Below are 72,089 nucleotides of genomic sequence, written 5' to 3' on the forward strand. Positions count from 1 at the left end.
CGCCGCCACTGCTTATGGTTTGTACCGTCACCACAATGGAACTAATATGTTATTGTTATAAGTGTATTATGCGTATATAGTGCAGTGAACCTGCAATTTATCCTTGCCTTTACTGATTATATATAGTGCATTAGGCCTGCTACTTATACTACCAGTAATAATAATATTTTACTGTATACTAAAAAAAATCTTCTTGTTAAAATAGTCTTTCATTTAATACATTCCTGATGTATTGTTTGTCTGTTGAGTGTTCTATCTGTACCCTCTCTTCTCTCTCTCTCTTTCTCTATCGTAAAGAATTGTTACCCCCCCCCCCCCCACCATCATATATTACATACAGGGGCTTTTTACTATATTTGAGGGCAAATACATATATGTCTCTCACCCACCCACACACACCCGCATACATACCGTTGATCTAGAAACTTAGCTGCTTTAACAGGAATTTTGTATCAAGCAAACATCATTAAAATCTCGATCTACAATCTCACATGCATAACAAATATTGATCCAACACTTGACACGTACCAATGCAGGCTAACTTGTTGTTGTTATATATATATATATATATATATATATATATATATATATATATATATATATTAGCGGTTAGTGGTTAGTGGTTAACGCCGGCGTCTCCCAGTCATGAGATCCCCGGTTCGATTCCCCGCCGACAGCAATGTGTGTCGTCTGGCAAGGGTGTTGTTCGATAACAACTTCCTGACATGGACGTTAAATGGATGTGTGCCGAGAGATTGGCTTCGGTCAGCTTGCGAGTCTACAAGCCTCCATGGCTTCTTTCGCGAGTTCCTGTTTGCGGGAAGATCACATATACATACATACATACATACATATATATATGCCATTTTTACTTAAATTCACACTTTTAAGAGACAGTTTAGAGTTTGAATAAAAGTTTATAAAAGTGTAAATTTAAGAACTAACTTTTCAATTTCAGTTTTTGTGTGAATTAATGTATACGATGTGCCAGTTTAAGAACAAGTTGAGACGTGCGCATGTTAGAAAAATTCTAAAACCTAAATATGAGGTCTGCCCATGCTTCCCTTCTTGAGATACCAGTTTTACAAGATTTTCACAATTTGACCCCTCATGGTGACCCCAAATGACCTTTGACCTCCATCATGAACAATAGGCTTCTTGTACTCAATGTGGTACTTCTACACACTAAATGTGAGGTCTGCCCAAGCTTCCTTTCTTGAGATATTGTGTTTACTAGGTTTCTACAGTTTGACCCCTGGTGATCTCAAATGACCCTTGACCTCCACAGAAAACAATAGGCGTCTTGAACTTAACACATACACACCAAACATGAACTTGGTCCAACATTCCCTTCTTGAGATATCGTGTTTACAAGCTGGGCGTCACAAACGCACACAGACCACATACGCCATCATGAATGCAAAGGTTACGATATTCATCGAAACCAAAAATTAAACAAACCTTAAATAAGCCACAAGCGACCTGGTTCCCAAACGTTTGAACTATAAAACTGAGTTATGAAAGAGAAGTGGGTCTATAAACACATGGGTGGGTTCAAGGCTTCGTGTGAGACGTACACAATACCTTTTGTTCAACTATATAGCTGTGGGGGAGACCTAGCAAGTAAACATACGACCCTGGCTAGCATATATAACCTCCACTCCTCATCGCGTTCTAACAATTACGGTTCAATCAACTATGCAATGCAATATCTAAAACATATAAATGTGACCAGTCATCTATTTCACCCATTGTGTATACAATCGCTCAGTATACGCTGCACTTTCCTTTGAAACCTGCAAGAAGCCAACCGTTGACCTTAAATACAGCCGTTATATAATCTCGCTTTTGTCGAAGTTGTAAAGGTAAGAAATAAATTTATCGATATTAACTCTGAAGCAAACTTTCACATAATTTTAACTTTTTTATTTGAAAACTGTATAAGAATCATGCAAATATATTTAGCCTGTATCTATGTTCGATGTGTGAGAAAAGTGTTGCCAAAAGTACAAATTGTTTGTACCACTCACACGATACAGGCCATTTGGAAGAGAGTCTGGAAATGTTGTTGAACGTGTGCAGGGGAGGGGGGTTGTTCCCCTCTCCGCGGCTACCGCCCTACTCAAGTCCCTACTCCATGACGATATACGTTATAAATATATAAATACATATGAAGTAAAAAACCTGTTTATTTGATTGCAATATTTCATATATAGAGGCTCACTATGAAGAGATAAACACAATATAGTTTCTTCAATTCAAATTGCAAAAAAGAGTTCTTTCCTTCAAAAGTGTCTTTCCATTTTAATCGCAGATATTCAGACTGGTAAAATTATACAATTAAAATGTTTAAGTATAAGGAAAATAAAAATATATGAAAATATAATGATAATAATAATAATAACAACTATGTAGTAGACTTCATTTTGATGAGGGGGGGGGGGTGGAGCAGATATGTTCTTATCCACAGTTTATTTCGTAATGACACCATATTGAACATCATGTTAACACACATACACACACTATATAATCATTTTCTTCACTGTCGTTTTCAAATCTTCCCATTGCTCCTTGCATAGTAAACTGAATGACACAGCTCATTTCGATGGCTCTATGCTTTGCTGTTGATAAGTGACATTAAAAAACAATGTAGTTCTTTGTCGTGACTTCTAACACTTCTAACACTCATCGATAGCGTCACAAAACATATATAAAAACATATATATATATATATATATATATATATATATTAGATTCCAGATTATTATATATAGATATTCTAGATTTTCCAACTCATAAACGTTTTCGGTTATATATATATATTCATTCGCCTTTTGTCGTTTACCTCCATTTCGTTAACAAAAAGTCTGTTTAAAGTATCTCTTACGAGATCCGGCTTTGGGAATCACAAATGACTTTGAGTTGGTTAGAATCATGTTTGATATCTAGAGTACGGCAAAATATGTCACCAAAAACAGAACTAGTATTGTTCGATACAGGTGACAAACGACTACAGTGGAATTACGGCCTTCCTTACCGGTTCTAACCTCTGGACATTGAATCGGCGTCCATATATATCCTAGCGGTTGGGGTGTCCGCAAGTGGGGCGTAGATATATATATATATATGTATTTATACATATATATATATATATACACACACACACATTTGGTTTTATATATATATATATATATATATATATATATATATATATATAAATATATATATATATACACACACACACACACACACATTTGGTTTTTAAATAAGTTTTTTTTGTTGTTTTGTGTGATTTATCACATCACTGTTTGTATAGCAATCCTGTTCATTCTGTTGACCCGGGTGCTTTCACATCTTGTTAATTACTTATTTATCTTATTCTGTTTTTTTTCGGTGTTTTTAAATAATTTTATTATTGTTCCTGCAGGTGATGGCAAGTAAACTAGAAGCTGCATCCACATCTGACATTGCGAAGATAATTCCGGACGAGAAAGATAACACAATGGACGCCAAAACGGTCAAATTTATTGTCTTCTTCGTTGCCGTGGCAAACGTCATAGCTTTGGTTGCGCTGATCGTAGCTTTTGTGGGCGCCAGTAAGAGCAACGAATTTTACATTGACACCGCAGGGTCGGTAGATTCCGATGTACTGGGTGAGACTGGTGAGTTGATAAAATCAAGCAGAACAAATAAGGTCTTCTCGGTTGATAATTAAAGGCCTTAAGGCCTATTCAATGGTGTGTTATCAAAGTGTTAGCTTTATAATACGCTCTACACCGTCCCGGCTTCCCATTCCTCATCACTACATCTGGTTTTTTCCCTTCTTCCTGACTCCCCCCTCCATCGCACCCCACCCAACCCAAAACAACGCCACCCCAACCCTCTAGACCAGTTTATGACTATGTTTATATGAAGGTTAACTTATAGCAATTAAAGGAGAGTTTCACTATATGGTGATATTTTCATGTTGCAGCTTAGGGTTGATGGTGGGGGGGGGGGGGGCGTGGCGGGGAGGAGAAGTGGGATAGGAAGAGGGACGTACAGTCAAGGATTTTTTTGTGTTAAGGTCGCAAACGAAAACTCCATAACTTTCCTATCTGGGGCTGTTCTCCGACTCAACCTCATCCCTCACATCGACTATTTTTTTCCTTTTTTTCAAGAAGTGAGATTTTCTTCCAGACTGTTCAGTAGATGATTAATACATTACGTCACTTCTCATTTCTCGAGTTGACGTCACTCTTACATCTTCGTGAAAGTGACTTCCATCTACCTATCTCCTTTGGTCATATATTTAGAAGTGTTGATCTTTGTTAATGAAGAGTTATTGTCTTAAGTGTGCTCGACGGAGACGGCAGAACGACCCGCGAAAACATGCATAGAGTTGTGACCATTTTCAACTTTAATGTATCGGGTACTGGCTATGGTATGCCCGACGGAGACGGCAGAACGACACACGAACACATGCATAGAGTTGTGACCATTGTCAACTTTAATGTATCGGGTACTGGCTATGGTATGCCCGACGGAGACGGCAGAACGACACACGAACACATGCATAGAGTTGTGACCATTGTCAACTTTAATGTATCGGGTACTGGCTATGGTATGCCCGACGGAGACGGCAGAACGACACACGAACACATGCATAGAGTTGTGACCATTGTCAACATTACGTTTATCCATTTTGGTTTATATGAGGAATAAGCAATGCTATAATCAATTGAATGTGATAAATTCATTTTCGTATTGCGTGCAAATTATGAAACATATATATCTTCCGCCTTCAGGAGTGGATAGGGTATGGGTGTTTCAGATTGGCCATTACGTCGGAAATACACAATATCTGTGAGTATGAATATTATTTTACATTATCATTTCATAATTTCATGTTGTTAACATCTTCATAAAGCAAATGATCATTTGGAAAATATTCTATTGGCGTTCACTAAACTCTTGCTTTTCAATGATCGATTACTTGAATAACCTTAATTTATTAATTGATCAGTATATCGATATGTTGATTAGAATGGATTGAAGAATTGATAAATGGCAGAATAGGTGGATGGACGGATGGGTGATTTGACTGATGTATTGATGGGTTGCTCTATTGATTGATATGTTGAGGATTATTGATTGGCAAATTATTAGCATATTGAATGATCGATTGTTGGACGGATTGACTGATTCATTCGTTGCATGGTGGATCGATCGATTGATCGATTCTTTCAACATGTCAATCACATGGCTGATGTATTGAAATATTGGTTGACATATTGATTGATACAGTGGCGTAGGAAGGTACTTTTCAGTGGGGGGGGGGGGGGCTGAAGACTGATGGCCGGCCCGGGGGAGGGGTCTAAGGGGAGGGGGTGATTTTTTTTGCATTTCCAGGTAGCCTCAGATGCAATTTGGTGCAATATAGCACACTCCAACATCCACTCCATTTTGTAAACTTAATTTTGTATTTTCACCAGGCCTTAGATGCAATTTGGTGCTCCAAATGAGATTTTTTTCTCATTTGCCCCCCCCCCCCCTCCCGGTTCCTACGCCCTTGGATTGATAGACTGAATAATTATTGCTTGGTTCTTCAATTAATTGATTGAACTATTAATTATAAGAGATGGATTGATTTTCATTGATCGATCGATTGCATTTCTTTACAGGGATGAAGATACTGAAACGATAAAAGGATACAATGTTGACGTCGTCAATGCTGGTAACACACTCATCACTTTAGCTATACGTAACACTACAAAAATATAGCCTACAGCTTATAATTTCTACTTAGTTAATGCGGTAGGTATACATTGATGACATAACATAAATAACATCGAATGGGTTTTGTGGTAGCTTAGAAAGAAATAAAGAAAGGACTTCTCATGACAAAACCACCGATCCCATCGGAAACTTGTGGTAAAAACCAGTGAACCATGAAAATTATAAGGTAGCATATACTCCATATAAATACCGCATTGACTTACACACTAAATCGTCAAAGTAATATGGTCTCTAAGTCCTTTTTAGAAGTTCTAACTATAGTAAACAAAACCTATACACATCTCTGGATAGCTGATACGTTGGCCATTCAAGTTCTCGTATAATGGGCTACCATATAGATTTTCTTGGAAGGCTTGACGTGGTTAAAACTTGCATAAATTTCCCTCAAGTCTTGCACTACATGTGCTTCCACTCATGCTCTATATTACATCCGAGCCACACACACCTAAATAGATCATGTTATCGAACGAGATTATCTCCGTTTTTATTTTATTTTATTTTTTTTGTGGCACTTTTCCATCATGGTAGATTCAAATAGACTCTATGGAGTTTATGTAACCTTAAAAATTATAGTCCATCCCCATCATGTTCATTTTGCAGCCTAACCCCATCCCCCTTCTCGTACGTCCGACCATCTGAATTTCTTCATATCCTTTAACTACAGTTTGCCAGATAGCCAATAAGAACTGCCGCTTGACGTGGGACTTGTACGAGCGTTGCTGGGATTCCCAGGCAGGCGAGAGACCTCGAGGTGGCATTGGTTTGATGGGAGGATGGTACGACGCATGCGTAGGTAAGAAAAACGGGTTGTACTCTTTGAGGTCAAGCCTTCTGACGTATTTCAAGATTTTTTGTTTTGTTTGCATTTAATGTGAACAAATGTCACGTGAATAAGAACAACATAGCCTGGAGGCTACCGACCCGGGACCCAGGATCACTTAGGACGGGGCGAGGAGCAGGCGCGTAGCCAGGAATTTGCCAAGGGAGGGGGGGGGGGGATGTAGATTCGGCATTGCAAAATATCTAAGCGTAGCGCCACCATGATTGGCGCGGAGTGTACAAGAAAATTTTGGCTGTAATTTTGGCCTTGTAAATTGCATCTTAGCATTTTCTCGTTTGAAAATACTAGCGATATCATAAAAACATATAAAAAAATTAAAAAACATGCTCAAGGGGGGGGGGGGCGGCTGCCCCATTCGCCCCTTCCCCCTGGTTACGCGACTGGCGAGGAGTAACAAATAATGCATTATAATGATCGAAATCATGTAAAATGAAGACTTCAAACAGAAATAGAAGGCAAAGGTATCCGACCTTTCCTCTCGAAGCCAACTCACTTGAATGAGTAAATTACAATTTGTTACACCTTAAAACCCAAATCCCGATATAATATATGTTCTCTGTCGTACCCACTGGCGGATCCAAGGGGGGCCAAGGGGGGCCATGCCCCCCCCCCCAAAGGTGAGCCAAAAAGTGTTTCCGAACATCCGCTAAATCATATGATTGGAAATTAAAAAAATCGAGAGGAATAGCAGTGGTAGTCTAAACCTTTTCGTTTTCTGGTTTAAAATTAAATGCAGAGCTCCCAACTGACCCGCAATTCGCGGGAATTAGACCCGCATTCTAACACCCAAACCCGCTGACCAGCACAAGCGTCCGAAAAAACCGCATTGTAATTGTCAAGTATACATAAAAAAATTTGCATCAAATTTTGACTTAGCAACCATCATTTCTTTAGCATTTAGCATAATAGAGTATAAAACCTCCTTTACAGCATCATTTGAACCTCAAATTAGCCTATATTTCTTTTCATTGGGGCGAGCAGCGAACATTTTCATGCCACGGGAAAGAATGAATTATCACCTACTATTCAATTTATTGATGTTACACACAAAAAAATGCATATTTTTCAGAAAACTTTGGGTGACAAAAGCCTTTCTAAGTGCCACCATTTTACATGTAGGCATCACCAGGATTCAAAAAAAAATCAAAAGGGGAGGGGGACACCCCCTCCCCTTATACCCCTCCCCCAGGACGGCGCTTCGTGGCATGGACCAACATTTGCCTTCTCAAGAGTTGGGAGCTATGTAAATGTATGAGCATGAGGATTTACAGTTTAACACCATTTTGCAGTTATAGGCTGGTTGTAAGAAATTTATAACCTATGAGAAATAAAATTTCTTGAGAAAGATGATCCCAACTTTGTTTTATAAATATTTTAGAAAATTACACCTGGGAAACATTTTTTTTAGAAGTAAATTAACATCACCATTGTACACTTTTGTCGCACCAAATTGCATCTGAGGGCATTCAGCAATAGAAAATTTTCCAAGGCACCCCATCCCCTTAGACCCCTCCCCCATATCACTCTAATGCCACTTTGGCCCCTCCCAAACAAAGGCCCTGGATCCGCCAGTGGTCGTACCTAATGTTTAAACCGAAAACGGTAGTTTGTGTCGACTTACAGCTATATACAAAAACTCAAGCCCATCAAAAGGATTTTCTTTTTTTGCAAATTTGGGCATAGTAAGTTTGAATACATTCTTTTCTGTATTGCTTGAAGCAATTAAAACTCGCTACCAAGGTGTATCTATAAACGGTTGTAGATACTTGGGGAAATTCTGATTGCTGACACCAACATGTTACAACGAAAAGAAAAAAAGAGAAAGAAATACAACCCATTGAAGTTTACATAAAACGGTGTTCCAGTCAATGTAGTAAAAGCTTGAAGAGTGGAATATATATAGCTCTATATACTAAACGTTTAATATAAAGACAAACCCTAACCCTTTGGTTTCAAAATTTATAGGATGGGCTATCACTCGAGACCGGGCTAGGACTTACTCCTTTTCTACCCCATTCGAGAAAACATTTGAACCAACCTACTGGGTCAAACCTGGTGGATCGTTCACGAGCCCGAATTTCAACAATTTAAAGGTCGCCATTTTGGATGGTTGGTCGGTAGATGAACATTGCCTAGCTCGCTATGATGATGTAACCGTAAGTATTCTCACAATCGTGAAATTATTCATTCTCATCTTTAATAAGAAAATCAACAGATATATTGAGCTGTTGATGAGTTCGACAATCAGAGAGAAAGGAGGAGGAGAGAGAGAGAGAGAGAGGGGGGGGGGGGGGAGAGAAGGAGAGAGAGAAACATGTACAAACGCTTCAGTCGCACTTTGTTTTTCCATTTAAAGTCGCTTACTTATTATTCTAAGAAAAAATAAATGATTCTAAGTCAACATCGTCACTAAATTAAACTTCTCCGACAATAAGAAGAGATAATTCGGACTTTTGTAAAAAAAATTGTTTTAGAGAAACGCACGCCAGCGGATTTCAATGAGAAAGAAAGACAACCGACATCTGTATCTTACGATGATCTTATGATGTTATGAACTACCTTCAAAACATGTCGCTCCGTCTGGGAGATAGTTTGGGTTTCAAAACTCTTGTCTGTTGATGATGATAATGATGATGATGATGATGATGATGATGATGATGATGATGATGATGATGATGATGATGATGATGATGATGATGATGATGATGATGATGATGATGATGATGATGATGATGATGATGATGATGATAAATTGATAATCATAATATAAAGCGTAGACTTATCCACCGGTAAAGGCGTATCACAATATCATCCTAGTAAACGATAGCCTGTCAAACACAGAGACAATCCTTTTACATGGCAGCAGCTAAACAGCCCCCAAACTTACAATTTATTTGACCCGATTTATACACCTGAAGAGAGGCAATGGAGATAAAGTGCCTTGCCCAAGTACACAACGTTATGATCTGATATATAAACATATCCATCCATCCATCCATCCATCCATCCATCCATCCATCCATCCATCCATCCATCCATCCATCCATCCATCCATCCATCCATCCATCCATCCATCCATCCATCCATCCATCCATCCATCCATCCATCCATCCATCCATCCATCCATCCATCCATCCATCCATCCATCCATCCATCCATCCATCCATCCATCCATCCATCCATCCATCCATCCATCCATCCATCCATCCATCCATCCATCCATCCATCCATCCATCCATCCATCCATCCATCCATCCATCCATCCATCCATCCATCCATCCATCCATCCATCCATCCATCCATCCATCCATCCATCCATCCATCCATCCATCCATCCATCCATCCATCCATCCATCCATCCATCCATCCATCCATCCATCCATCCATCCATCCATCCATCCATCCATCCATCCATCCATCCATCCATCCATCCATCCATCCATCCATCCATCCATCCATCCATCCATCCATCCATCCATCCATCCATCCATCCATCCATCCATCCATCCATCCATCCATCCATCCATCCATCCATCCATCCATCCATCTATCTATCTATCTATCTATCTATCTATCTATCTATCTATCTATCTATCTATCTATCTATCTATCTATCTATCTATCTATCTATCTATCTATCTATCTATCTATCTTAATGCAATGGAGGTTCGAATCCCGGTGGAGGCTGAAAGTTTTTTCACTGTTCTTGATTTTCCAACTCATTACGATTTTCATTTATATATATTCATTTGCCTTTGTCGTTTACCTCCATTGCATTAACATAAAGTCTGTTCAAAGTATCTCTTTCGAGATCCGGCTTTAGGAATCACAAATGATTTTCGAGTTGGATAGCATCATGTTTGATATCTAGAGTAGGGCAAAATATGTCACCAAAAACAGAACTAGTATTGTTCGATATAGGTGACAAACGCCTACAGTGGAATTACGATCTTCCTTACCGGTTTCGAACCTCTGGACATACAATCAGCGTCCATAGCCTAGTGGTTAGGGTGTCCGCGTACAGAGCGGGAGGCCCGTGGTTCGAATCCCGGTGGAGGCTGAAAGTTTTTTCACTGTTCTTGATTTTCCAACTCATTACGATTTTCATTTATATATATTCATTTGCCTTTGTCGTTTACCTCCATTGCATTAACATAAAGTCTGTTCAAAGTATCTCTTTCGAGATCCGGCTTTAGGAATCACAAATGATTTTCGAGTTGGATAGCATCATGTTTGATCTCTAGAGTAGGGCAAAATATGTCACCAAAAACAGAACTAGTATTGTTCGATATAGGTGACAAACGCCTACAGTGGAATTACGATCTTCCTTACCGGTTTCGAACCTCTGGACATACAATCAGCGTCCATAGCCTAGTGGTTAGGGTGTCCGCGTACAGAGCGGGAGGCCCGTGGTTCGAATCCCGGTGGAGGCTGAAAGTTTTTTCACTGTTCTTGATTTTCCAACTCATTACGATTTTCATTTATATATATTCATTTGCCTTTGTCGTTTACCTCCATTGCATTAACATAAAGTCTGTTCAAAGTATCTCTTTCGAGATCCGGCTTTAGGAATCACAAATGATTTTCGAGTTGGATAGCATCATGTTTGATCTCTAGAGTAGGGCAAAATATGTCACCAAAAACAGAACTAGTATTGTTCGATATAGGTGACAAACGCCTACAGTGGAATTACGATCTTCCTTACCGGTTTCGAACCTCTGGACATACAATCAGCGTCCATAGCCTAGTGGTTAGGGTGTCCGCGTACAGAGCGGGAGGCCCGTGGTTCGAATCCCGGTGGAGGCTGAAAGTTTTTTCACTGTTCTTGATTTTCCAACTCATTTTCATTTATATATATTCATTTGCCTTTGTCGTTTACCTCCATTGCATTAACATAATATATATATATATATATATATATATATATATATATATATATAAACATACATATATATATATATATATATATATGTGTGTGTGTGTTTGTATATCAATATATGTATCAATATATATATCAATATATATAATATTATATATTTTTTTTGTCTATAGGATTTTGATGAAAGTGATGCAAGTCAAGTGATCCACTTCCGGTCAGAAGATGATGTCATTGCGGCACTGAAAGCAGACATGGTAATAAAACATTTACTGAATATAGCAGTATAGACCAATATTTACATATAAGACTATCGGTCTTTCCGATGGTAAATTTAAATCGGCCCGACGAGAGATTGGTGTTCAAGTGGGGCTACAAAACCCGAGGCCCGTGATCAACAATGGACCCGGGGCCCATGTAAGGATGAGTCAGGTTAGGGCTACACTGCTCATCAAAAATGAATCTCTACACGCTCAGCTTGAATTTATACCCATTGATTTATGAAGGATTTAAAAAAAGGTGCACTGTGATATAATTCGGTTCCCGAGGCCCGACGTGGCTCTCTGGTTTTAATGTTATAGTTGTAAAAGCGATTCAGGAGGCTGGTCGATTGTTGTGTGATTATGTCATTAACACAGTAATTTAATGGCAGCGGTTTGGAAACTTTAAGGCATCGACCTTCCAATATTCCTCCCACCCCAAACCTCCAATATGTTGAATTTGTATTGATTTGTTATTTTGAGTAGATCGTTTATTCGAGATTTCCAAAACTTGAATGAGTGATACCAGTAAATTATAATAATAATATTAATATGTCAGCAATTTCTTCGACTCTAATTAATGCAATTTTTGATTTATTTAAGAGATCACGAAATAGATCAATAGGCCTATATATGATATCATCACTTAATTTAATAATATGATTAAAATTAAAAAGATTGAAATCATTATTTATGGATTTTTTTTGTACGTGATGTGCTCTGCTTTGTTGTGGGGTGGAGTATTGTGCTGTGTTTTCATGTGATGTGATGTATTGTGTTGTGTGATGTATTCAGCTGTGGCTTGATTTGTTATAACGCATGGATATTTACTTTTCATTTTTTCCTCGATTTTAGGTTGATGTGGCCTTCCTACCGAAAATTCCCTACTTAGACAGCCACTTAGAGATCGAGTTAGCAGCCTATCAACCGGATACAGATCGATGTGTTTTGGGTGGACCAGCCATGATGATGCCCAAAGATCAGGATGAGTTGACCACGTGGTTCAATGCTGCATTCAACACGTTGAAATCCTCTTACCAATATCAGGATATCTGTGATAATCTGAAGGACGAGCACGGTATGTGTATAGTAATTTTTACGTTCACAGAGAAATCATTTTCAAGACATTTTGTTCGTCTAGGTTCAAAGTGATTCATTTTGATCAATCAACAATTTGCATCGGCCAGAAGAGTACGGTAACGTCTTCGAAATACATACAGTACCTACATCAGTAGGATATTTGCCCAGTTCACTATTTGGTGTATGATGACAAACCTCGCCCCCCGCCACCCCACCCCTATACCCCCCCTCTTACCCTATCCACACCTCCACTTAAGGTGGTCTGTAACATTTCGGCTAGGTCATATATTTGGAAGCTGGTCATATATAAATATATATATATAAATATAAATATATATATATATATAAATATATATATATATATATATATATATATATATATATATATATATATATATCCACACCTCCACTTAAGGTGGTCTGTAACATTTCGGCTAGGTCATATATTTGGAAGCTGGTCATATATAAATATATATACATAAAGTTATATATATATATATATAAAGTTATATATATATATATATATATATACCATTTCGCCCAACTGCCATTTCGCCTAACCTTACCATTTCGCCCAACCAGCCTGGTCATTTCGCCCAACCAGCCTGGTCATTTCGCCCAACCATATAATATATAATCAAGGTTGGGCGAAATGACCATGCTGGTTGGGCGAAATGACCAGCCTGGTTGGGCAAAATGGCAGTTGGGCGAAATGGTTGTTGGGCGAAGTGACCAGAAAGCATATATTTTTATATACATTTTCATCCTCTTCTGGCAGGTGACCAACCCGGCAATGATCCTGAATATATTTGTGTCGACTAAACTGTACAACAATAAGAAACTGGTTTTGGGCCTTCTACGACAATTACGAATTTTAATGGTTTCTACGATAAAAGTTCAACGAACGCAGGGTGGAGAATTTATCACTAACATAATTAATTCATAAAATTAAATATACCTGCATTATCTTATTAACTTTTCAAATAAGGTGCACGGAGAAATATTGAATAATGTATTTGTATTGTAAACGTTTTAACTGTATCTTTTCTTTGATGAATACGTTTTCCTCAATAATTTTCAATCAAATCGGTATATATATATATATATATATATATATATATATATATATATAAATGAAAATCGTAATATATATATATATATATATATATATATATATAGTCGTCCACAATTTTATTACAGCTTCATTTTATGTTGAATTTCATGGGGAAAAACTGCAGATTAATTGTAAAAGAATTGTATGAAGTGTCTCGTCAACGTGATAGTTTTTCAAGTGTATGGTCTTAGCACATTCATGGCGTCAATAAACTGGTTTGGGAGAAAATTGTCTTCGATTTTGATTATTTGTTTCATGTTGTACTAAGGATTCCCACAGGAAGTTAATTTATCGATACATTGACATGTTTAGTCGGTTTGGAGTACTGAATCGGCGCGGTACTCTTAACTTTTAGTAGTAGAAAGCTCCCATATCAGCAGCAGATACCCTCGCTCTCACCCCCAAACCCCACCCCACCCCTCCCCCACCCACCGCCACCTCTCCTCCCATCTCTATCGACTTCAAAGTCGTATAGTAGTGTGTAAGGTAAAAATTGTCATCCGCAATCGTTTAGCGACCCCTTTCCACTCCTCGATTGTTCATATATGTTAGTTATGAGTTAAGTTATAAATTGTCTTGGCTGAAGTTTACTAGGCCAAATGTGTTTTTACGGCAGGCGGGCGGTTATTCTGATAGGTGCATCCTTTTGTTTCATCGGTTGATCAAAGCCTTTAAATCTCACAATTAAAGATTATAAACATGCAGATTTAACTAGTAAAGAGTAGATAGGATATCCCTCCATTCCACTTATGAGTCTTGTAAAAAATCATCGAGAAAAACAAAATGGCAAAGAGATTTGCTGAGAGAATTTCAAGTTGTCTTGAGTTTTCTTTCCAAAGTTTATAATGCAGGATGTGTATTATTTTTTTATAGAGTGGTTAGTTACATTATGAACGTTCCCATTTATACTCATAATCAACTTATTTAACAAAATACACAGCAGGAGGATTTCCTGGTAATTATGGTCGAACGATTTCTTGTTATTAAATCCTTGTATATCCTTGGATTTGTATCCCAGGAAGAAACCCGTAATAACCAATTAAACAGAAAAGAGTAGGAAAACAATGAGGCCAGATATCGGGGGAAAAAAAAGAAGATAGTTGAAAAGCATACCCCATAGCAAACGTTCATTTTTGGGGATTATGTGTTTGGAACATCTTCTATAAGCATCCTGATAAAGTTATACATTAAATTCATTCTAGAGAAAAACAATACTTGAGGTTGCTACGATTTGTCCCAAAAGTGATTTTGAAGCAAACAGGCATCTGATGTCACAGATGCAAACTGACATATTTGTTTAATTTCTCTTTCTCAAATTTAAATCTAATGTTCTTCATCACAATTAGGATGCATTAATATATGAATACACTGTATAGTCATTTGAGGTATTGATAACTTCAAATTCCCCTACAAACAAATAGGGCACCTGACAACTCCAAGGTTAACTAACAATAAAGTGTGCAACTATGACGTCACTTAAAGGCATTGAAGACTCGCCCCAAACCGCGTGCCGCCCTCCGAAAAATGTTAACTTTCCGTTGCTGGCAAGTGAAGTTTTCTTCTTGTCGCTACAAAATGCAGACAGTAATGAAACGTGATACCTTGTTATCTTTATCTGGACCTGAGATCAGGGAGTTCCATAACAACTCCCTGATGAGATGTCCATCGATGCTATGTTCACTGCGTTGTGGGTATTAACCGTAGCTGCATGTATTGACTGTACACCAGTGTCTAATTAACGACGTTAGCAAGTTGTGTGTGTATTTTCTGTGATCGATGGTGGTGTCTAACTCTTCTGTTACACCTCATCCGAAACTAGGTCAGATTACCGGCATCGGACTTTTCTTTATGCGCGAGTCTTCACTCCCTTTAAATTATAGACTCTGACAATATCCACTATCAATATCTTGAACATAAAATACTCTTAGTACATTGGTTAAAAATTAGTTATTTTTGGATTATGAACTAATAAATAGACAAATGAGTTCTAAACTATAAGGCATTTGTTAAACAGCGCTCTCTATTTAAGAAGCAAGGCGTCCATCATTACAAAACTATTGATTACACTACTGTGAATGACCCTTTACGTGGTTGATATAGCCTATGAAAGAATATGGTGCCTTCGTATAATAACAGGAATATCTCAGCAATGGCGAAAGGATATACCACCGTTTTAAGCCTACTAATAGCGGCACGTTAGTTCAAATGACATACGAATCATAATTATGCAGTCTTGCTTTTTTTCTTAGTTCTTTCTTTGGTCCACGTTAGTTAAGTTTTTACTTATTTGAACTTCCCTTGTCATATTCATTATACAAAGATATTGTACAATATATATACTTGTAGGCCATGTTTTACATATTTACACATAGTTAACTTTAATACATGTATAAATATATACATGTATATACATGTAGCACGACTTTACAATTTAACCCTGGTCATTGGTAACTTGTCACACCTACACACCAAAGTGTGCACAATTCAATCAATCTCTCCTGGGGCACCACGGTGCACCACAACCACGTGTCCCCCGGGGGACTTCCACCGGTGCAGCCACAAACCGGCGCACACAACTATATTTACCAGTTACCTCGCAAGTCCCCATTTATACACCTGGGTGAAGAGAGGCAATGGAGAAAAAGCGCCTTGCCCAAGGACAAACGTAATGATCTGGCCAGGGCTCGAACCTGTAATCCTTAGATCACAAGTCCACTGCCTTAGCCACTTGACCACAACGCCCTCCTGTATTACATATTTACACATAACTTATATTAACTTATGTAACTTAACCATATGTAACTGACCATATATATATGTATATATATATATATATATATATATATATATAGATCTATAAAGATAGACATATAGCTATAGCTCCACCTATTTCTATCTCTCTGTCTGTCTCTCTGTCTCCACGTCTCTCCACCTCTGTCTCTCTATCTATCTATCTGTCTATCTGTCTGTCTATCTGTCTATCTCTCTGTCTGTCTGTCTGTCTGTCTGTCTATCTATCATATATAAGTTAACTATGTGTAAATATAGATAGATAGAGCTATAGCTCCACCTATATCTTTCTCTCTCTGTCTGTCTCTCTGTCTCCACGTCTCTCCACCTCTGTCTCTCTGTCTCTGTCTATCTATATATATATATATATATATATATATAAATGAAAATCTTTATGAGTTGGAAAATCAAGAACAGTGAAAAAACTTTCAGCCTCCACCGGGATTCGAACCACGGGCCTCCCGCTCTGTACGCGGACACCCTAACCACTAGGCTATGGACGCTGATTGTATGTCCAGAGGTTCGAAACCGGTAAGGAAGATCGTAATTCCACTGTAGGCGTTTGTCACCTATATCGAACAATACTAGTTCTGTTTTTGGTGACATATTTTGCCCTACTCTAGAGATCAAACATGATGCTATCCAACTCGAAAATCATTTGTGATTCCTAAAGCCGGATCTCGAAAGAGATACTTTGAACAGACTTTATGTTAATGCAATGGATATATATATATATATATATATATATATATATATATATATATATATATATATATATATATATATATATATATATATAAATATTTATATATATATATTATATATATATATATACATATATAAGTTAACTATGTGTAAATATGTAATTCATGGACATCTGGCAGTGGTGGCCCACCAATACAAAGTACTGGAAAAAATGCCCATCCCTTACATATTAAGTGATACCTATCTTTTCCCAGTAGGTTCCAACTGGTTACCTCATGAGCTGACCTAGGTCAATGAGGGGGTGGGCATTTGGGGGTCTTCTGGCAGGGGTACCCCCATCCCTACTAATAGAAATTACTGGAAATGCCCATCCCTTACATATAGAGTCCTGCCAATCCTTTTCCAGTAATTTTCAACTGGTTACCTCATTGGCTGACCTAGGTCAATGAGGGGATGGGCATGGGCATTTTGGGGGTCCACTGGCAGGGGTACCCCACTTATAGAAATTAATGGAAATGCCTATCTTTACATATAGAGTCCTGTCAATCAGTTTCCAGTAGTTTTCAACTGGTTACCTCATGAGCTGACCTAGGTCAATGAGGGGATGGGCATTTTGGGGGTCCACTGGCAGGGGTACCTCACCAAAAAAAAATACTGGAAATGCCCATCCCTTGTATCTGTAGTCCTAACCATCATTTTCCAGTAGGTTTCAAGTGGTTACCTCATGAGCTGACCTAGGCCATTCGTGAGGGGTTAATGATTGATGACTGGCGAAGCTACCCCACCACCAATAATTAATGGCGATGGCCATTTGTTGCTCTTGGGGCCATACCTGACACATTGTACTTACTTTGATGGGGTTACCAATGAAAGTTGATCTAGTTTAGCTTTTTAGGTGACTTTAAAATTGCCCTCCCAGCCACATCCACCACAGCAGGTTTGCCAGTCGTCTGGTTTCATATACAGGAATGCACTGTGAACATTGTGATGTACAAGGCAATTGGTTACCTTCCCAGCTAACCAAACCCTCTGGGCTACCGGTCTAAGACCAGCATCGCTAAATTATAGGCAAAACCAATCCTCAGGTTGGAGAAGACAGACGCCACTCAATCTTGCAGTAGTTCCAGATAGGCTACGAGACGGGGTAGGACTTGACTCGACACACCCGGAGCTTAGCCACACCCGGAGCTTAGCCTTTAAGATCCTCCTTCGATGCCCGGCCCTAGGTGTGCCCACCCTGGCATGGTTTAGGGTAGGGGTATTTTGTTACAATACGCCCATCGATGGGAAGTCTTGGTTCCGGACGTTTGGATTTTGGGCGTGGTATCCGTGGGGCACCAGATAGAATTTATCACTCCGCCAGACGGCGGAGGGAGGAGAACAACACCAACACCCAAGCAAGGATCCGAACCAACGCCGGGCACTGGATATAGAATTTAAAATGTTTAAACACGAGGCCACTAAACAGAGCGTTTATCACACCAAAGCTCTTCAAGATGGAGACGCTCTCCGTCATAGAACCATCCCTCAGCAGGGAAATGTGGGCATCGACGGTGGATCTGAAGGACGCCTCACTTTACGTACCAATCCACCCAACGCATCAACACTTCCTCGAGTTCAACTACAGAGGGGTAGACTCCAAGTTCGTTGCACTGCCGTTCGGACTTTCCTCCTCACCAGGAGTGTTTACCCGCGTGGCCGGCGCAGCATTAAAAGACCTTCGTCGGAGAGGTATTCCCCTCTCCGTATACTTAGACGACTGTTTTGTACCGGGCGAATCTTACCAAGATACGGCGGACAACACCGCCCTTTCAGTAAATCTCCTGATACACCTGGGATGCATTATCAACATGGAGATATCGAACTTGATACCGAGTCAAGAAGTCAAGTACCTCGGGCCCATCTCGATTTCACCGAAGGGACGATCTGTATGGCACAGGTTTGGTTACGACTCTTAGGGTTGATGACCAGCCTAGTAGACATCATCCCATTCTACAGGCTGCGGATGAGACCAATCCAGGTAGACCTGTTGAGATTCTACAGACTAGACCTGGAAAAACAGGTTCCGATGTCACAACTAGAGCCACAACACCAACTTTGATGGCAACCTCCGAGAATAGTGCCAAGGGAAAGCCATTTCACCAAGAAAGATCCTTAACACCAATCACTTCGGACGCCTCATTGACGGTCTGGAGGCGTTCTGCTAGGCACTCACAGTACCGGGGCTTAAAAAAATTACCATATTAGCGAACAGTATCGAACAGTAACATTATCGAAGCAGTAGCATGAGCACTCCACCACTATCAGGAGCAAATCAGGGGCTACACTGTTACAGCGTTCACCGACAGCACAACGGTGGTCGCCTACATCAACAAACGGGGGGAGGGGGCAGGTCAACGCGACTATATCAAGCAATAGGATCCTTCTCCACTGGTGCATACAAAACGATATTACTGCTCAGGGCCTCCCACGTCGCTTGGAAAGATAATCAGTTGGCAGACGCTCTCTCCAGAGGGAGAGTGGTCCCAAGAACATCGTTACATGCAAACAACTCTTCAGCATTTCCGGCCTCTTTGCGCAAGTCAAGAATAACAAATTTCCAACCTTTTGTTCCAGGATGTTTTACCCACTAGCCTGGGCAAGCGACGCGATGGATGTCAATATCATCAAACGGAATGGAAGCATATGCCTTTCCGCTACTGTACCTCATTATCGAAAGTATTGCTGTAGCTGAAGAGGTCCGTAACAAGATTACTCCTCATAGCTCCCAGATGGCCCAGAAGACGATGTTTCCCTCTCCACCTCGACTTTCTCTGTGGAGTTCCACGCATCCTACCGGATTCCCCGCACCTGCTTACCCAAGCCAAGGGTAGAATCTTCCACCCAAATATCCGATCTGTCAACTTGACTGCGTGGCCCTTGTCACTTATTCTACGAGACTTGGTAGGTTCTACCGATGGTGTGCGGACTCACAGGTTGATCCATCTTCACATTCAGGGTATGACAAGTCGAAGAACTGTTGTCCGGAAGCTCCCACACTCCAGGAGCATAACCGGAATCCTCAGAGATATAGCAAGTTACCCTTTCGAACCAATGGCATTGTCATCTGTACGGCACCAAATGTACAAGACCGTGTTCTTAGTAGCATCAGTAGAAGAAGCTGCCTCTATGCGCTCTCCGTGGCGGAGGGTCAGATGCGCTTTGTTACTCACTAGGTTCGTCTGATTCCCGACTTCGAGCCGGGGGACATTTTTCTTCCCAAAAGCTCACATTTCTCGTCAATGAGGGTGGACAGACTATGGTGCCTAGTTAGGGCACTACTATGGTACATCGAAAGAACTAAAACAATACGTACATCATCGAAGCTATTCATCCTTTCAGCCGCACCTCACTCTCCAGCCTCTAAGGATACTATTTCAAGATGGTTGGTATGGCTGATTCAACCCGAGTCTGAGAAAGTTGTACTTGGAAGTAGTGTGAATGGGTTTAAGAATGCTTTGGACAAGCACTTTAAAAATTGTAATCGGGTCTGAGTGTTTGTGTCTTCAGTTTTCTTCCCTCGGTCCTCGATGGGGACCTGAGTGTCCCTCCCGATCCCTTGTCTACTAAACTAAACTTAACTAAACCCCAGTCTGCAAGGGGAGAAATAATACGAGCACACGATCTTAGGAGGCCAGGCGTCCTCCAAGGCTCTGCTTGCATGTGTTCCTTTAGAGGATATCGTAAGAGCAGCAGCATCGAAGACTCAGTCAACTTTTGTGGCCGCATATTTGACCGACACTCTTGCATCGGCTTTTGGGCGTGCAGTGTTGGGAATTTCTTCGGGTAGGTCCCGCACGTTTGGTCTCCCGCCATTGCAACAGTGCCACTCCGTGCAGACGTGGAGTGGGATACAGGTAAGAGGGGAGCAAAGTAAACTCCCCAAACCTTATTGGTTTGGGGATTTACGAGCGACGATACTTACCTGTCTCTCCCTCCTCCACCACCACCAGCAGGACCTACACCTAAGCAACATCCCTTGACTTGACGGCGGAAGACCCGTATCTGTTACACAATGTTTACAAGAACGTTGACGTTTTCTGTGTGTGTTTAGGTCGACCTTTGTCTAGTTCCAATTAACGGCTTACATCATAACATTAGAACCCCCCCCCCCCAAAAAAAAAAAGGTTTTGGCAAATATTATTGACCAATAAAAATATGGCAAATATTATTATTGATATCCGGTAAACTTTTGAGCATTTATAAGTGCGATCATTTACTTCGCCCCTCTTTTACATGTCTCCTAATCCACATCTGCACTTTCCTATCTACCTATCTACACATTGGAAAGTTTCAGCACTGCGCCCTCATTCCCTGAGCACCGTCTACTTAACCCTCCTTCCGAAAGTATACGATTCAGGAAGAACGCTGCGCATTTTCGTCTGCAAAATTTGCTTCAACACTTTGGATCGTTACCGTGTTCGGATTGGATCCCTCCCTTTATACTGGAATATTATTTCTCGTCACTACTAAGAAGCACTGTGTAGGTATCATTTGTTTATAATGTATTTTCACATGATTTTGCCCTCCCTCTCTGTCCGTTTTGTTCGTCATATCTTTTGTACATTGTTTAGTACAGGTACCAGTTGTGTGTCGTCTACGTGTTAGGCGTTGCCTAATCATGGCTAGTTACGCGTGATGACGTGGTCTTTAACTAAGAAACTTTAACTAAGAAAAGCCATGCCTGTATATTAAAAAAAAAAGATATAAGTCTACAATGTAAATCCCGCATTTATCCCCAATCTACTCTCCCAACTATAGTCTAATGTAGTATACTTCGAACAAACAAGAAATATTTGTGGCTGAACATGTCTTTCTCTATCTCAAAAGACAAAAGGCGTTTAAAGGCTTGTTGCCATGTTTATGAAGTAAAACTGGCTTATAGTCATAATCTATATATACTTGTTTTGAATTTTGTCCAATATTTACAAAATCCACAGCCACTAGAAGCTTGAATTCATAGGCTCAGAATTAATTGCAATGTAGTGAAAAACGGTCCAAGTGGTATTTTGTTAATACTTGAGCTTTCATTTGATTATTATTATTATTTTTTTTGTTTTGAGAAATGATCCTTTAAGTTTAATATCAATTCCAGAGTTGAGACCACCTCAATAAATGGTATCGATTTGCCAACTCTTCAAATGAAATAAAAAAAAAACATGAGAAAAACTCAATATGAAAAAACCCCTTGAATTTTTTACTTTCATCACCTATTCAATTATACGCATACCCAAATGACAAAATGGCGGAGTGTGCTGTATTGAATATCAACAGATTGGTTTGCGTTATTGTACTATATTTGTGAGTGGTTTCGACAAATCGATGCTCTATTATTGTACACAGTTATCGAAGCATGTAATGTGTGGGCGATGGACAATAAATCCGTTATGTTTGCAATATTTGTTCTGACTGTTCATGCATCACATTAGCTATTTTACAGTGTAAATATATAACCGTTATATGGTCTACACAGTAAAATGTGTATATACACACTACTATTGACAAACGGCCAAACTATCGGTTTAATAACCATATTCTATGTTGTCGATATCTAGGGGAAGGGCGGGCGTGGGGGGAGGGGGGTGGGGTGTATGCTATGACACAGAGGTATCGATAAAGAAAGGGTTCCTTTTTCCCTTTTCAAAGTAGTCCTTTTTAATAATGTGAATTTAGACCCCAAAAAAAGATGAGAAACATTGCAATCTTTTTTTTAAGGAGATTTAGAAACCTGGCCATTCAGCGTTTATTAAACTAAATGTCATTCCCTTCAAGGTACCCCACCCCCCTTCCATCCCCTCTATACTCTCTGAACAGCGAAGTATTTATTCTGTGGCTCGAAATAACCCTATCATCATTACCGAGTCTACAATCAGACTGTAGGGTCAGCGCGTCAGAAGCATAAGGTCGGCGCGTCAGAAGCAATATACATAATTTCATTAGGAAAGAGAAACATTCATGGGCCGAAATAACATGTTAACGGATACCATTAGGCAGTACAGTTTTACAGTATATATCCTATTACCAAGAAAAAAATGAGAGCGAAAACCGAAAGAAAAATTGTCAATAATGTTACTTTTTATTTGGAAAACTGTAGAATCATGTAAATATATACTTATGTTTGATGTGAGAAAATCGTTGCAACAATAACAACTGAATTGGTTGCTTCCACTCACACGTTAAAGGCCAATTGGAAGAAAGTCTTAAAAAGGTTAACGTGTGGGGAGGGGGCTCTTGACGGTTGTTCCCCTACCCACAGCTATACCACCCTACTCAAGTCCCTACTCCATGACACTATACTTCATAAATACGAATGAAACATTGAAAGCATCTGCCTGTTTATTATCAGTTGATTGCAATATTTCATATAGAGGCTCACTATGAATAGATTACCCCGTACATGATTTAAACACCACTGAGTTTCTTCAATGCAAATTGCAAAAACCAGTTCTTTCCTTCAAAAGTGTTTCCATTTTAATCGCAGACATTCAGACTGTTAAAATCATACAATTAAAAAGTTTAAGTTAGGAAAATAAAAATATACGACAATATAATGATAATAATAATAATTATAATAATAATAATAATAATAAAAAAAAAAATAATAATAACAACTATGCAGTAGACTTATTTTTGATAGGGGGGGGGGTGGGGCAGGCATGTTCTTATCCACAGCTTATTTCGTAATGACACCATATTGAACATCATTTTAACACACATACACACACTATATAATCATTTTCCTCACTGAAGGCTGTACTGTCGTTTCCAAATCTTCCCATTGCTCCTTGCATAGAAAACTGAATAAAACAGCTCTTTTCATTAACTCTATGCTTTGCTGTTCAATAGTGATATTAAAAATCGATGACGTGATTCATTGTAATGGCAAAAAGTTATGTGAAAACAAGCCATATTTTACATTTCATTAGGAACATTATAAATGGATATATATATTTATATATATATATATATATATATATATATGTGTGTGTGTAAATATATATATATATATATTTATATATATATATTGTGATCTTTCTTTTTTTACGTTTGTTTTTTTTTAAATATTTTTTATTCTTCCAGGTTTTGGCAAATAAATTAGAAGCTGCATCCACATCTGACATTTCGAAGATAATTCAGGAGGAAAGAGATAACAGAATGGCCTCCCGAACGGTCAAATTTATTGTTGTATTAGTCGTCATTGCAAACGTCTTAGCTTTTGTAAGCGCAGAACCGGGAATGGAAAAAGGTGAGTTGATGAAATCAGAAAGAACAAATAAAATCTTCACGGTTAATTATTAATGCCACTTCAATGAGATGTTGTCGATCAGTGTAAGTTTTATATCACGCTCTTCACCGTGCTTCACCTTCCCTATCCTCATCACTAAATATGGCTATTTTCCTTATTTATATTTATATATATATATATATATATATATATATATATATATATATATATATATAGGATACATATATATATATATTCCATGATATGATATATGATTCGATATATGTATAGATAGAAAGACAGATAGATATAGATTAGATATATATCATTATGTTATTCCGTTTGACTTTCATGATTACCCAAGACTGCAACCCGCAAATGTGCTGGACCATAACTGATAGTAATAACGAGACTTGTTCTTTAATGCAAATGGAAGCCAGCATCAGCCATCCAATTTTTGTAAGTAATTATTAAAAAGAAACTTATGTATTATTTCACTTTCAAATATTCCAGCAAAAAAGGTGTATTACATGAAAGTATCAAGCTTAGAACTACTTAATTTGCTTTCAGGACAATAGTGCACACAACCATGGAACAAATAGAAAGGGGGAGGCATGGGGGTGGGGGTAGAGGGTTCAAAGTGAGTAACTTTAGAAATGACAGAACATAAATATATGATATCACGTCGCTCAGTAAGAGTTCATGGTAATGGGAGGGGTGAGAATGGATAGATGGATGGATGGAGGGATGGACAGACGGACAGGTAGGTCTATCTATATATACATGCGAAGGAAGTATAAAAACTTTCTCCTGTGCATGTACTCAATGGAATTTGGAAATCATGAAGCCTACTAAAGTCTTTGCTCTTAAGTCGTACTCGGATACTTGTATTGTTACTTACGTTATATATAATCTTCTGTTGCATTCTTACTTCAATGAATTTGGAAACGTGTACTCTTCTTTTTTTTTTTTATCTCCCTTATCGGAGGCCTACATTGTTACTTAAGTCATATTTATTAATGTTTATGTTTGAATTAACTAGCAAAACAACTATCCGAGTATATAGAGCGAAGACTTCATTTATAGGTACTACAAAAACTGTCGATCTAATTTTCAGAATTGCGATTCCATACTGCAGTGGCGTAGGAAGGTACTTTTGAGTGGGGGGGCTGAAGACTGATGGCCGGCCTGGGGAAGGGGTCTAAGGGGAGGGGGTATCCCCCTCCCCTTTGGAATTTTTTGCATTTCCAGGTGGCCTCAGATGCAATTTGGTGCAATATAGCACACTTCAACACCCACTCCATTTTGTAAACTTAATTTTGTATTTTCACCAGGCCTTACATGCAATTTGGTGCTCCAAATGAGATTTTTTTTTTCTCATTTGGAAATGAAAATTGGGTTTTCTGACTTGCGAAGCGGGAGGGGGGGCGGAATGATACTTCCGCCCCTCCACATTTTTCACTGGGGGGCTGGCGCCCCCCAGCCCCCCCGGTTCCTACGCCCTTGCCATACTGCTAAATAATAATATTAATCTCTATCTTTAGGATGTTGAGGTTACTGTGCCTATGGAAGCTGAAACGTCTGTATATGAAACGTGTCCTACTGATGATGTTGACTTTAACCTAACGTGGACCGCCGAAGGTTTTAAATGGCATATCTCGCTACAATTTCAAGTTTCCAGCGATTCGAAAACCTACACATTGTTACGTTATACGGGCTATGCTGAAGGCGGTAAGTGACATGAAGTGGCACATTCGGGCTATATTTTAGCGTCAATCATAACATTTAAGTCTATAGTTAATACTAATTAAGTAAAAATATGAATAGCTATTACAACTCTATAGTATTATATTTTTCCAACAAAATTTGAAATGTGTTGTTTACATATCTAACGTTTGAATCAAATTACAAATACCGTAATTCATTTCTTAAAACAAATAAATGCGCGATTATTATGATCGAATTAGTATTATGATTTTTTTTTTTACAATTCACAATTATCAATGCGTTATTATCAATCAAACTGTTATTAGTGTATTCTAAATTGCTATTCGCGTAACATTTATTATTATCACTCTTTTCTTAATAGCATATTATCCATTATTCGTTAACAAATATTAGATTTATAGATAGATTTAGTTATAATTACTACTAATTTTTCTTTCAGTATTTCGTGAATAACTGTTACTAATACTTTGTTTTCTTCTTTTAACATAGAGGACGGATCGAACAGGCGTGATTGGGACTACACAGAATACTCCTATCCTACTGTAGCCATCAAAGAGCATTTTGCCTGTAGCTTATTTGTAGCAATTCGCGCCAGATTTGAGAACGTACGTTGGCAGCCTTTCGCAAACTTAAATGATGGAGAATTTGGGACAGGTGAGAATAAAATTCAAAAGGGTTTACAGTGCTTGCATCTCGTGGATGGAGCCACGAATATTAAAAATAGCAAATGATATGTTATGTCATGAGAGTTTCAATTACCATTGGCGGCGCGACGAGGGGGGGGGGGGGCAGGTGCCGCCACTGTCATTCACAACTATTGAGAGGAAGAGTTCTGAAGTCACCCTATAGTAAGTGTTCCAAACTTCGAATGTGGCTCGGAGAGGGTGGGGGTGGTGGGGAAGGTCAGGGAATGCATTTTTAGTGCCCAACCAAAATATTTAAAGGATATTCCTCCTGCTAACCCCTTCCCCTCTACCCTCCCTCCTCCAAATCGACGCCTATGAATACGGGAGTGTACAGGCTTAAAAAAAAATCTCATGCAGGAATTCGTGAACATTAAAAGGATAGGGCGTCACTAGGTTTAGTAAATATTTCTACCAGGTCCAGAGAAGGAAAAAAATGCCCAGAGAAGGAAAAAAAATGCCCGATTCGTCAGAGTAAATGATCAGACGAAGTAAAATTTTGTCACTATACCTTGAACGTTCAGGGTAGTCCACCGGTAAGGTGTTCAAGTCACACGCCTAAAGAGCCCGTTTGCCCGATAAGTTTTATGACTGTGAGGTTCATTTCATGTGCTAGATTAATGTCTTCCGTGCAGGGACTATTGATAATCTTGGGGTTTACGGACTGCTCTTATAATGCCACAAGCTGTGGGGTTTATTTTTTCTTATCACAATACTGACACGTTAAAGATGTTAATCTAACAAATGAACATCATCAACAACAAGGAAAGAAACATATCTTCTTCTTTTTGGGGTCGAATTATGCATGCAAAAAACGGGCGAATAACATTTGTGTGCTAAATAATCCCAATAGTTGAAACGAGTCTCCTGTATAGATCGTCTAAACTGCACAAGACTTTCCGGATTTACAGAGTTGCATTTATACGTTGAGCCTCAACCCCATCCCACCCCCCCCCCAACCCCGATATTTTGGTCGGTGGGAACCTAGCTGTGACGTCACACATGCATTATGTTCGATATGCCCGAAATATTGTGAAGGTCATCTCTCTCGTTGGCAAGGGCGTAGAAACCATGAGGCTGGGGAGCGCCAGCCCCCAGTGAAAAATATGGTGGCGGAAGTCACATTCCGCCCCCCCCCCGCTTCGCAAGTCAGAAAACCCCCTTTTTCATTTCTCAATAAATGATAACAACATTCGTCATTTTACTCATTACATTTTGGCAGAAAAAATCTCATTTGGAGCACCAAATTGCATCTAAGGCCAGGTGAAAATGCAAAATTATTTACAAAATGGAGTGGGTGTTGAAGTGCGCTATATTGCACCATATTGTATCTGAGGCCACCTGGAAATTCAAAAAAATCCAATGGGGAGAGGGAAACCCCCTCCCCTTAGACTCCTCCCCCAGGCCGGCCATCAGTCTTCAGCCCCCCCCCCCCCCCACACTCAAAAGTACCTTCCTACGCCACTGCTCGTTGGGCCATAATTGTTTCAATAATTAAAACCTTCCTAGACATGTCGGTCTAATGATATTCCAGATCATTTACTTAGAAAGAAAGAAAGAAAAAAAAAACGCCGGACCAATATTCACGGCGCAAAGAAAAAAGGAAAAAAAGAGTCGGACTGAGAAAGAAAAAAATGGCAAAAATTAAAGAACCAAAATGAAGCATACTTCAAAAATGTGTTCAGAAGATTAATCGGGTACAAAAACAGACAAAGGAGAACGCGCAGAGTACTCTGGCATGGCAGGGGTCTTGTTTTCAAGCTCGAGAAGTGCCATTTCCTGCAATCTGGAAGGCATTTTCAGAATTACCCTCCGCGCCAACCATGGTGGCGCGTAGCGTAGTTTGACACACTAAACGTCCCCCGATAATTAAAAGTAATGTTGATTTTTCAAGATCATTACTTTTTATCTATCAAATGTGACCTTGATTTGTGATCATCTCTCTCTCGCCATCTCTCATTCTCTCTCTTCTTTAGGCCAGGAGTGCGTTAAAGGACTGAGTGGAGGGACATCATTCGCAATCTTTATAGTTGCAATTATCGCTATTGCCTCCGCCATTTGTGTAGGCATGTGCGCACATCCAGGGAGGAAAACAGCGGTTAAAGAGTGAACTTTGACAAGGTTGAATTTTTATACAATTAGTAGGGTCGATTATTATTTCTACAGGGACGTTTTGCTAATGTAAAGTTTTTCTAATGGAAAAATAAAAATTATTCTTAAGTCATGGGTTTTAAACTGTATTTTGTCGAATTTTTTGGACAGATTGTATTTTTATACCAAGTTTCTGTTTATTCTTGTCTGCTTTTCATTAATTTTTTATTATTATTTTTTTGGGCTTGAAAATTTCCGTGTTTAACCATTTAAGAACTCAGTATATATACATTCAGAATCGTATGAACAAAACGATCTACCTGGAAAGGTCTTAAGAAGTGGGAACAGGCAGCAAACGAATCGAAATGATGAACATTATTCACCCCGTCGTGATAGTCTTGAATCAAAGCTGTGAATCTTCTTTCAATCAATTAAAAGAAAGAGCCACGCTTTCCGTGTATTCTCGTAAAGAGAGAAAATGCAACAAGATAGGAAATCATCTGAAAAGACGCATAGACTTTACAAGATGGACGGGACACACCAAAAGATAGTATTTCTCATTTATATACGGAAATTATATATTATTATATAATCTTTGTTTATTCAATTATCTCTACTTTGTAGCGATAAAATTATCTTGTTCTTTGCCATGTTTGGTAGCTTCCATTGATTTCAGTTGTAAATATTCATTTAGCAATTTTTCGGGCTCAAATTACCTTCACTTTTCGTAACCGTATTAAATTCTTTGTTTTCACGTATTCCTATAGTTGATGACACTTACCTCATACTTCGCTTTGGTGAAAAATCTGGAGGGATTGTATTATTTGATATCCATCTAGCCTAACGAACAACCAGTATTGTTGCAGAAAGTATAGGACTACCTGCTAATGAAACAAGTGATCTCTTTGCATGATGTGGGCATTTTGTGCCAAAACAAACTGGTGACCGATTGTACTAACATATGTTTTACAAGTTTACCAACTGTCCGAAATCATTTAAATATATGACGAAGACGCTCCTATTTCTTAAAGGGATAAAAAGGCTTAAGTCTCCAAGAAACAGGAATAAAGAACATACAAACAGTCAAATTCCTTATTTTATCTGAGTATCTCCTAATGAGATATAGCCTCATTCTTTTGACGATAGAGATGTCTTTTCATGAAGAACTTAACCCCCGCCCCCCTTAAAACCCACCCCCCCCCCCCGCCAATCAGGTACAGCAATTGTGGTCCGCCCCTGTCCGAGAGTATATATTTGGCGATTTCAGGACATGTATAGGTTGTGTCGGAACAAGGAAAGGTTTAAGATATGGTTTATGATATTTAAAGGCATTACTACGGCGCGCCATTTGTGCCAATTTAGCATATTGCAACGAGACGGCATAATAGTGTGAAAGGTCGTGAAATTACCCAACGATATAATCAGGGGCGGGATTTGAGTTGTGAAAGTGGGGGGGCAAACCTGCCATCAAGACTATCTAAGCGGAGCGCCACCATCGGTTGGCGCGGAAAGTACAAGAATTTTTTTGGCTTTACAAACCCTCCAGATGGCCGGAAACGGCACTTCCCGAGTGCTCTAAGCTGCATGTACCCATCCTTGAAATATGGATCTCATGTCTGCAATTGTATCTAGATAGTTAATTATCGTTTAAAAATTTGAAGAGGATTGATAGTATAACATATGGTCAGATTGTGATGTACAACTTTTGTTATACGTCACTATCTAAGCGGAGCGCCATCATCGGTTGGCAAGGAGCGTCGAAATTTAAGCAAAAAGGAAATCCTAGATCAGCAAATATGACACCTCTGGTAACAATAAATCACATCTAGACAGTGCTTTCTCCCTAAAATTATAAGTATATTGTGCATTCTACCGATCAAGAATATGTTCAGCACCCACTTCGAAATTCTCCCCGCGGCCCCACTTCTTGGAGCACTTGGCAACAGGCGCGGCGGAACGTAAAAATTATTGGGGGGCTAATGTGTGGAGACTATCTAAGCGGAGCGCCACCATCGGTTGGCGCGGAGCGTACAAGAAAATTTTGGGATTTTTCAAACCCCCAGTTGGCCGGAAACGGCACTTCCAGAGTGTTTTATGCTGCGAATACCTAGCCCTTAAATATGGGTCTCAAGCCTGAAATTTCTCAGATTGCACGTAAAAGTCTCGATGGTGTTTTAAGAGAGTAGCTATTACTCGTAGTGTACTCGCAAAGACGTTTTTGAGTGTAGTAAGGGCATCGGCGGAGCTAGGGGTATTGGTCAGGGGGCAAGAATGGTCTGTAGAGGCGCTTTCGACACTATCTAAGCGGAGCGCCACCACAGGTTGGCGCGGAGCGTACAGAAAATTTCTGAGTAAAGATACTCCCTAGATTGCAGGAAATGACCCTTGCTAATTTGCAGATAAACGGAGAATAAATAGGTGTCGTCGCCATTTTGTCGGAAAATTACACCAACAGAATATGACAAATGTCAATAGGTATATGAGAGCGCAATAAAATAGTCAATAATCGCGAATAAGTAAAAAGTATTGAAAAGCTGAAAAGGGCGCCAGCAGTCCATATGAGTCCGTCAGGGGGGGGGGGGGCATCCGCCCCCTGACTGTATATATGAACGCTCCGCCACTAAGTAAGGGGATGTTGGAGAACTGGCTCAAATAAGGCAAGTCATTGGCCTAAGACGAAGTTGTGTTACGCTTACCGGTACTCACACTCACTGCTTCCACTTTTCACGGGGCGTGAAGACGCGGTTAGGGTGACAATGTGGTCTATAGCAGGGGACGGGCCGAGGGTCCCCCAGCAATTACTAAAATTATAACACCTATATTGTATACGTGTGCATCGGACAGATCGACAAGTATGCATTGAAAATGGGCAGATGCACGTTTCGGAGCCTTGGTAAATATTGGGGGGCTTATCATGCATTTGCCCCCTCAACTTTTTCATTGAGCCCCCCAAGCCCCCGGTTCCGCCGCCACTGCTTGGCAAATATTGGGGGCTGAACATACCTTCACCCCCCCCCCCACTTTTATGCAAAACCAAACGTAAGTGTTTCATTCATCATCGAGAATAGATCCGAAAACGGAACTCAAAGCCACACATTATTTTATCGGCCCTACCGAAACTGCCGAGTGCTGTATACTGTAACAATGTATTTAATGTGTTACTGTGTTAGTGCCAATTTGTAATTTATATTATTCTATTTGCATGCATCCTTCCAGGATTTCGAGCAGTAAAGAAATTACATCGGCATTGCCATTGCATATTTTGAATTACATGGGGGGGGGGGGGTGTCATGTGTCAGTATATTGAATTTAATTATTGATATACCCAATATGCAAATTTGGCTTTCGTAAATCGTTTCTCAATTCAAATCTCAATCTCAAATCAATTCCTGAAGCTAGCACTGTAGCACAACCGCGGATTCATCACATACAGAATTGAATCGCTAGTTTGTTAGCTCCAGGATTCGTAACCTGTGCTGCGAACCATGTGCTAGCTCTAGCTCCAGTTATTCTGCATGCTACATGCTACTATGTTAATCACAAATTCGACTTAGATTCGAATCAAATAGGCCTAGTTTGATAGAGCTGTTGTGGGGAATAATTTCGATTAGGGTTGTGCACATTTGTCTGCAAAAACGACAAAAAAAAAAACTAAGGTCTGGGAAAAAGTGGGGGGGCAAATGCCACCTCTTGCCCCCCCCCCCCGTAATCCCGCCCATGGATATAATATTGCAAGCAAGTGGTACCCCTTGATTTAGATGTAATGAGTTGTAGTTAATATATCATAGAGGTTAAGCCATAGATGTTCATTTCCTATAGAATGTAGTGAAATAGGTCTATGTGTGACCAATCTGCCTTCGATGGATTACGTTGCCAAGGTCGTTCTATTGCATCTGACCTTACTCTGACCGTTTGTCAAGGCTAGGCTATAACGTAATGGCTGTAAGGATCAGAGGCTATATGAAAGCTTCAGTTTGGGTCAATAGCATGTCAGTCCATACTTTGATTTTACATTTGAGGGTAGTGGGAGGAGATTGAGACCGATTCAAGATGTGGAGTTCTAGATCACCGGAGAACATTCTCTCTGTAAATATTTGTACATGGTATTGTTATATATACCGCAGTGTAAGTTTTAATAAAGTAGTTAACTACAACGGAAGACTTTCCTCTCGATTTGTCATCATTTCCTCCCTAGTGTGTTTTTTTATTTTTTTATTATTTCAACATCATCACTGGCATCCTGGTAGAACGAAAAACAAAAAGAACCCAACGCCCCCAGTAAACGTTACACAATATCTTGTCACACAACACGCGGCGAGTCATACATTACAGATTGGTAGAATCAGTGGCGTAGGAAGGTACTTTTGAGTGGGGGGGGGGGCTGAAGACTGATGGCCGGCCTGGGGGAGGGGTCTAAGGGGAATTTTTTGGCATTTCCAGGTGGCCTCAGATGCAATTTGGTGCAATGTAGCACACTTCAACACCCACTCCATTTTGTAAATAATTTTGCATTTTCACCTGGCCTTAGATGCAATTTGGTACTCCAAATGAGATTTTTTTCTCATCTGGAAATGAAAAAGGGGTTTTCTGACTTGCGAAGCGGGGGGAGGAATGATACTTCAGCCCCTCCATATTTTTCACTGGGGGGGCGGGCTGGGGCCCCCAGCCCCCGGTTCCTACGCCCTTGGGTAGAATGCAATACTGTGTTGTTTAAACGGTACATGACGGCCGTGTTATGTACACGCGTTTTTCGAAAGCTATACATTGATGACTATAACATTCGGAGATCTGACCTCGTGAAAAAACTGTTATTGCGCAATTATTAGCCACGGGAAGTTTAACCGGATGTAGTCAAACTACTCTCTCCCGGATTGCGAAGTTGCGCGAATCCAATCGACACTTCATAAGGAAATAGTCGGAATTATGCATATTTATATATTAACTTTCTTCATATGTGACGTAAAACTCCTATTCCTAAATTCCTTTACCCGAGGGTACCCGAGTTTTGACGAGCCTCAGATGCTGGGGTACGGTTGACGACGAGTAAATGAACGTTACTTGCGAGAAATAGTGAGGTGAGTACCTAAATTTTAGCTCCGATTTTATCTGTGACATTGCCGTCTTAAGTCACTAGTCGTGCCAACGAGTGTATTTTCTGGTATAAAACATTTGTTTCTACGATATACCACAATGTGGAGTCGTTTCACAGTTAAATGAGGTTCTTTTTTGGCCTGCTGAAAATGAGACCCTAAACGTGTTGCTTGGGTCTTTTATTTATTTCCTATCGTATACACTACACTTAAAGCAATAAGAGTATAGTACAACAAAAAAGTAAGAGAGACCCCATTACAGTTAAAATTGGCGATAAACACATAGGCCTAGGAGATACCGACGCCAAAATTAAAGAAATCAGCAAACATTTCGAAAAGACTTTTATCTGCAATATCCCAGATCCCAGACCAAACGTGTTTCCAGAAAAAACTATAAACACGCCCTTTGATGAAGATGAAATTTAACGAGCAGTCTCATCCTTAAATAAATAATAGAACCCCAGGTTGTGACAAGGTCATAGGCGAACATCTCAAATATGCCCCATGCACCCACAAACACGTAGCAAATATCTTAAATAGTATAGCCGAATCAGGAGATTTCCCAATTGAAATTAGACAAGGAATCCTAAATCCTATCCAAAAACTGGGAAAGACTAAAGGTCCACCAGAAAACTTAAGACCAGTCATTTTATTATCAACACTAAGGAAAATTCTTGCGGTTTGTGTGGCCTGGAGGATTCGTCCATTATTGATGAGCATATCCTCCCCATTACCCAGACTGCCTACACTTCAGGACGTTGCACAGCTGAACTTGTCTTCGATTTTAAAGTGCTAGCAGAAAAAAAGCTATAACATCCGTAGGTTACACTATAAATCTATTGATGCTAGATATCAGCAAGGCGTTCGACACAATTCAAAGAGGATCCTTGCTAACTGACCTAGAACAGGTTCTTGACAACGACGAACTTCACCTGATATCACTGCTCATCGATAACGTCTCCTACACCGTCAAACTATAGAGGGCAAACTCGGACTTCCTTTTAACACTAATATGGCCTAATTTCTCCGGCAATATTTACGAAATTTCAAATTAGCATTCCACCTATTACACATATAACACATATCGTTTTCTTCTACGCGCATGTGTCTTTTTTTTTGGCCATTTATGAATCATATTTGGCAATATATGGTTATCGGAAAACTCTATGCGTGTAGCCTTACGCGACCGCCGTATAGTCATAGGCGTACGAGGCGGGGGGGGGGGGGGCAGGGGGGGGGGCAGACTGCCCCCCCAAATTTCTAGAGGACAAGAAATTCGGGCAAAAGTCCTGAAAAATTCGGGCAGCCTAAGAGGAGAAAAAAAAATATTCTCCTCTTAGGCTGCCCGAATTTTTCAGGACTTTTGCCAGAATTTTTTTGTCCTCTTGAAATATATATATAAATATATATATATAAATATGCAGTAGCTTGCCCGAATCTTTTTCAATTTTTGCCCGACAGTTCCATGATTTTCTTTATTTAGCATCATGATGCCCGAATATTTCCGTGTAACACCACCGTAAGCGCAGTTCATCTGGGCTACCACGCTTTTTGCACGATCAATTTTGTTTCTAACTAGTCAATTGTATACCTGGACCAAGGGCGGCGGAACCGGGGGACAAAAATATATATATGTTTATTTTTTTCTCCTCTTAGGCTGCCCGAATTTTTCAGGACTTTTGCCCGAATTTCTTGTCCTCTGGAAATATATATATAAATATATGGGGGCACGTGCCCCCCCCCACTTTTCCTCAGGTTAAAATGTGCCTGTTTTCTACATAAAAATTGAGGTGCCTCAAGTTAGCAAGAGGCCAGGGAACCAGAATGAACACTCGGGAAGGGCCGTTTCCGGCCATCTGAGGGGTTTGTAAAACCAAAAATTTTCTAGTACGCTCCGCGCCAACCGATGGTGGCGCTCCGCTCAGATAGTCGTGCATACAACTTTGCAAATCCTGGCTAAGCCCCTGACTTTTAATGAATTTCTGTGGGTCAAACTCAAAGCTTTTTCGAATGGAAAAAATTTGTTAAGATATTAACAAGAAAAAAAATATAATTCGGAAGATTCCTACATTAGCAACTAGCATAATTTCTCTTTTTTTCTTTTTCTTTTTTCATTTTGTCTCAAAAGAAAACTTGTTCCTTGTTTCCCAATTTGCTCATTGGATATTGCAGTGCTAGTATGCATATTTTCCTTGAGGGGGGGGGGGGGGCGTTGATGGAGTGATGTGTATACACAAATAAGATAATACAATAAGAGTTATAAAGGGTACTTATAAGGCTGCATCAGTCCAATCGAATTTCTGCAAAGTGCCCTTTGATGTCGGTGCCCCGCCCCCCAGATTAAAGTGCTTCCGCCGCCCTTGACCTGGACATCCCCAACATGAGTGTATATAAGAAACATTTTCTTTTTCATGGATGGTGGTGGGGGGGGGGGAGGGAGTGCCTACAAGCCTAGAAGTACAGGTTTATCATATTCTTTGTTATATTTTATACTTTTTTTGTGAGACAAATTGCAAATTTCACCCGACACAGCGACATTATCCCGCCTACGTGTCGTTGAACAATGTATGTATTTCTGGAGGTAGCTGAGTACTGTGTTAAAATAATAAATAAGGTAACTAAATAGGAGCTTAAAAAATATACTGTCCCATTTTTCCCCTTCAAAGTGATGTTACCATTTTTTCTTCTTCTAAATTTACCAAATTTTTGGGGAAGTGTAAATTTGTAAAACGTGAGATTATAAAATAAAGAATGTTTAGATGCAACTTGCAAGGCCTCAGAAGTGCCGTTTCCGGCAATCTGAGAGGCATTGTTTACCACAAATTTTCTTGTACGCTACGCGCCAACCGATGGTGGCGCTCCGCTTAGATGGTGTCACGGGAACTTTCGGGCACAAAAAGTTCTGCCCCCCAAACTGAAATGGTCCCGTACGCCTATGCGTATAGTTCAAACGTTATAGTATGCAAAATCGGTAAAAAAAAATGGAAGGTCACGTGGGCAGATCTCCAACTGATAATAACTCCAACATGTACCCTAGCTGATAATATCTGCAATGTATTCTATTGTCTGCTTCTGGTTTTATTCACTTAATGTAAAGACTTTACTCTCAAATAAATGCCGATCAATACATGTACAGAGAGTGACATTGAAATCCGCACGGTGTTGAATTGATTGACCTTGAAGTACAATAAGGCCGTCTGCCTTATGCCATAACAATGCTTAGGTTTTGGATTTTACTCACATTTTTTGGTGACTAATTGGTGACTGACTTGAGTGAAAATGAGTACAATTTTGATATTAGGTTTGGTTTTCTGTTTGTTAGCAGTGTCAAAATGTGCACATGGTTAAGCCAAGAATAAAAATAGCGGCTAGATGCTATGATGAATTTGGAAGTTTCTTATTAATAGCCAGGATCGGAGTGTAGGTAATATAATTAAAATATTCCCAGAACATATAAGCCCACCATAAATGAGTTAGGAACGAGCGCTGAGATTTCACAATCTATTACTATAAGCAGCCACGATACAGAAAATATATCGGCACGAAACCCTCAATAATATATAGAAAAACATGTACTTAAAACGAAAATGGTCACAGGGGAGGTCTCAATACCGAAGTAGAATCCTATAACGATACGTACAATATTAAGGACAAACACAAACAAGATACAAATACGACCACAATGGTCGGAGCCAGGGCTACTACCGAACCGAACGATTCAGAACGGGAGCGTAGATTGATTCACAAGTCTCACAATCTGATCCAGCTGAGCTGATGAACAGATGTCACGTGACCTGTAATATTTATGTCACTGTGCGCATCGAAAGCACATGTGACTGAAAACAGTGACATGTAGCCTAGATAAACAGAGAGCGACAGATATATTGACCAACGGCATCAAAATATATTCTCCACTGGCAGCTGAAACACATCGACTGCATGTACTTTAAGTCAAATGAAGTGGGAAGTTGGTTTTTCATTTTTGAATTGATATTTTACATCAATGTGCATTTCTGTATATACACCAATATCCCCAAAAACTGTTCATATACTTGTTTCACTTATGCACTTGTTTCACATTTAAATGCAATACATGTAATAACACGGGGTATTTGTAAATAGCTGATACTTTTTGAAGCAAATTGGTGATAAATCTGGAAATAACTTATCATGGCTAGTTAATGAGATTTGCTGGAGGTCAACATAGTTATAGATAAAACACTCCTCTGATACCACATTATGTGACCTTGATGAGGAAAAAGTCAACTTTGATGATTGGAGGAATTGCTTATCCAGAAGTTCATCAATTTCTGTTTGGTGATCTCTTTTTATAGAGGTATCTTGATCTGAAACAAAATTTAAAAATTGTAAAACAATTAAAATCCCTCAGGATACCTCCTCTATCTGAAAGTGCCCCCAGTTGCTTTGTTGGGTTGGTATGTGTTTTTGTGTGCATGAACTTTCTCTAAAAAGAAGATTTAAATTGAAGTCAATTAAACATGCTAATTACTTGAAGTTTTCAAAAAATCCTTCCCTGGAGGTCTTTACTTTTCAATTTGTTCTCACACATCTTACATGAGCACACAAGATGACTGAATGTCTGGTAAGGTAAATTTCCTCCAGCGTGATAGTCAAAACAGTCTAAGAATTTTGACCAAAGGATATTCGAAAACCTGGCATAATTGTGATCAATAGAGCATACCTTTAACTCAAACTAAAATGCATTTTGACAAACTTCTTACCTTCAACTGCTTTATATGTTGAGGTAATTGTGTCACTCATTTCTTTGCTCTGATAATATCTGTTTTTTTGGTGAAAGCCACATAGCAATTACGGCGGTAGAACATTTCTTCAAAGCTGTCAGGCTGTTTTTTGTTTGTTTGTTTTTTTGTAGGTGGCTACAACTTCATGAGCAACACCATACAGTGGGCCAGTTAATTCGCACCATTCCTCAGCACAGGTAATAACTTTTAACCAACTGATTGGAGTAAACTCTGTCAATGGCCCATCCTCCCCAACACTGTGAACTACACATTTGTGTGCAGTCATCATTGTGGACTGTTAGCTCAGTGGTTAACGCCGGTGCCTTTCAATCATAAGGTCACAAGTTCGAGTCAATCCAAAACTAATGTATGTCGTCCAGTTACAGAGTTGTTTACATAATTTATAATCATGGACGTTAAATATGAATCTAAGAGCCTGACTTCGGTCAGCTTGCGGCTTTGATAAGCAAATGATGGCTTCTTCGCGAGTTCCTGCTTGCAGGAGGATCTAAAATACCTACATCATGAAACCGTCAGAGAAAATAGCAAATTAAAACATAAAGCGGAAGGCATGGAACTTTATTAGTTCACATATTCATAATAATAGCTAGTCAATATAGAGACCTTGGTGCAGTGAGGCACAGCGTCTGCTTTCCCAGCCCTTGGGATAGAGGCTAGGCCAAGTGAAATCCACTCAGTGAACAGATCCTAGTGTTATGGTACGTTGCACAAACCTTACAGAGCTGGCCTGGTTGTTTTAACAAAACTTCTTTGTCTCTTATTGACTTGTGCAAAGTCTAACAGGTCTATGCCAGTAATAACTAGGGTTAGTCTGAGCATACGTGCTTACTAAGTTCTAACGTCACATCAGTTAAGTTATCCCAGGCCTAGAACGGTTTTGATTATTTATTATGTTAAAACTAAAAGGAGCAACAACTAACGCACGTTACTCGTTACTCGTTAGGCGTACGTCTAGGGCCATATAATTGTTACAATTTAAGTCAACCATAGTTTTAAACTTGTTTTTAAAAACCCCCTTTTTTTAAATCCTGCCATTGCAAAATTTCCTCGATAAGTAGTCTAGGTATTAACCAAATCGGTTGTACCAACGTTTGATCGTCCTTATTATAAGGCAATCATAAACTAGGCCAAGCTAAGGCATAGCCTATATTAGTAATATTATTACTTCTGCCCAATAAGTCTAACGGGTAGTAACGTCAACGAAGACCAAGCAGCTAGGCCTTTATAGTAATGCAATATCGCAATACAACCTACGTTAGGCTTTGCAGCGTAGGCACATAACCAACAGAAATTTCGACCTCAGCTGCCTATACAAGATCATACAAGTGTACACAAGTAACCACTTTTTTGGCTAAGTTGTTCTATTCTTACCTTTGTCAAAACTTTTTCTGATCACGTGGACTGTCATCTCCTTTATATTGAAGCAATGATGGGCTGTCGCCAGGCACCTTTAAATGCAGTCAGTGCGTAATCTAGGCTATCTACAGTAGATATGATATAAACAAAGTTCAGGCCGTGTCAAAAGGTCACGAGAAGCAGCCCTGTGATTGGTTAGTTGCCCAACTTCAGGCATGTCCCACAACCAGTTAAAATACCAACGTTTTACATTTTTACAGTTTAACATTGCGTTTTTACATTAATGTGCAAGAACTGTTTTGTTGGCATAGTAAACTATGATTCTTACGATTATTCTCCGCATTTTTAAGCTTCAATCACACCAGTGAACCGAAAATGTGAGCTAAGGAAGCGAAAAACAACCCAGGCTCAAAAACTTGTGAAACAGCAAAGCAGGCAAATGTATTGTTTTTTTTTTTTTTTTTTTTTTTTTGAGTGTGCAAAAATCCCAAACTTTAAGAATTTTTCATTTACAAATAAGGCAAAAACCCTCCTGCTTTTTTTTTTTGTACAAACAGGATGGTAATATATCTCTTTTGGAACAAATAATCAAACTTTTGCAATGTAACACGTTTTGAGTTATTGGCTGTCAAAGAAGACCTCTTTTGTATATCAGAGCAACTATGCAATCTCATAAATGAATATTGAGAAATATTGAGAGCTAGAACCCTGAAATTTGTTTAGTTGTAAACTATACCCTCACAGCTCTTACATGGTTACGTTGGTAAAAATTGGCTCTAGAGCTACACAACTTGCAAATATATTAGAGCGGAAAGCATTTGAATCATTATTTCGTATTATTTGAACTGGGCATATTAACCTCTGAAAGAATCAAGTATCCGGAAGCAATACGGTAAGTTTAGGTATAATTTATCACTAAAAAATGGGATTGTTTAGTGAAAAATAGTATATACAACATACTTGATCTTAGTAATACAGTGAACAGCAGTGTGATGTGACAAACAATAAATTCACAATGACACATCAGGCTGTCCTGAAATGACCATTGACCTTAACAACAGGTTTCTTGTACTACATGTGGTAAATCAACATACTAAATATGACATATCTACTTGCTTAAATATTGTGTAAAACATGGTTTTCACAATTTGAACCCTGGTGAACTCAAACGACCAATGACCTCCGCCCACAACATTAGGCTTCTTGTACTCAATGTGGTACAGTTGTCAGTTACATACCAAATATGCGATCTGTCCAAGCTTCTCTTGCGATATTATGTTTAGGAAGGTGCGTTAGTGTAGAGTTTATTTACTCGTATCGTCCACTTTTTTATACCCAATTCCATGGAAGAAACGCCTGAAAACACTTGTTTATTCATTGCAATGTAAGGAAGTGACACAAGTTCGCAACCTACATCGGTAAGACCGAAAGAGAGCTACTATTCAAGAGAAGGGACCTAACACAGGCTAGCCACCAACGTGAAAGTAGTCCTAGGCCCAACGGTCGTAAACAAAACAGAGCGATTTGATTGGCGCATGATTTATTGGGCAGGGCATGCAAATTTTGATTGAAGTTTGTAGAATTTACGGACTCGTTAATAAATCTGGCGAATTTGATTCAGCTCAAAATGTTTATCTGCAGATAACTCAATTGTAATAAATTGCATATTGATATGGAAATTACATAGAACGGTGTCATTTTCACTGAGATTTTAGTTCAGTAAGCTGGAAAGGTCCAGGTTTAAATTTGGCAAACAAGTATTGAGACTTTAAGGCATTTGAGCCACTTTTCTTGGGGCGGTTGTACAGATCAAATTTGGTGGTTGTACCAAAGATCATCTTTGACGGTCATCTTTGGCGAATCATCTTTGGCGGTTGTACAGATCATCTCAGATGGTCTTTGGTGCATAAATCGATTCATTCACGTACGTAATGCACTTGCGTCATATATTAGATGTTTCATGTTTTTTTTTTAAGGGAAACAGGAATTTTGGATCTGGATATCGCTTTGTGGATGCAGAATATTGAATTCCGTTGCCATGGTAACAGATGATCTATACATGGGAAGGTATCTATGATTCTGTGTTATGTTATATACGAACAGGAAACATTATATACAGGTGTGCTAAAATCTGATAACAACATCAGATCATTGGGATTATTTACCCAGTTTTTTAACAGTGCTTATTAACATCCTTAATGATCAGAATACTGAGAAACAAATATATAAGTTACCATTACTATTATTCATGTTACAAGGGTGCTGAGAGGCAGTGGCGTAGGAAGGTACTTTTGAGTGGGGGGCTGAAGACTGATGGCCTTCCTGGGGGAAGGGTCTAAGGGGAGGGGGTGTCCCCCTCCCCCTTTGGAATTTGTTTGCATTTCCAGGTGGCCTCAGGTGCAATTTGGTGCAATATAACACACTTCAACACCCACTCCATTTAGTAAAGAATTTTCCATTTTCACCTGGCCTTAGATGCAATTTGGTGCTTCAAATGAGATTTTTTTTCTCATTTGGAAATGAAAAAGGGGTTTTCTGACTTGCGGAGCGGGGGGGGGGGCGGAACGATACTTCCGCCCCCTATATTTTTCACTGGGGGGGCTGGCGCCCCCAGCCCCCCGGTTCCTACGCCTTTGCTGAGAGGTACCCACAATGTAGACAAATGCCGGCTGCCTGTGTCACGTGACACAGTACCATATAAGTACCATTATAAAGGTTGTTTAATTTCCGAATTATTTTCTCGAACATTTCGCGAATTGCTTAACGCACATTTGACATTATTATTACAGTATTTCTCATTGTTTTGTCTCTTGGAGGGTGAGGAGGGGGTGGTGGGGGGGGGGGTGATTTGGGATCGGGGTGGGCATGAATTCATACAAGTAAAAGCAAGGGGTAGTGGTCTGCCATAAACTTTAGTGTGTAAATCAAAGCAATAACGAGAGATGTCACGCAGGAGTGTTTATACGACAGTATGTATTTCAAAGAATATACGGTAGTCTTTAAGAAATTAATTACAACAACTTTCAAATATCAAATATAATTTTCATGTCAGCTGCACTGTATTGTTAAAAGGCACATCATATCATAAACTACAACATCAACTTTAATTTTGTTGTGATTTCGTTGCCTAACTATTCCGAGACAGAGACTCCCCTGGGTCAAGGAATTCCTTGTTATGCTCTCTACGAAAAGTCGTACATATTTATTTAATACAAAAATTACATCTGAAAAATATTTTCTTCATGTTTTGTACATCAGCTTTTAACATTACATACTTATTGCAATGAACTTCATCTCTATGTGATTAAATTTTCGGTTACAAGCTGAGTGCTATCTGAATAAGTACACCAATAGCTTCCTTAAGTCCACCACCAACGCCACCAACCTCCCTTCCCCCTCCTCCCACCACTTCCTCCACGCTTCCCTGTTTATGTTTATAGTTTTGGTTTTAAAGTTATACTCCGGTATTGTTTGTAAATCTTCGGTAAGATGAACGTTTCCTGAGGACGAAGAACAAACCGACAGCCACGATGAAGACGGCCAGTAGGGTCAGCGTCACAATTAACCCCACCCTCTTAGTTTTCCCCCCTGGAAGTGGGTCACCACATTTAAATTCTACAAGTAAACAAAGAAGAAAAAAAGAAAGAGAAAAATAATCAACGAAAAGCAAACAATGAAAAAAAAAGGAATATTAAGACCTTTTCGTTCATCATTAACGTTTCTTTGAATAGCCAAAGTAAGCAGCATCCGTGAAGTTCTTTTGCTTGTGTTCGTACAACAAATACTGACGGGACTGAACTGAATCACCTCATCTTCGCAGATTAGCTCTTCCCTTTTGTAATCATGACAATTAGTGATGTTATTAATTTATAAAAAAACTTGATCATCCAATTATTGGCGTAACTTTTGGCTTAAGACACATGTTACTGACACCACCTTCATTCATCTCCAAGAACAAAAGTGTTGAAAACACCAGACAAAAAAATTTATCAGCAGATCATAAGCCTAATCATCCCCGTGAATCAAAATTGTTGTCGTTCATGATGACGTCATCATTCATTTAGCTCAGCTTCTTAATGACCCTTTTTTTGTCAGCTATTCTATTGATCCATCAATCCATCCATCCATCCATCCATCAATCCATCCATCCATCCATCCATCCATCCATCCATCCATTCATCCATCCATCCATCCATCCATCCATCCATCCATCCATCCATCTATCCATCCATCCATCCATCCATCCATCCATCCATCCATCCATCCATCCATCCATCCATCCATCCATCCATCCATCCATCCATCCATCCATCCATCCATCCATCCATCCATCCATCCATCCATCCATCCATCCATCCATCCATCCATCCATCCATCCATCCATCCATCCATCCATCCATCCATCCATCCATCCATCCATCCATCCATCCATCCATCCATCCATCCATCCATCCATCCATCCATCCATCCATCCATCCATCCATCCATCCATCCATCCATCCATCCATCCATCAAATTATATTTCTTACTTTGTTTTAAAACGTAAATTGAAATGATGTCAACTCTCGTAGCAGATTAACGCTATATATTTACTCAGAGAAATGAATTGTTATTTCCAGCTTTCTTTTGTCCCTCCCTCCATTCCACCCTCCCCCCCCCCCCATTCCCCTCCCCATCCTCACTCTCTCCTGAAGTTTGAACAATGGCCAACAAGAGTATTTATTTACATTAGTTTTAAGGCTTACAACTTTCCTGTCAAGCGTGATTGAGAGAAGAAGTATACAAAATCTTACCGTTGCCGTAATCTTTGTCTTTGGTCGATTGGACAAACGGCTGGAATTTTCTATGAGTAATATCAAGAGTGATGCTTGCAATCTCTTCCGTCCACTTATCGTCACAGACAAAATAGTCCCCAACAGGGGCTTCCAAGAAAACAGAGTGTCGATCGCCTACATAAGTTTTGACGTCTAAAAATGGAAAAAAACATGGGAGTTAATTGCTTCTCATACAGTTTCCGGCGTGGTTTATCAGGGGGAGGAGGGGGATTTTAATTTTACAGTTGCAAGACAAAAACAGAGAGATGATGAAGAAAGAAGCACTTTGAATAAATATCGGCCATCACGGGTAGATTGACACACATAAAGATAAAACAAGGAAGGCACAGGGGCGGCGATCTGTTTCAAATATTGGGGGGGACATTTGCTTGGATGCAGGCGAATTACTATCAAAGCGGAGCGCCACCATTGGTTGGCGCGCAGCGTACAAGAAAATTTTTGGTTTTGATAGCCCCCCAGATCACTGGAAATGGCACTTCTCGGGCTTGAAAATGACCAACCAGATGTACACTTTTGCCTGAGAACCAAGTTTTACCTAATAGATTTTTTTCTTCATTCATCATACCTTTTTTCAAGATTGTCACCAGTCACACATCATGTTCGACCTCATTGCATCTCCTGTGGATCATTGCTTTTGTAGGTAATTCTACGTAACGCCCCTTAATACCCGTCAGCCCCACTTTTCAAGGTTTTAAGCCCATTATTTGTTCAGAATTTGAATAATAAATTCACTTCAAAACATACCCATAATGTTGCACAAAATTTAATCTATGGACAACCAATATAGAAAACCCCCCTCAACCCCTAACAGACCGGTCAAAATTGCACGAGTAGAGGGAAGTATGATGAAGAATGTTGTTCAAAGAATTTTCGAAAATTCAGACACAGTTAAATTATTGGTGTAAAAATATTGAAACCTCTTATAACGGCTACTATAAAACTTCGATATCATAGAAAATACCAAAAAAATATGCTCGAGGGGGAGGGCGGTCTCCACCCTTCACCCCCCCCCCTCCCTTGGCTAAGCACCTGCGGTTAGAAATCTTGTAGGAAACAGGCCAAATGGAAACCCAGTGAACCCATGTCGATGTGGATCCTATGTATGATTGTACGTACTTACACTCATACACAAGATTCCAACCAAATTTCATTACGGATGCGGTCCGTCTAGCTATTCATTTCGAAAAAAAGTAAAAACTACTTTCGGTCATATATAGTAACAAATTGTGACACGGTTAAACAGGCGTCTTGTGAGGAATTTGCCAAGGTAGGGGCAAAGCTTGTACCCAGACTATCTAAGCGTAGCGCCACCATAAGTTGGCGCGAAGCGCAAAAGAAAATTTTGGCCGAAAATGCCTCCCAGATTGCTTGAAATGGCACTTCCCAGGCCTTTTAAGTTGCATCTAAGCATTTTCTATTTTGAAATTACTAGCGATATCATAAAAAAATACAAAACATATGCTTAAAAAAAAACTATGCCACCAAATATTGGGGGGGATATTAGATACTATATCCCCCCAACAAAAATATTGGGGGGACATGTCCCCCCCGTCCCCCCCATGATCGCCGCCCATGGGAAGGCACTTAGGCACCCCTGGTGTTAGAAAACCGGGCCGGGTGGGGCGGGATCAGAGAGGGCGCAGTGGCCTATGACGTTATGGGGCGTTGTCATGATTGAAATTACTTCCAAAAGTATTCCATAATTTTCATAATTTTGTGGTATCTTAATTATGAGAATTTATATAAATGTAATAGAATATTTCAACCACGAAACAAGAAGACTATATTTTACTTTTCGTATTTGGTATATGGTCCTGACTTTTAAACTTATTCCTTGCGTGTGCAGAGCGATGGGGGGGGGGGTGACGGGCGAGGCCGGGGTTAGACAATGGGGGTAATTGTGTTATTTGGACCCGTGCTTTCATTGTTCATTTGTACTTAAATATATGAAAACGAACCGAGAATGGTATACATTATTTTATGTCACATATTTCCTTGGACACCCTTCCATATTTTCCTGCCCCCCCCTAATTGAGCCTGGGACTGTAACATCCACTCCATCCCACCCACGCACCCACCTCTCTCTCCCCATCCACATCCCCAAACATGACTGTCATGTGATCTTGATAAGTGATCTTCCAGTGGCATTATACTTACCGATCAAAAGCGTAAAATTGAGTCTTGTTAACTTGTAAGTATCGTCGGCCATTTCAAATTGTAAATTCATCTCGAAAACTTTCGTCGCAGATGTTTCCTCTTCTAAGAGCAAATTAAACAGCGCCACATCTCCCATACACTTTGAGCCATCGCTAGAAGCTTCCGGAGGTATCTCAATGGACTCACCCCAAGAAACGGATGACAATATTATACAAATAATGAATGGTTATGAGTGCAATAGTGCAAATATTTCATTGAAGTTGAAAGATGGAATGTTCCATTCAACGAGGCGCAGCCGAGTTGAATGGAACAAATTACATCTTTCAAAGAATGAAATATTTGCACTATTGCACGAATGGAAACCATTATTTGTTTTATACAACACCTTCAAATTTGGATATAATTGGATGTAAAATGCACTCATGCAACAGATTTTTTTGAACAGACAGGTTTCTCTGCTCTCTTACCATTGAAAAAAGTGCTATCAAAAAAGTATAACACATGGTTCTATTTCATAGAGTGCAATAGAGCGGATTTTGCATGCAATCGACGAGCAATTGACCAATCAAATGGCCGGAATATAAGTAGGTGTTGTATAAAACACATTATCGCGGCACCAGAATTATAAGAGTGGGCGCAGTGGATGGCAAGCAAACAGCTTGGTGTAGAGGGCGTGGGGTGGGGTGGGTGGCCAAAAACTTGTTGTAATAAGTGCACATCACAGGCAAATTAAGGGGGCAGAGAGGTTTCAGTATTTTTTTCCAGACACGATTACAATTTTGCCTAAAGTCATTCAGTAATATATATTAATATTTTCTTCGTCATCTCCATATGCCACGGACGGATGGACGGACGGACGAACGGATGGATATATAATTAAAGATAAACTGGTAAAATAGTTTACAAGCCCATAGGGTGACCTAAAGTTAGGAAGGCTACATTTGAGATGGGTTGTTTTAACCGTAACAACTGATGAAGAACGTTTTTACTTTCATTACAATTGTCCCATATTTTTGCCATTGGAATACTCCTTTAAGAGCACGAAGCGAATTAATACCCAATACCATTTCCAGTATTTGTCCTATAACGGGATATTACCTGAGCAGACTACGAACAAAACGTCACAATAATGGATGGATAGAGGGTTTCATATTAACGTATACCTCGCCCATATACTTGAATACACCGCCAAGCTGTATTTTCATACATTCCTGTTAACGTATACCTCGCCCATACTTGAATACACCACCAAGCTGTATTTTCATACAATCTTATTAACATATAGCCTACCTCGCCATACTTGAATGCACCGCCAAGTTGTATTTTCATACAATCCTGTTAACATTTACCTCGCCCATACTTGAATACACCGCCAAGCTGTATTTTCATACATTCTTGTTAACATATACCTCGCCCATACTTGAATACACCGCCAAGCTGTATTTTCATACATTCCTGTTAACATATACCTCGCCATACTTGAATACACCGCCAAGCTGTATTTTCATACATTCTTGTTAACATATACCTCGCCCATACTTGAATACACCGCCAAGCTGTATTTTCATACAATCCTGTTAACATATACCTCGCCATACTTGAATGCACCGCCAAGCTGTATTTTCATACATTCTTGTTAACATATACCTCGCCATACTTGAATACACCGCCAAGCTGTATTTTCATACAATCCTGTTAACATTTACCTCGCCCATACTTGAATACACCGCCAAGCTGTATTTTCATACATTCCTGTTAACATATACCTCGCCATACTTGAATACACCGCCAAGCTGTATTTTCATACAATCCTGTTAACATTTACCTCGCCCATACTTGAATACACCGCCAAGCTGTATTTTCATACATTCTTGTTAACATATACCTCGCCATACTTGAATACACCGCCAAGCTATATTTTCATACATTCTTGTTAACATATACCTCGCCCATACTTGAATACACCGCCAAGCTGTATTTTCATACAATCCTGTTAACATTTACCTCGCCCATACTTGAATACACCGCCAAGCTGTATTTTCATACATTCCTGTTAACATTTACCTCGCCATACTTGAATACACCGCCAAGCTGTATTTTCATACATTCCTGTTAACATATACCTCGCCATACTTGAATACACCGCCAAGCTGTATTTTCATACAATCCTGTTAACATTTACCTCGCCCATACTTGAATACACCGCCAAGCTGTATTTTCATACATTCTTGTTAACATATACCTCGCCATACTTGAATACACCGCCAAGCTATATTTTCATACATTCTTGTTAACATATACCTCGCCCATACTTGAATACACCGCCAAGCTGTATTTTCATACATTCTTGTTAACATATACCTCGCCCATACTTGAATGCACCGCCAAGCTGTATTTTCATACATTCCTGTTAACATATACCTCGCCCATACTTGAATACACCGCCAAGCTGTATTTTCATACATTCCTGTTCACATATACCTCGCCCATACTTGAATGCACCGCCAAGCTGTATTTTCATACATTCCTGTTCACATATACCTCGCCCATACTTGAATGCACCGCCAAGCTGTATTTTCATACATTCCTGTTAACATATACCTCGCCCATACTTGAATACACCGCCAAGCTGTATTCATTCCTGTTCACATATACCTCGCCCATACTTGAATGCACCGCCAAGCTGTATTTTCATACAATCCTGTTAACATATACCTCGCCATACTTGAATGCACCGCCAAGCTGTATTTTCATACATTCTTGTTAACATATACCTCGCCATAATTGAATACACCGCCAAGCTGTATTTTCATACAATCCTGTTAACATATACCTCGCCCATACTTGAATACACCGCCAAGCTGTATTTTCATACATTCCTGTTCACATATACCTCGCCCATACTTGAATGCACCGCCAAGCTGTATTTTCATACATTCCTGTTCACATATACCTCGCCCATACTTGAATGCACCGCCAAGCTGTATTTTCATACATTCCTGTTCACATATACCTCGCCCATACTTGAATGCACCGCCAAGCTGTATTTTCATACATTCCTGTTAACATATACCTCGCCCATACTTGAATACACCGCCAAGCTGTATACATTCCTGTTAACATATACCTCGCCATACTTGAATGCACCGCCAAGCTGTATTTTCATACATTCTTGTTATCATATACCTCGCCCATACTTGAATACACCGCCAAGCTGTATTCATTCCTGTTCACATATACCTCGCCCATACTTGAATGCACCGCCAAGCTGTATTTTCATACATTCCTGTTAACATATACCTCGCCATACTGGAATACACCGCCAAGCAGTATTTTCATACAATCTTTCCCATCCTTAACGACAGTCCATTCCCCGAACTTCTTAGCATCGGTCGTCATCGGCATGGTGAAAGTTGTAGTCGCTATCACGTCCGTTACAAAACTTGTCGTCATATCAGTTTGAAGATTAGTGGTAAGTTCACCTTAAGTTTGATCGAAAAGAAAAGTGGAAAATATAGAGAGCATTCTGTAAACGAAAGCAAAAATGGTATATATTCTATCGGTCGGTCATCTGCGATTTGTCGCGTGACTCGAGGTCAAATGTCGGCACAGCTGTAATCCTATGCGAACGGACTGAAGACAAGTTGAATGTTTTAACCATACACAAAGGCGTAGGAGGGGGCTGGGGGGACTGCAGCCCCCCAACCAAAGTTTTTTGGTGAAAATTCGGGCAATATGCTGAGAATTTTTCGGGCACCTACTGAAAGAATAGTAATTTGCAATGTGTTTTTCAATGGTTAAACTTATATTATTATTATGATCAGTATTGTTGTAACGACTTCCCCCAATAATTGTAACCAATATGGTAGGGTAATAACACGGAAAATGATTGTATGTTATTGGCATGTGATGTAATAACCTATGAATGCCTATATGAAAGGCATTCAAAGTAGAATCATCTTATTTGCTAAGGGCATCTATGGTCAGGCTCAGATCCCTATTGACTGCCTAAGAAAGCCTCTGCGTAGGAGTCGGAACATGCATGATATGCATTTCTGCCAACTGTATGCCAGTACCAATTGCTATAAGTATAGTTTTTTTCCCAAATACAATTAGGGATTGGAATAGTCTGCCTTCAGACCTCATTAGTAGTTCCAGTGGTTCTGTGAATCCTGTCACTTATATCAGTACTCGGGTCAGATTTAACTAGTTATTCTCTTGACGTGTGTGTGGTGAGATATTGTCCCTTTTTGCGGATGTGTCACCGTATCGAAGACGAAGACGAAGATGATATGCAGATTAACATGTTGAACGCGCGCGGAGCGCGCGAAAAATTTTGGTTATATTTTTCGGGCAAGTCGTTACAGCCCCCCCCCCCCCCCAATCAAATTAGGCTCCTACGCCTATGACCATACAGAATTAAGGAAATAGTTTCCAGGGAACATACGAACCGAGCCAAGTGTTATTTTATACGTACAGACCGCTAGGCTTATGAATATGTTGAAACAGGTAGGCCTATACTTCGTTTTACATTAAGTATATATAGTTTAGTTGTTAAAACGCCAACGTTATGTTTTGTATTCCAACCTGTTGTTGGGCATACCTATTCCCGTATAATATTTGCATGACGTGCGGATCTTCTCCCGAAAATGATTTTGTTCGCGTGCACCAACTTTCATTACACTGCAGAAATAGACCGAATTACTAACCGACTTAACAGGAAACGACCATCAATTGTATATAGCCTATACATTCGCATATATATAATATAACATATATAACACCGTGTAGAAAGAAAAGATCCATATAACAGTTGATGGTAGGCTATATCAGGGATGAGACTGAGCCGGGGAAAAAAAATCTGAAATTTATCTATCGCCGCCCTGGAGGAGGGGTTTAAGGGGAGGGGGTGTCCCCCTCCCCTTTAGAATTTTTTTTGTCAGGTAAGGAGGGCTTAGATGCAAAATGGTGGACTCTAGATGGAATCTATCACATCACGTAACTCGCCAATAAAAGTGTGGAATTTCTGCTTGTATAATTTATCCATTAGCTTTTTTGAACCAAAAAAAGGCTTTTTTGCTTGCTACTTGTGCTACTTGATTCCACCACTGGTCAAATTCGGTGTTCCTTCCCTTCACAGTCCAGCATGTTCGGCAAAAAAAAATAAAAAAATAAAATTAAATAAAAAAAAAAATAAAAAATAATAAAAAACGCGAATTACGAGAAAAAACGCGAAAATGAAAAAAAAAATCGGAAATCCGCGTTTCCGCGGAAGAGTCTCATGCCTGCTATATACGTATATTTTTGTCTACCTAAATTTAATGATTACAATCGTTCACATCAATAACAAAACTGTCCACGTACAAGATATAGCAAATCATGTGAAAGAAAAATTTCGTCAAGCAAAATCAAAGAAATGTTTCTTAATTTCTTTGAAACATATACTACTATATTGAAACAGAAAATTGAATACTCATGCATGTAAGTACCGGTACCTGTTATGGGTGAAGTAGGTGCGTTTGTTGTTGCCGTGGTTTTTGCCATGGTTGTTGCCTTTGTTGTTGCCATTGTTGTTACCACTGATGTTGGTTGGGCGACTGTAGTGGTTGCATTTTCATCCAGTCTCCATGCGGCTTGAGCTTCGGCTGATAAAGTTCCAGTTGTCAGGATAAAAACTGTTATGTCAGGTTATAAAACAGTCGTTATTAGATTTAAAAAAAGAACGGCATACTTTAATAAAATACATTTTTTGTGTAATAGCTTCTCAGCCTTTTGGCTAAGATAATGTGTCGGATATGTTCCCTTTTGAGGGGAATGGTGATACACACCCGACGATGATCACACAGTCACAGTCTCTATGCAATTGGGACTGGGGTGAGAGCGGATCAGTCGTTCGGTTGTTTCAAGTTGGTTTTCGTGCCCAGGTTTTTTTCCTGGGTGACTTCTCTTTAAAAGTGTTTTTGTTTTTGTTTTATATAGCTTGATTAATCGGTGCAGATATATATAGACAGGACTAAAATCCCACACAAACCGCAGTTCAAAATGTGGTAATTTCCATACATTTGTTAGCATATAGGCCTAAATTAATGTACTTTTTGTTATTTAAAAATGTCCTTTTGGTGTGAACGTAAAAGCTTATTAATTACAAAGTGTTGTTTTGCTGAACATTTCAACGGTGACATTTTATACATAGATATATATATATATATATATATATATATATATATATATATATATATATAGGTATATATGTATTAACACTTTATGTAATCAGAATTGTTTCAACGTACCGTTATTACGTTAGCGTATAGGTGTAGGAACCGAAGAGCAAGGGGCGAGAGCCACCCCTCTCCACCTCCACCGCACCCCCCCCCCCCAAGGTCTAAAGCTGTGGGCGAAGCCATCTCCCAGATTAGAAGGTAATAAATATTGTAATATGTCAATAGGCGAAAGGTTGTTCCAGTTATGCAAGTATAGTTGTGTACTATTTTGCGAGCTTTCATGTGCTCGGAACTCGAATCAAAAATATTTAATTTAAACATTTCTGGCCAGCGTACACCCAAACCCCCCGCACGCAATTTCCCCCCAAACTGAACTGACCCTGAAATCATTTCCTCGATTATGATTGGCTCTCAGCGAGCACGTGATATACTTTAGAATTCAACATGGATCCCTCCAAGTATGATCAACACGAACAAATTCAAGATATTCACAGTAGCAACTTTCCAGAAATTTTAGTAGGTATATATATGAACGAAAGTATATCGTGTTCTGAACACAATGAAACAACTATGGCCAACTACTGCGCCTATTATAGGCAGTCCTCGATCGTTTGTTTACTCGCTTGACTCCGCTCTACACAACACAAATAATGTAGCCTATTGTACTGTGTATAGTATATAACACAATAAAACACAGTGCATTTGAAATCGTATACGTGGAGCCGATGCACATAATACGAGGTGTTTGTGTACATTTGGACTTGCGATACTTTTAGTTTTATAATCATAAATTCAAAATGTATTCAGTCAATGAATCATGATAGGCCTAGTCGAATATGCATTGGTAATTAAGACGGCGAGCGACTGTGTGCTAGCCAGTGAGTGTACAGTGAGGTACAGTGAGTGTAACAGCCAGTGAATCACTTCGGATTCATTGATAAACGCAGACTACCATTCCGGTTTTGATCAGCCAATCAGAATCAAGGAAATAATTTCAATGTCAGTTCAGTTTGGGGGAAATCGCCCGCCCCCCCCCCTCCGCACGGGGTATTCGCGCCTTCAGCGCTCGCATGTTCTGGCAAGTCCAGAGTTGTGTTAAAAAACTTTATCACAAGGAGTATATCAAAATGCGATGAGAATAGGTTCTTATGTGCATTAGTTTTGCTTGTTAGGTGCCATGAAATCGCATCTAAAAGTATTTAATACTAACAATTTCTTAGGGAGCCCCAATGCGGGATAACGAGCAATAATTTATTCTCGTTTTCATAATATATTTAATGAGAATGAAAACTACCAAAAGGGGCCCTATATGGATATTAATTTCCCCACTAGGATCGACCTGGCTTCCGATGACCCTGTGTGTGGCACTGGGGTTTTGCACTTTAGTTCTCTAAAAACTCATGTTGGCCTACTGAAAATTCGAAAGTGCTACAATGCAAAGTTATTAAACAAGTATAGACCAACATAGCACTGTAAATAACGTCATAATCGTTAAAGAACGACTACACCAAAGAAAATGACATTTCATTTTGAACACTAGCTGTGTTAAAACTTGGAAGGAAAATTCAAAATTTTAGCAAATAAGATGACACCCACAGTATCCTTCGAATAGACTTTATTCAAGACAGTCAAAATGCGCTACTATATATAGCCTATAGTACACAATTTTTATTATAGTATCATAAGACTTCAGAGAAAAACACCAATACATAATGAAATGAATACGTTTAAACTTTACTGTAGATACCAAGAGGAATCATTTTAGCACAACTCTGTCTGAACTTAGCGACAGTTCTGAACAGACTATTTTAAAGGCTTCTGTGAAACCGTAAACTATAGTGGGAGGTTAAACTTTGTGGATTGATATCGCCACAGAACGGTACGTCCTAATGGCAGCCGTATGTGGTTCCTACGTTTTCAACGTGTCTGCCCGCTACAAGAATATAGGCTCATAGTTATAGAAACAGGTATTAACAGGTAGTATTTTCTATATACAGGCCTCTTCAAATGAAAGAAATCATATATTACACTATAAGCGATACTTTACCGTAACATATCGTTTTCCACAACAGTGACGCCATTGTTAAATCGAACTCTGGAACTCGTAGCTGTATATAGTAGTCTGCATGCAGCGAAATGTAAACCAATCGTAAAGACAGTCTATATATATAGGCCCATGTAGTACTTGTATAGGCTATATACTGGTAAGGAAATACTATGCTGTACGGGTATCAAAGCAGAACGAATCACATGACAGAGATTGTGTGTGGACTTTTGACCTTATATGCTGTTCATTTGTTACTACACAAAGGCTTGTCAGCTGACCTGCAGGTCTGCTTACATTCGCGTGTATGTTATATAGTAAACAGAACTGTGTCTACTCGAACTTAAAAAATCGGTTATTTTGAGATATCATGTCTTAGGATTTTGAACTTTCAATAAATTCAGTAATGGATTATGGGTCGCCGTTTGCAATCAACATAATTAGAGAACTGTTGGTTGGGGGAAATCATTGAAATTTCAAATGTCAATTTTTGATTACTTTGTTTTCATCATATGATGATTATTATATATAATAATCAATAACACAACTCTAGCTCGATACATAGGCCTACATTAATACCCAAATGAGCCCATGATCATGATGTCCGTATTCCGTATCACTGGGAATTATGTATATTGTCTTATTCAGCCTAGCATGAGTTTTTTCTTACCCAGTAAAAACGGGCCCTCCCTATCCGAAGAGGTAGGTGTAACGTGTGCCTGTTTATTATCTATGTACCTTAAGTTAACACTAAGTTAAGACACTGGAAGAATTTATAGTTCAGTGCACCCACCATACTTATCTGTATTTAAAAAGCCTGAATAGATACTGAAACTGGAAATCGCTGTGTTTGCATTCATTTAGCAATTAGTGAGTACAAATTGTAACATGGTGTCAGAAGTGGGATTGGGGTCATGCTCAAGAGGCCGCATTTGAGGCTATCAAAAAGAGTCTCAGCAGCGCGCCTGTTCTCAAGTACTTTGACCCTAAGGAAGAAACAGAAGGGCAAGGAGATGCCTCCGACAAAGGATTAGGATTTTCTCTCATGCAGAAGGGTCAACCAGTAACGTTCGCAAGTAGGGCTCTAACTCCAGCTGAAACAAGGTATTCTCAGATCGAGAAAGAACTCTTAGCTCTGATATTCGGTCTCGAGAGAAACCATCAATATACTTTTGGACGGAAAATCACACTGTGGACAGATCACAAACCCCTTGTGTCCATATCAAAGAAGCCTATCACTGTAGCTCCAAGACGACTACAGCGACTACTCCTAAGACTATCACATTATGATGTGGACATAGTGTATAAGCCAGGACGAGAAATGTACCTGGCAGATACGCTTTCACGTGCATACCTTCAAACCAGTGACCGATCCAAGATAGAAACAGAGACAGAGTGTATCAACATGATAGACTTTCTTCCTGTATCAAAAGCTACTTTGAAAGAGATACAAACTGCCACGACAAAAGACCACACAGGTCAAGCTCTTAGAGAACTTATCACTAATGGGTGGCCTGAAGCCAAGTCAAACCTGACACCTGGAACAGGTCCATATTTCCAAGTTCGCGATGAACTATCCTATCAAAATGGAGTGATCTTTAAAGGCCTTCGGTGTGTAATTCCAACCAGTATCAGAGGCAGTATCAAGCAGAAACTTCACCAAGCACACACAGGCATAGAAAGTACACTTAGACGTGCCCGGGATACTGTCTACTGGCCAGGGATGAACAAAGAAATAAAGGACTACATAGAGCAATGTAGTATTTGCAACTCGTACTGCATGAAACAAATCAAACAGCCTCTCATCAGTCATGACATTCCAGAACAGCCAGGATTGAAAATAGGTGTTGACATATTCACCTTGGACAATACTGATTATCTGTGCATTGTGGATTACTTTTCAGATCTGTTTGAAGTGGAAAAGCTTACACACAAAAAGGATGCTCCTTCGGTTATCAACGTTCTCAAGAAGTACTTCGCCAGTCACGGAATTCCAGTCAAACTACAATCCGACAATGGACCACCATTCTCGTCACATGCATTTGAACAATTTGCTGCACTTTACCAATTTGATCATGTAACAAGTTCACCGTACCATGCTCAGAGCAATGGTAAAGTTGAGAATGCCATAAAAACAGCAAAAAACCTCATCAAGAAATCAAAGGCACAAAAGAAAGACTACTATCTCAGTCTTCTTAGTTGGCGCAACACCCCAACTGAAGGACTTGATAGTTCACCGGCTCAGAGACACTACAGCAGGAGAACTAGAACATTGTTACCAACTGCAAGCAAGCTCCTCAGACCAAAAGTAGTGAGAAACACATTGCAACGAAAAAGAAAAGAAAGGAGAAACAGCAATACTATTATAACAAAGGAGCGCAAACGCTTCCGACGCTTCAGGAAGGACAAACAGTTCGCATCCAACCTACAAACACAAAGGAGAAATGGGAAAAAGCGAAAGTCATCAGCAAAGTACGCGAACGCTCATACAAAGTCCAAACAGAAGACGGTCATGAATTTCACAGGAACAGAAAATACCTTCGCTTGTCAAAAGAACCACTCATCGAACGAAGCGAGCTGTGTTTCGAACAACTACAAACAGCAGCTACAGATGACGCGAGCCAACCCGATTCTTCAAGACAAAACACCCCATATGAAACTCCAGATCCACCAGTTCTGAGACGTAGCCAGCGTATTGTAAAACATAAAACCGGATGTCACTGTTGTGATTAGTTAAGCCTAAAAGTATTGTTAAGTATTATTGTTTTATTAATGGTGTAAGTAGACCATATCTAAGTTAAAGTCATTTATCAACTTTAAGCGTGTTTTAGTTTTCTTTAAAGAAGGAAAGATGTAACGTGTGCCTGTTTATTATCTATGTACCTTAAGTTAACACTAAGTTAAGACACTGGAAGAATTTATAGTTCAGTGCACCCACCATACTTATCTGTATTTAAAAAGCCTGAATAGATACTGAAACTGGAAATCGCTGTGTTTGCATTCATTTAGCAATTAGTGAGTACAAATTGTAACAGTAGGCTACCCTTTTTCTTTGCATCAGTATAGCGGGTGGCCACCTTTTGGTCGGGGCCCCCGGCTCAGCACGGTCCGAGCCCATAGGAGTCACGAGTCACGAGTGAATGAGACAAAAGTTAACAACAAAGTTCATCCTCGTGATCATTTACTACTACACAATAGAACTGCAAATCAGATATCTTAGATCGTCGAGACTGAATGCATAATCGGTAGCTGGCAGGAATTTTATTCTGAACTTGTCGTTCAAAGCAAAGTTTGAGTGCTATAGTAACGCGTTGTTTACAGCCATTTCGGTTTTCAAGATATTCAGCATATAAACCTCTTAAATGCTCCTTATAAGGCTTAATTCACGATGTCGTTGCATGTTTTGAAAATAATATAATCAAAAATTCTTCAGATGTTTAATCTACTTCCTTTGGACAAATATGAGATCTCCTGATATATATTTTGGTTGAAAGTCATGAAGTCTCACAAAATATTTAAAGGAAAAGAACAAAGACTTTTCAGGAATGTGAGGATGTGACATCACAGCTAGTCAGATTTCAGCAGTTTCTACACAATCTGATAAAACTTTACCAGGCGCGTATCCAGGATTTTCAAACCCGGGGGGCGCGAATTACTATCTAAGCGGAGCGCCACCATCGGTTGGCGCGCAGCGTACAAGAAAATTTCTTATTTTGATACCCCCCAGATCACCGGAAACGGCACTTCTCGGGCTTGAAATGACCAACCAGATGTACACTTTTTGCCTGAGAACCAAGTATTTCCTAATAGTTTTTTTTCCATCCATAACCTTTTTGAAGATTGTCAACCCGGCACACATCATGTTCGACCTGATCGCATCTCCTGTGGGTCTTTGCTTTTGTAGGTGATTCTACGTCGCGGCCCACAATACCCGTCAGCCCCACTTTTCAAGGTTTTTAGCCCCATATTTGTTCAGAATTGAAAATTCACATTTCTCGTGAATAAACTCACTTCAAAACATACCCATAATGTTGTACAAAATTTCATCTATGGACAACCAATATAGAAAAACTTCCTTCAACCCCTAACAGACCGGTCAAAATTGCACGAGTAGAGGGAAGTGTGATGCAGAATGTTGGTCAGAAATTTTCGAAACTTCAGACACAGTTAATTTATTGGTGTACAAATATTAAAACCTCTTATAACGGCTATTATGAAACTTGGTTGAAGGAAATGAAAAAATAGCAGATATTTCCGAAACCGAACACTACACACATAGGCGTAGGAGGCGCGGCGGCAGTGGCGGAGCTAAGGGTATTGGTCAGGAGGGGCGAGAATGGTCTGTAGGGGCGCTTTCGACACTATCTAAGCGGAGCGCCACCACTGGTTGGCGCGTAGCGTACAGAAAATTTTTGAGTAAAGATACTCCCTAGATCGCCGGAAATAACCCTTTCCGGGCCTGGCTAATTTGCAGATAAACGAAGAATAAGGTGTCATCGCCAAATTACACCAACAAAATGTGACAAATGTCAATAAGTAGATGAGAGCGCAATAAAAAAGTCAATAATCTAGAATAAGGAAAAAGTGGTAAAGAGCTGAAAAAGGCGCCAGCAGTCCATTTGAGTCCGTCAGGGGGGCATCCGCCCCCATGACCGTATGGACGCTCCGCCACTGCGCGGCGGGGGTGCAGCCCCTAATTCGCCATTACTAATGTAAAAGAGAGTTTTGACATAATTGGACCTCCATGCTTTTTATACATCTACATGAGACATGTCGTTGTTTACATTAGCATCCCGCGGTATACTGCGCAATTTTAACGGAACGTACGGTACATGATGGCATGCGATGTAATAACCGAGGCTTGCTTATATGATATTGACATTAACATGTTGAGCGCGCGCGAAAATTTCTGGTTATTTTTTCAGGCAAGTCGGACAGTTTTGAGGCTTTTCATCCTGGAACGCCATTTTCATGCTCACTGATATGATGTGATATCTGCTGTTTGCGTTACAAATTCAAACAGGCGCGTAGCGAGGAATTTGTCAAATGAGGGGCGAAGCCTGTAGGCAAATTATCTAAGCGTAGCGCCACCATAGGTTGGCGCGAAGCGTACAAGAAAATTTTGGCCGAAAATGCCTCCCAGATCGTTGGAAATGGCACTACCCAGGACCATTTGTTAGCGCGAAGCGTACAAGCAAATTTTGGCCAAAAATGTCTCCCAGATCGCTGGAAATGACACTTCCCAGGCCTTGTAAGTTGCATCTAAGCACTTTCTATTTTGAAATTACTTAGCGGTATCATTTAAAAAAATGCTGAATGGGGGGGGGGGGGCGGGCGGTCGCCCCCATCCCAAAAATCGTCATGTTCCCCGACGACGCTGTCGAGTTCGAGACCAGCCACAGTTGGTTTCATAGCACAATTCTACACACGCGTTATGATAGACCATATATAGTATATGATCATTAGTGAGAGAGGAAAATGGAAACGTCAAAAAATGGAGCTGTCGGTGTAAGGGGTAGGGTGAGTCACACATTTACGAAATCATTGATCCGTCACTGGCTACCCTTCAGCGCTGTAATGATGTCACTGTTCCTCTTTCTCTTCCCGATGTCTTCGCGTTTTTCTTTTACTCCCTCCTTTTCTCCCTTTTCTCTCTTTCTTCATTTTCTTTGCCCTTCCTTCCTCTCCTCCTCCTCTTTTTCCCCCTTTTTTCCTTTTTCCTTCTCTTTTTTTTTCTCTCCTCTTTTTCCTACCCGGGGGGCGCGCGCCCCCAACGCCCCCCCCTGGATACGCACCTGTTTACACTTGAATATCTCTTTAACCGAAAAAGATATTTGAACAGTTCTTTCACCATTGTGTTTCTTTTATTGTCCTCTTTCATATAACATAAACATGTATGACAACTGAACCAATCCTTTAACCGCTTTCTGTTAGACTGAATACGCTCGCTTTGAAAATTGGCTCCTATGGCCTAACCACAATGCACAGTAAGCCGCCATTGTTTATAAAATACGTCTGAAATTCTATCTTGATGACGTCAGGAAGTCTTTTACCGTGTGGTAGACTCACCGTGGAAAATATTCAGCCGTTGTTGCTGAGGCTAGAACTTAACAAGGGCTTGCAATTTCCTATAAGAACAACGCTGAATGGCATATGTTATTATACTGAGTTTTGAGTTGCATGTGTAAAGAAACTGGTCTATGTATTTGTGGTCCAGCTACTTTCATCAATGAGCCGATGTTTCAAGGGGGCCCTCCTGAAACTTTTTAAGTGTTTTATAGAAGTTCATCCTGGACACATAGCAGTGTTTTTTGTAACAGTTCTCCAACAGATCAAAATTTAATTTTGCACCTTATATCATCCGTTTTGGAGAGGATAGGTGGATGGGAATCATAGAAGAACCAGAGATTCAACTGGCTATGGGAGTCCTTTCATGAACATGCATGCACACTGAAAAACATGTCATCACCATGGCATAGATTCCTTTTCCCAAGACATCAAAAGTTCAAAACATTAACCGTCTTCTTGTAAACAGCAATTGAAAGCCACCACGATGGTATATAAAACACACTGAATGAAGACAAATATGGAAACATTTCATTTGTTTTTTCGTCAACTGTTTTCTTTGGATAATGTTTTCCTCATTTAAAGATATGAATCGTGATGGGATTTATAAAGACTACATATTTGTAACGTTAAAGTATGAAGCATACATTCAGTTAACCAATGGGAAGTATCATGCTGCTGTCTCTTTTTAGATGTCCCCCCCCCCCCCCAACAATGGAAACATTGCAATAATACAAATCAGTCCACCCAGTTGGGAGAATTCTCTCTATACGATACTATACTGTACTGTCGTGTCCCGCTTTCAGAGCACTCGTAGTGTCAGTATGAGCAGTATGAATAGTATGTTTCTATCAGATGAAAGGTTAGGAACTGTTCGTACTGTCAATACGAGTGCTTTAAAGCATGAAAAGGGAGGACAGTTTTGAGTGGTATTAGCATTAAAAAAAAAGCTGTCCCAACTGGCTGAATCGGTCAGGCAACATTATAGATATTTGTAATGCCCTCTTTGGTAATTTGCATATGAAAGCCATGCAACATTTATAAGAGCCACTTAAAACAGGAAAAACTGTGAAAAGACACTGCAGACTAAAGCTCTCACTGATACAAAACATATCGCTGTCTTAAAGAGATAAAATTAGTAACTTTATTCCTCTCCTTCTTCCTCCCCCATGCTCTCCCCCTCCCTCCTCTCCCCTCCACCCAATCTGAGAGACAAATGTCAAAAAGGCATTGGAACAGCAAGGAAAATGATTCAAGTGATCCTTGAAAGAAAAAAATGATACCTGGAAGAGAGTTTTCTATACTGTCATGCTCTGTGGGAGTTTTTATTTTCTTTAGTGTTTCAGGTTTATGCATATTTTAATGAGGTCTATGACCTGTCTTTCTTAAGACCTTCACAATATAAGTCTGCCAACCCCCTTCCCCCCCCCCCCAAAAAAAAGCAACTATGACTGTTGTCAATTCCTCTCTTCATAAACAGTTTCTTAAACTTTTAAACAATGAATATTTGTCAATCTTGAAAAATTCTGAGAAAACACTATAATGATGTTCTCAAATTAATCTCTAACGATTCGTACAGGTTTGGCACTTCTTTGCAAGGTACATCCAACCTTGCAACCATTGAGTTTTAGGATAATTTAAAAAGTTTTAAAACACTTTGATTTTATCAAAATAACTCTTTAACACATGTTCCATCTTTTACTTCCACCAACTATGGAAGTATGACCAGTTATGACGCTGAAAAAAAAAGAATGCTATGATTTGTGAAGCCATGCTATAGCACTTGAAACAATGTCCTTCATTCATTTAAGGTATTATATAATATTGATTTTCCAGAAGAAAACAAATTATGTGAGATTTTTCTCTGAAGACAATTAAACAGAAAACAAAATTGACCAACATATTTTATTATGAAAGTATTAAGATAAATTCTAAGTTAAGGGTCGAACTTTTCTCCCATTTTTCTGTTTTTAGTTTTGAAGCCAAATTATTTAGATATAAAAAACTATTATTCTACAATTTTCACTAAATTAGATCTTTAATAGAGAATTACATTGTTAGAAAATTCTACAAGTGTGAGTAATGAAATATAGGAAGAGAAAAATAAAAATAAAAAGAAAAGAAAAAGAAATTAAATTTCACAGAAGAATAATTTTAGATGAATATGTTTAAAAGGTTCATCAGAATTCAAAATTATAAATAATAATAACTTCAATGGAAAAAAAAATAGAATACACAGGATGGTTTCAATGATTGTGTACAACAAAAAGAGACTGATTATAAGTGTAACATTGTTAGCATATATTACTAATTTCTCAGACTCCCAAACAAGCAATGACTTGATTATAAGCTTGGCAAACAGCAATACATGCACTATAACTTGTACTTTCAAAGGTGTGTGGGGAGAGGGGAAGGGGGGGGGGTAAATTCTATAATTTCTCAATTGATTTAGGTAAAGGCTGAACCTATATGGAAGGGGCCAAATAAAGGATTTAAACAAGGAGGGGGTATTACCCTGGGTTCTTTGAATCCGACCCCCATGTAGAAACAAGAACAATAATTGGGGGCTGTCACCACCCAATCATCACCCACCCTGTCTCTCTGGTGAATACGAATCTATGTATACCGTTTGCCGTGAATCTCTTCCAAAACTGATCAAGACTTTTAGACCGTGCGATCTATCACACAGGTACGGGGGTTTACGCATCAGGAAACTTTAACCACATACCAATTAACTTATACTAATTAATCAAATTAGATTAATACACACACGTAAGTCATATTTCATATAATTATCACCTGATCTTTTCTCATGACTGTTTTTTGTTCTGATGTTTACGAATGTTTGTCTTTTGATTGCAAAATGGTGACCGTAGAAAACCGAATTGTTGTCACTTGTTATACATGAACCGAATCACGGTGGAATACAGAGCAAAAGACTGCCAGCTATTTATTTACTTATTGATTCATATCTGGTGCAAACAAGTCATTGCTCACAAGGGAGAGGACCGAGTTACTTACTGAAGGGTGTTAATAATCCGATTCCATCCAAATTTTCAAGGGCTACAACAAAAACCAAAACGTTTTGAGTTGGTTTCACATTTGAGATGTGAATATGCATTCTTCAAAAAAAAACAAAAAAACACTTTAACTAAAAGCTGTATTAGTAAATAATAATAATGATAAAAATAATAACAATAATAATAATAATAATATAATACTAAGTTATTCAAAACTAAATTCATGATTTTCAACTTTTTGTTTTTGACTAGAGTTCACTACATGTTTTAATCATTATTTTTTTTGGGGGTGGGGGGGGGGGAACAGATATGAGAGTGATATTTTAATACCTTTAATTCGTAATTCTTTCATAAAGCTATCACGTTTAAACAACCTTTCCCAATATAAAAGGGACAGTTAGTTGTCTGATCTTGAAACATGCAGATCAAAGAAGGCCAGTAGGTTTTTGTAAAAATTATATGACGTTTCCATGGCGATAACGTTTCGTTTTTTTACTTGGTTTTGCCAAATTTCGACTGCTCGTTCTTCTTGATTCTTCTCTTCATTTCGACCGGAAACTTGTCAAAGCACCTTTTACAAGCTGGTTTCAGGTCAAACTCAACAAATTTACTCCTGAAAAGAAATGGAAAGGAAATGAGATCATATTTCTAGAGGGGGTGTGGGGGCGTGGGGGTGTAGGGAGATGTAGGGTGTAGTGGGGGTGAAGGGTGTAGGGGGCGGGGGAACTGCGGTGGGTTGTGAGGACTCCCAGTCTCAAAACATTGCAGCCGACCCACTCTGCCTAACTACTTTCTTAGACTAACACCCATTGCCACAAATCCTTTCTGGGAATTTATTAATTAATTTTTTTCTATGAATGTTAAAAGTGAATCGCTTTGCAGAAAAGTTCTGGGGATGTTTTTCATGCTCCTCCTCCTAACTAAATATGATCTCTTTGGAAATCGATTAAGTTTGAACATGTCTAAACTTTTTCAGCTTCATATGCAATAGCTATCCTTCCTTTAATCTAACCTGCAATGTAACAAATCCATTTTGGTGGTTTATCAAATTTTGATTACACTTTGCATTTTTTCCTGCTTTCTATGCAACAAAAACTGGGCTATTTTTCTGCCTGATGAAACTGCAACACCAAAATGTCTGCAGACCTAAGCTAAGGTGTCCTTCTTCGTGAAGAAGAATACAGGATAACAAGGTTGGTGTTTGCCCTGACATTGACAGTGTATAGAAACTTACATATCTGGCACAGCATAGCCAGCTGTTACACAAACTAACCAAAACCGCTATGCAATTGTAACGGATATATAATAGGTTTTGGTTATACAGAGAAAGTTAAAGGGTGTGAAGACTTGCGCAAAAAGAAACGGTTCATGCCGGTACTCTGACCTAGTTTCGAGTTGTAACAGAAATTTTAGACACCACCATCGATTCCAGAAAATATACACACAGCTTGCTACCTTCGGTAATTAGACACTAGTGTTCATGTCAGGTCCAGCTAAAGATAACAAGGTATCACATTTCATTACTGTCTGCATTTTGTAGCGACAAGCAGAAAACTTCACTTGCAAGCAACGAAAAGTTAAGTTCATGATAACCAACCCAAAAAAGAGGGGGGGGGGGAATGCCATAAAGCCCACAAATATGATAATTGAACGATTAACCATTAATTTAATCCCCATATTAATGTTGCAACCGTACAAATGATCTTCGTGTTCGGGCAATTTTGAGGTGAGGTTTCAAATAGAAACGGTACCCTGATCTTGAAAATAAAAGTGATCAGCTACACTGGCTCCGGAACGTGAAACAGAGAGGAAAAGTGCTTACTTTGTGTTGAGTAGAGTGTCACAGATGGAACAATAAAAATGTTCTTCACACCAAGTTTTGTTCATGGTACACATCACTGGAACGAAGAGATGGAGATATGATGAATTAAACATAAGGGTGACTTCTGGGGCAACATGATCATGTTTGCTATAGTTGGCTGGTGAGATTGCAACCAACATTTCAATATAATTTACAGGTTTTCAGAAATTAACTTCTTTTAATAATTGGAAGACCTATCCCTTTTGCTTTTTCAGTTGTTTTTTTGTGATTTAATTCTCCTTTTTTACCACCAAACTACTCTTTCTTTTCTCTCTTTCTTTCTTCCGAGATTCATTGAAATCTCCTTCGTAGGATAAAATCCAAATCCAAATGAAACAAATACACCTGGAGTTTTGTCTTATATTTTCCTATCCTTAAATCATGGTAGCATTTGCAGGAAGAATTCAGTACTTCCATAGATCATTGAAGTTGCCAGGTAACATTTCATAAACTTTTAAATTACTTTATTCCACAAAAAGCGACAGGACAAAACGTGGACAAAGATAAAGATTGAAAAACAAATGGTAAAATTGTATTACTTACTTTCAGATATTATAGCCTTGCTGCAGTAGTAGCACATATTACCAAATAACTGCAAAATGCAAGAAAAGAAATGAAAATGTTTAAAAAGTCAGAAAACATTCAGGTGAATTTTCTATATTTGTGGAAATTAAAATTTGTGATGGTCATTTGAACAGAGCTAACATGGAAACTATCTTACTGAAGGAATATATATGTCACATGAAAACTATGAATTAATAAATTCCACAATTACACCCCCTCCTCCACCCCAACTTTATTTTCAAAAGCAATCAACTTGTTTTACAAATGAAGACTTCCTTCACAATATCTCATCGTAGTTTTTAAGTATTTGTAATATGCTTACCACTGGGAATGATTGATGACAATCCATGAAATTTGTGATTTTTTTTCTATTTTAGCCTACTTTTTAAATATTTATAAAAATGGCATATACCTGATTGTAATGGGTTTCGCAGTAAGCCTTCCCATTCTTCTCATAATGCCTATGGCCCAAAAATGGCTTCTCGCATCTAGCACAGACAAAATGCTGGAAGAACAACAAAATTCAAACTCAGAGAGACCAGAATACTATTAAAAACTGTTACCAGTTATGTAGCTTCTGAGATGGTTAGGTAATTACAGCATTTCGTTGGAGACGGGCATGAAGTGAGTAGCAATGTTGATAGTGATGTACATTCATGATCATCACATACACAGATTTTAACTCCTGTACAAATAGCTTGACACTAACCCTTGGGTGCCAGACTGAACATGGAAAGCCAAACATGCAAATAAAGAAAGTGCGATATAACCCTCCTGACAGACTTGTAATCATTTCTTTACCATGCTGCCATATTATGGATCCACTTCCTCAATTTAAATCCCTAAATCTCAACATCTGTAAGAAACTGGGAGATCATTCTAGTAATTCTGTATGAATTTTTTCGGACCAAAATTTTGGCAGAGAAGATACCATGTACACACCTCTACGTGCCACTGCTTGCCTAAGGCCGTCACGATTCGTTCCTCAATGGGGCGATGGCAAGCGCTGCATATGGGTATACCCATCTTGTCGTGGCAGGGCAAGCAGTAAAGCTCGCCTCGTAGTTCCCGAGCAGTCGACGTCAACTCTTCTCTATATATCGTGAGAGAAAATATCAAATGAAAGGGGGGGGGGGGAAGTTGCTGAGAATGATCTATAAGGAAAATGAGCTGGAAGCAAACATTCAAGATGACAGAGACTGTCATTCATGTGTAAGGTTTAGCACCCCTGAATAAAAAATTTCAATACCACCCCACTCCCCTGCTGCCCCCCCTCCACCCATTCCTCATCAACCACATATGTGGATTTTGTAACGATTGAATTGTAAGTGTTTTTACCCAAGACCAGAGAAATCGACGTCAGTTAACTAAAGACGACAGATGGTAAGACATCTATGAAGTTTTTCTAGCAAAACACATAATTAAAAGTCTTCTACCAAAGAAAAACCGAAATGAGAATTCACAGATTCTCATTCTCGCAGAGAAGTATTATTCTTCCAACGAGGAGCACTGGCCAAATTCCATGACAGCTGTAGTCAAAATATATCAGCTAATGGTTGTACCTTATTGACTAATTTACCTAAGAAGGTACAATAATATCGAGACCGTATCTCTGGATAAATTACTGATGCATGCATCGTTTTCGGTATATTTTTTTTGTTCCATTGGTGTTGTTGTTGCCGTGGTTGCTCATTCTATGAGCTTAGCAGATTCACAAATGGCTACAGCCTAGTATATCACTTTCTCCACGTTCGATAGCTAGCGTTGAGTATGAAAAGTTCAAACTGTTCCACTGCTCTGCAAGAGATAGACCAACTTGAAACTTACCCACAGCTGCCACAGTTAAAGTGATACGGGTGGTACGTCTCCATCTTAAACTTAATGTGACCATCTTCGATGATACCACTGTGATAATAACGAGAGAGAGAGGGGGGGGGGGGAAAGAGAGGAAGAAAACAGAAAAAAAACATGAGATATTATGCTTAGTCCTTCAGAAAGTTCTTGATACATTTTCATCACTCCTGATGCATAAGTAACCTATTATGTCTGAAACATTTAAGGAGAAACCAGTCATGATACATTTCATGATCTGTGAAATGATTTTTTGTTCGGTTAACAAAAATTTTGCGGATCAAGGTAAGGGGTTGGATCTCACCGGAGGCGGGGCAATGTAACAATCATATGGAGAGAAAAAAATTCTCCTCCACTGCTAGTTGAAAACACCCATCTCAATAACTTGTCTCTGAATCAAGATATTGTTGATAAAATGAATGCTAGTTTGACTGGCTAAACCTACAATGGATCTCAGTAGGTCGTCTTGTGATGTCATGACAGCAGTAAATGTCCTTTGAACAAATGCTTTACTTTCCTATTATTATATTCTTATTGTTGTTTGTTTGTTTGTTTGACTGGCAAAGGTTCTCTGTATGTCGTTAGAATTTCATCAAAATTTTCAAATTTCTGTTTTTGTAGAATCATTATTTTCCTCTGTGCAGAAGTGAGCTAAAACATTTATAGCTGCACTGCTGTGATGAATTCTTCCACTCACGAGATACCACCAAAAATTGGAAATTAAATTTGTATCTTTGTTATCGAATAAAACGTTACGACCATTTCGTTACGACCTTTTTCTTACGATGCAGAACACTTTCCGCAACTTTATCAACCGATCAAACTCACCCATTAGAGAAATATCCCTATTAAAGAATACATACAGAAACATACAGTACATGCTGGTAACTCATTTGACAGATCACATGATTGGGTTCATACTGTGTATATAAGCTGTTTAATATAAAACGAACGACTCTGTATGGTATATACATTATTACAACATCTGGGAAATTCGATCCAGACGTATGTATTAACTAATAATGAGGCTAACAGATTAACATTTTGCAAATTTGAACTGTCGGCATCAATCTTTTTCATTTAGAAAATTATTCATATCCATTTAAAATATGAAAACTCAAGATGGTTCCATATTTAGGCAATGGACACCAAGCACGTAAAGCAATGTTGCACTTACTGGCATTTGTAGCAGATATGCTTTCCGCTACCTATGGGTGGAGAAAAAAGGAAGAAAAAAAAAAAAAACAGATTTTATATCACTTCAAATCAAATCTTTTCGATCTTTACAGATATGAAATGATATTGCCGAAGACGAATGTGGTACTCGCATTCTATTCACTGGCCCGTCTATTCAACGATTTCTCGCGGCAGCTACAGTTATTATTTTAAACCAGAACTATGTTCTTGATGGAAACTAGTACACCCCATATTTACCAAACATTCTACAAAATTTAACAGCAGTGCTCAACCTACAGTACTACCGGCAACGTTGATTAGTTAACAACCGATGCATCGTCACGGTTTCAAATTATTGGTGTCAGAATATAAGGTGAGGGTACTTGGTATTTTGGACTTAATCCAGCAAAGAATGAAAAATAAGTTCCGCTTCATCGAAGGTAACTAACTAACTATAAGCAAGTTCATTGTGTATTTGTAACCTGCTTTTAATAACTACTTTATATTCGTCTGTGGTGTTATTCACTTCTTCTCCTTCGAGGAATACTAATATAGAATGATGCCAGGTAGAATATTGTCCATCCAGATATTTTGACTGTTGTAATATTTGGTGTACATTAATTCCATCTCAGTAATGACAGTCTCTAGCTGGGATGACTTTTGATTTGAGAATACCGTAGTAAATGACACTCCTTCTCCAAAGTAGTTCCACTTGAGTGAGCCGTCTTATTGCAAACCCGTCAATCATTGGAGCAAATCAAGTTTATCAACAACCGTGTGCTACCAAACAATATTCCTGAAGTTTGAAGGTTAATTTTTACAAACTCAAACTGTGTCCTGCAGTTATCAATATCTGTAATGGAGTCTTTGTTTCTCTAGGCCAGTGGTAAGGCATTAAACATTGGCCTATTAAATGGACTGCAGCAAAATTCTGGGACCATATCTAAAACCCTGCAGCAGGTATATGTATATCTGTTAAACTCCACATATAAACATCTAAATGATCATGCCTTCCCCTGATATCGTCTTAGGCTTCCATGCGCCATATCAATCATCTTTCTTTAAAAGGCCTGCCTGCTATGACAGAAACTTTGCCCACCGGTATCCTGGGGCCTTGCTACAGTAGTCTGTTGCGGCTACTCCTCCTGGAAATGGTTCAATTAACGAACAGGTCCTACACAGTTTATTTGCAAATGAATGAAACCAGTGGCTATAAAATTAGTAGATAATGAAGAATAATGTACTTACTAGCTGCTTTCTCCTTCAAGTGACAAGGATGGCAGAGGGCTCTTGAAAACAAAGAAAGGGGGAGAAACCTTGAGTATAAATTTCTGATCTAGTTCAGTAGACACATTGCACGATTACATGATATAAATTACTATAAATGACACGTGTATGATTATTATAGGTGCAAACATGTCAAAATGTTGCACAGAAGCTAGTGGGGTAGTTTGGTGGGGGTTTGGGTGGGGGAGGGGTAGGGGAAACTGTTTAAATGTGGCAAATACAGTATGTGTAAACTACATAGTTACTTGAGAGAGCTTGGGTGGAGTAAATAAGAACCTGACATGGAAATCAATGGTTCCATTCATTTTCAAGCCCACACAATCACTAATGCAAAGTTATTCCAAATTTGAGACAAACCTCCAAAAACTTAGCATACAGTAAACTTGCTAATTTAAGCTCAATGGATACATAATGTACAAATGAAAAGAAATATTTGCAGGAAACCATATTTCTTTTGTTGTTTGTTCTTGATAAATTATTTAGATACAGAACCTACTTGGAACCTCAAATAGACTCTCCATTTCTATCTCTAACTTCCAATTTCCCAAAATGATACCTCCAAGTCCT

At 39.2% G+C, this 72,089-nt stretch overlaps 4 protein-coding genes across 7 annotated transcripts in view; 2 read left to right on the top strand and 2 right to left on the bottom strand.

The window, feature by feature from the left end:
• Positions 1–1,706: 1,706 nt before the first annotated feature.
• On the top strand, positions 1,707–13,906 carry LOC139974668 (uncharacterized). Of its 2 annotated transcripts, none has more exons than XM_071981928.1 (9): positions 1,707–1,865; positions 3,428–3,662; positions 4,788–4,845; positions 5,664–5,716; positions 6,443–6,571; positions 8,585–8,775; positions 11,672–11,752; positions 12,611–12,833; positions 13,614–13,906. In XM_071981928.1, exons 2-9 carry the CDS (start codon positions 3,431–3,433, stop codon positions 13,655–13,657), a joined length of 1,011 nt encoding a protein of 336 aa, XP_071838029.1. In that variant the 5' UTR covers positions 1,707–1,865; positions 3,428–3,430; the 3' UTR covers positions 13,658–13,906. The 2 variants fall into 2 exon arrangements, with proteins under 2 accessions (XP_071838029.1, XP_071838030.1); XM_071981929.1 differs by having other exon boundaries at positions 3,428–3,653.
• A 7,900-nt stretch (positions 13,907–21,806) lies between these two features.
• LOC139974677 (uncharacterized) lies at positions 21,807–30,616 on the top strand. Of its 2 annotated transcripts, none has more exons than XM_071981948.1 (6): positions 21,807–21,970; positions 24,564–24,729; positions 25,073–25,167; positions 26,253–26,439; positions 26,926–27,090; positions 29,096–30,616. In XM_071981948.1, the coding sequence occupies exons 2-6, from the start codon at positions 24,639–24,641 to the stop codon at positions 29,227–29,229; spliced, it is 672 nt and encodes a 223-aa protein (XP_071838049.1). In that variant the 5' UTR covers positions 21,807–21,970; positions 24,564–24,638; the 3' UTR covers positions 29,230–30,616. The 2 variants fall into 2 exon arrangements, with proteins under 2 accessions (XP_071838049.1, XP_071838047.1); XM_071981946.1 differs by having other exon boundaries at positions 21,807–21,966.
• A 12,780-nt stretch (positions 30,617–43,396) lies between these two features.
• LOC139974673 (uncharacterized) lies at positions 43,397–55,860 on the bottom strand. The gene is made up of 6 exons (XM_071981938.1): positions 55,701–55,860; positions 52,928–53,107; positions 50,732–50,914; positions 47,433–47,618; positions 45,234–45,407; positions 43,397–44,055 (listed from the first exon to the last, which is right to left on the bottom strand). The coding sequence occupies exons 1-6, from the start codon at positions 55,732–55,734 to the stop codon at positions 43,895–43,897; spliced, it is 918 nt and encodes a 305-aa protein (XP_071838039.1). The 5' UTR covers positions 55,735–55,860; the 3' UTR covers positions 43,397–43,894.
• Positions 55,861–62,292: 6,432 nt separating this feature from the next.
• Positions 62,293–72,089, bottom strand: part of LOC139974669 (LIM and senescent cell antigen-like-containing domain protein 1) — a 21,360-nt gene continuing 11,563 nt past the window's right edge. For both annotated transcript variants that reach the window (XM_071981930.1, XM_071981931.1), the window contains exons 6-13: positions 71,484–71,524; positions 70,237–70,267; positions 69,036–69,113; positions 68,151–68,301; positions 67,621–67,713; positions 67,188–67,236; positions 66,606–66,681; positions 62,293–65,396 (exon numbers count right to left, since the gene is read on the bottom strand). In XM_071981930.1, the coding sequence (XP_071838031.1) occupies positions 65,276–65,396; positions 66,606–66,681; positions 67,188–67,236; positions 67,621–67,713; positions 68,151–68,301; positions 69,036–69,113; positions 70,237–70,267; positions 71,484–71,524 (640 nt within the window). In that variant the 3' untranslated portion in view covers positions 62,293–65,275. The remainder of the gene's footprint in view (positions 65,397–66,605; positions 66,682–67,187; positions 67,237–67,620; positions 67,714–68,150; positions 68,302–69,035; positions 69,114–70,236; positions 70,268–71,483; positions 71,525–72,089) is intronic.

The sequence above is a fragment of the Apostichopus japonicus genome, chromosome 10 (assembly GCF_037975245.1).
Source record: "Apostichopus japonicus isolate 1M-3 chromosome 10, ASM3797524v1, whole genome shotgun sequence".
NCBI classification, from domain to species: Eukaryota; Metazoa; Echinodermata; class Holothuroidea; order Aspidochirotida; family Stichopodidae; genus Apostichopus; species Apostichopus japonicus.

Excerpts from the sequence above, each read along its gene's own strand:
- LOC139974668 (XM_071981928.1), top strand. The coding sequence starts at position 3,431 with ATGGCAAGTAAACTAGAAGCTGCATCCACATCTGACATTGCGAAGATA. Across the intron at positions 6,572-8,584 it reads ATGGTACGACGCATGCGTAG|GATGGGCTATCACTCGAGAC; the intron begins GTAAGAAAAACG and ends CAAAATTTATAG. Across the intron at positions 11,753-12,610 it reads CGGCACTGAAAGCAGACATG|GTTGATGTGGCCTTCCTACC; the intron begins GTAATAAAACAT and ends CCTCGATTTTAG.
- LOC139974677 (XM_071981948.1), top strand. The coding sequence starts at position 24,639 with ATGGCCTCCCGAACGGTCAAATTTATTGTTGTATTAGTCGTCATTGCA. Across the intron at positions 24,730-25,072 it reads AGAACCGGGAATGGAAAAAG|ACTGCAACCCGCAAATGTGC; the intron begins GTGAGTTGATGA and ends TGATTACCCAAG. Across the intron at positions 26,440-26,925 it reads TACGGGCTATGCTGAAGGCG|AGGACGGATCGAACAGGCGT; the intron begins GTAAGTGACATG and ends CTTTTAACATAG.
- LOC139974673 (XM_071981938.1), bottom strand. The coding sequence starts at position 55,734 with ATGGCGTCACTGTTGTGGAAAACGATATGTTACG. Across the intron at positions 50,915-52,927 it reads ACCTACTTCACCCATAACAG|GTGAACTTACCACTAATCTT; the intron begins GTACCGGTACTT and ends ATCAAACTTAAG. Across the intron at positions 45,408-47,432 it reads CAATTTTACGCTTTTGATCG|ACGTCAAAACTTATGTAGGC; the intron begins GTAAGTATAATG and ends TTCCATTTTTAG.